The following is a 69,089-nucleotide window of genomic DNA, read 5'->3' as shown; positions in this document are numbered from 1 at the left end:
AAGGTCTCCAGTCGAGCATGTGAGAAGACTGTCTTTGGTGGCGTGCAAATCACCGTAATCTTCCTGTGCCTCACTCAAGCAACAGTTCATCACAGTTTATGTTTTCTTTATTGTGCGTTTACAGAACACAGTTTCCCAGCAATGTTAATGCATCTCTTAGGCACTCAGAAAACCTCTGGCTGCCCTCCAGACCCCACCAGGCCCAGGGACACTGCTCTGAGCTATCTGCCCAGATCCCTGCGGACCCGGGCCCCACATCCACTGCCAAGTGCATCATTTTTGCATACCGCCCCCTGTGGGCTGGCACGCGGGCGCGCCACGGGCTGTCCCTGAGGAAGAAGGCCTCGGGGTTCCTCTACTGACCATCCCCCCACGGCTGTTGGCCTCTCCTGTGGCCGGCTCGCCTGCCCTCCTTCGGGGAGTTCAGCCAGAGTACGAGTCTTTTACTCAGGCTCACGCCCCAGCGTTCGACCCCGACATCTATTAGAACACATTTGTACAAAGAGGGTCTACCAGTTTCAGAGCCTGTCCCGCAATTGGGGAGCAGTCACAGGAGGGGAATCTGTGGCCCATGGCTCTGGAGCCACAGCAGGACCCGGGCACCAGGGAGGCTTGTGTCTGCTCTCAGGTGTGGTACGCTACCCGCGCGTCAGGAAGAACAGCACCCAGGATGAGGGCACCGACGAGGAGGGCAGTCTGCAGAAGGAGCAAGAGAGCGCCATCGACAAGCACAACCTGGAGCGCAAGTGTGCCCTGATGGAATACAGCACGTGCGTTCCCCCCCCGCCTCACGCGCTGTCCCCAAGTGCAGGCCCTGATGGAGTGCAGCACGTGTGTCCCCCCCCACCATGCGCTGTCCCCAGGTGCAGGCCCTGATGGAGTGCAGCACGTGTGTCCCCCCCCACCACGCGCTGTCCCCAAGTGCAGGCCCTGATGGAGTGCAGCACGTGTGTCCCCCCCCACCATGCGCTGTCCCCAGGTGCAGGCCCTGATGGAGTGCAGCACGTGTGCCCCCCCCCCCACCACACACTATCCCCAGGTGCAGGCCCTGATGGAGTGCAGCACGTGTGTCTCCCCCCCCCCCCACCCGGCCCCAAGCACTGTCCCCAGGTGCTGGCCCGCAGACTCCGGCTCCACATGTCAGCCTGTGGGCACCCACATCTCTGGTGCAGAGGCCACAAATTGGTGGCCATGGGCCCCTCTGGCCCCAGCCAGGCCTGGCCACATATTAAACAACAAAAATAAATTAGTTGCCACGATTCAAAAATTGGGAAATGTACATAAATATCTGGGGTTTGACAAGTATGTCCGTTCTGTCAGCTGTTACCAAGAAGGTAAGGGTCAGTTAGGAAAGACGCCTTCACCCTCGTCGCAAGCTCTCTTTTCCTTCCCAACAAGGACTCTCTTGCTGTTTACTTCCCGCCTCGCAGGGGGAGCCGTGAGGTCGTGGATGAAGGCTCGATCCCCGGGGACGGGTTGGGGGCCGCTGGGCTCGACTCTAGTTTCTATGGGCACCTGAAGCGTAACTGGATCTGGACCAGCTACATCATCAACAAGGCCAAGAAGGTGGGCTTCAGGGGGTTGGGGAACAGTCACCCCCGGGCCACCCCCCCAGTGGTGGCTGTAACTTCCCATCTCGGTGGCCCTCTCCCTGCTCACTGTTTCTGAATTGGTAAAACCAAAGTTGGCCAGAGGCACAAGTGTTTATTTCCATATGTATTGAAGGTACATCGGGCCCTTTAAATCTCTGCTTTTGCCAGCTTTTCTTTTTTTTCTAATGGATTCTAACTGGTTCTGTCACATGGACAGGCATTCCCTTTTAAAGAAGGAACAGGGGCGCCTGGGTGGCTTGGTTGGGCGTCTGACTTTCGCTCAGGTCATGATCTCGCAGTTTGTGGGTTCGAGCCCCGCGTTAGGCTCTGTGCTGAGTGCCAGCTCAGAGCCTGGAGCCTATTTCAGAGTCTGTGTCTCCCTCTCTCTCTGACCCTCCCCTGCTCACGCTGTCTCTCTCTCTCTCCTAGAAATAAATAAAAATATTTTTTAAAAAAAATAAATAAATAAATAAAGAAGGAACAGAAATGGGGCAACTGGGTGGCTCAGTTGGTTAAGCATCTGACTTCGACTCAGATAATGCTCTCACCACTCTGTGGGTTGAGCCCCGCGGCAGGCTCTATGCTGACAGCTCAGCCTGAAGCCTGCTTCGGATTCTGTCTCCCTCACTCTCTGCCCCTCCCCTGCTCGCACTCTATCGCTCTCTCAAAAATGAATAAATGTTAAAAAATTTTTAAAAAGAAAGAAAGGGAGGGAGGGAGGAAGGAAGAGAAGGTCATACATGAGGGAGCGTGTGTGCAGGAAGCAAGTGGCCCCCCCAGGAGAAGCCCGGGGAACATTCGATGCTCCGGGCCCCAGGGACTAAGGGAAGCCCCTGCCACATTCCAGTGATGCTCTTGTCTTTTAGGAGAACACTGCTTCTGAAAACGGGCTCATGGTGAGACTCCAGACGTTTCTGTCCAGGCGCCCGTTGCCACTCGTTGCTGGAGGTACATTGGCTGGGAGTTCACCCTGGAAGCAGACCTGGGCGCAGCTCAGGCCGCGGGACTCCCTACCACGCGCTCCGTGTGGCTTATGGCCTTCGCAGGGCTCCCCCCGACACACTCCCCTCCTGTGCTTTTTCCCAGGCGGTGGCAGGCTGAACATCTGGGGGGAAGCCAGAGCAGGACCTCCACTCTGCGCCGACAGGGAAGAGCAGTTCGAGATGGACCGAGAGCCCACGCTGGACCGGAACTGGAGAGTGAGGGGTGGGAAAAGCCAGAAGCGGAAACGGCTGAAGAAAGACCCTGGAAAGAAGATCAAGAAAAAGAAAAAAGGTTTCATGATGGTCCCTCGGTGTCTGCTAGGCTTTGTGTTTGTCCCTTGCGGCTCGGAGACAGGCTGCCCCAGCGGCCGGGGCTGAGCTCTGCCCCAGACCTGGGCTTCCCCCTCCCTCAGTGTGTAGGGCTGCCTCGGCGTGGTTGCCCTCTCTTTTTGCACACCGAGCCAGCTGACTGAGAGACACCCCCCACCCCCCCACCCCGAGCTTCTCGCATCTTCTGACTGTGTTTCATAGCGCCCTTCGGCTTCACAACCCCTTCAGTTCCATCATCTAGCCTCATCTTTACCGAGAAATCCTCAGCAACAATCGTTAGCAGAAGTCCTCGTCTCAGCCAGCCAAAATCCTGATTCTTCTGGTTTGGCTTTTAATATCTGCAGTATGTTAATCAGGCCACAGTTCCAAGTCGTGTTATGTTTTTAACTGGGAGGAAAGGCGGGAGTTGGTCAGGCTGCAGAATCTCTTCCAGTCCCGTGAGCCCCCTGGGCATGTCCTACCCTGCTGGTTTGGATCCATCACCCGGGCAAGCATTTATAGCAGAGGACAGCAGGACAGTGAGGAGCCCGGTGCCTGCTTTTCCGTTCATTTTTCCATCATCTAAGTGGTCTGTGTGTCTTCACGATGATCTGATAGCTGTAGCGTTTTCAGAAGAGAACAGAGTGTTTAAATGGGACCTATTTGCAGTGGTTTGCTTGGCTGCTGTTCGTAATAAATAGGCTTGTGTCCATTGGAAAGGCCCCCCGCCCACCTCCCAGCTCAGCCTATCCAGGTGGGCGTGAGATCAGTTAGGCTCTCAGAGACGCGAATTTATCACCAGGCAAAATTCCGGGATTCCCCTGGAATCCCGAGTATTCTCGCCCTCCTTTTCTTCTGCCTTAATTTGGAAGAAATGTCCTAAAACAGTCTCTTGGAATTGGCAGTAGCATATGGTGTTTACCTTGTGAAACTGCCATGAGTCTGTCCCGAGGGGAGGAGATGTTGACAGAACTTAGCGGGTAAGAGCTCACAGTTCAGACCCTGTGTCAGCTACGGACTGGGCTGTGTGACTTGGGGCCCATTGCTGTGTCCTGCCGTGTCATAGAGTCCTCGGCAACAGAATGGGGATCATAACTGCCTCCTCACAGAGTTGATGCAAAGGAGTGTTTCGATTCTGGGTTGTTAATATGTAAACAGCCATAACTGGTGCTTGGCATACGGCAGATACTCCATAACGTGGTGACTGGCACGCATGGGCTGGTTCATACCCCATCTGGTTCAGTCCTCACAGCAGCCCTGATGGACGCACCTTGCCGTCCCCATGGCGCCCCGGAGTGTGCACAGCATCTTGGAGGTTGCCGAGCAGAATGGCAGGTGCTCTGCATGGGCTGCAGCCCTCGAAGTGCCTGCCACCACGGTGGGAGGGACCGTGTCCCGGGACACGGTGAAATTTGACCAAAGAGAAAATGACAAAAGGGGTTAAAGTATCTATTGGTAGAAGGCCAAGTCTCTTGTGGTTAGTCTCTTTGGTTTCCAGCCCCGGTAACCAACAGCCTTGGTCAAGTCTCACTGACCGAGTAGGGACCCTGCCCCTCTCCAGAGTGCCAGCTCCAGTCCAGCTGTTAGAAGCTGCTTCTCTTTTCCCCTTGATATTCTTAGAAGAGTCCCCCAAAGAGAAAAACCGGAGGCTGCGTTACCACGATGAGGCCGACCAGAGCGCGCTGCAGAGGATGACCCGGCTGCGTGTCACCTGGTCCATGCAGGAGGACGGGCTGCTCATGCTGTGCCGCATCGCCAGCAACGTCCTCAATGCCAAGGTACTGGCCCCAGCCCCCCACCCTTCCCCGGCCTGCCGCCCCGCTTTCCCTCGTGGGGAGCTCTGTACCCTGTGTGGCCACGCATGGACGCTCATCTGTTTTGCTTGGCCACCAGGAAAAGGTTTCCCGGAGTCCCACAGACTAATACTTCATCCTTGCTCATTGCTTTCCGGCCTTCGGCTAACGCACACACATCTTTACCTACCTGCGGGTTCAACAGCCCAGCGCCGTTCTTACTCTCTTCACCAGGAACCTCACACTTCCCGCTCCCCTTCTCCCCCATCACCTGCCTAGAAAACTCCTACTTATCTTTCATAACTGCTCACCATCTCTGGAAAGGCTCCATTGATCCTGCCATTGGAGGCAATGACCGTGTTCTCGCCGTGTCCCCCGCACGTGGACTTCTCACGCTGCCTCTCTTGCTCCTGGCCCCTCGTGGCTCGTGGGAGTGGCTGCTGCTCAGGGCAGGGAGGCCACTCGTTTGTTTTCATAGCTGCAGCCCTTCGCACGGTGCCCCTACACAGTAACCACCAGGCTGCTGCTCGCCGAGTCCATGCAGGATGGTGATCATGGCCTTGGCCTGGAGCCCTAGCTTCATCGCGGCTCAGTCCCCACCTTCCACGCCACGGCCCCCACACTCCCATCTTCCTCTCGGCCTGTGTCCTGAACCCCAGGGGTGGGGGGAGCTTCCCATCCAGCAAATTCTTCCCCTTTCCTCTGGAGTCACCTCCTCTAAGAAGGTTCCCCAGCCTCACTTACTCCCAGTCTGTCTGTTCCTGCCTTCTGTTCTACTCCTCTGAGCTTGTGGCAAGGCGGGGGTAGAGCTGTGCAGGTGGGCAGATGTCCAGGCAGCCTGGCTCTCAGATGCCGCCAGAGGATCTGCCACCCTGTAATCCCGGCCCTCTGGGCAGAAACGCCACCACTTCCTCATCCCAGGTTGGTGGCCCTGTCGTCTGGCACATTGGCTGAGAGAAGCCCCAGGAAGCGTCCATGCCCTGGATGCTCTCGGCCTCAGGCCCACTGGATCCCTTTCCTTGACCACTTTTCCAGATGCTCTCATCCCTCACTTCCCCCCCCCCCCCGCCCTGTTCCCTCCTAAATTCCAGCACAGTTCCTCCTCCAGGGAGGTGACGTGCTGCCATCCCTGGTCTCTGTTCTTGCCTCTGCGGTAGCTTTCTATCCCAGCTCTCACGGGAGAGCTGTGCCTGCCTCCACCCACCCCCCGTGCAGCCAGAGGGGCCAGGACGGCCCTGCAAGGCTCTGGCTGCCTCCACCTCTGCCCCCCGCCCCCCACCTCCCCGTGCAGTTGGAGGCGCCAGGACGGCCCTTCATGGCTCTGGCTCAGCGGACCCTGCCCTCATCTACTTAAATTCACAGCACATTCTTGGGCCACCCCATTCTGAGGGCTGTCAGAAAATAACATTGCTGTCACGCCCCTTCCCTGTCTCGGTGCTCCTTTCTGCCTGTTTTGGCTGAGATGTTCTCCTGAGTCTCTGATGAAGCTAATTCAGTGCTTCTGTTTCTACTAACGTACACCACACTTCTGGGCATACATAATGTGTACCTAAACCTTTACACTTGCCTAATAGGTGCATCTCATAACCCTCCCCACCGTATTGCCCTTCCAGACAGTATTACCCCAGTACCTGCTGAGCACGCAGTACTTGCCGGAGCACTGGACGTTGAGGATTTAGCTTCTTTTCTGCCCAGCACCTCACTCATGCCGGGCACACATCGGTGCTCCATAAATGTGATCCACATAAACCCGGGAGGGGCCAGTGTTGAGCGCCAAGGACAGAGGCCACGGAACATGCGTTCCCCCCTCCTTTATGTCCGTGACCCAGACCGCAGGCTCTGAGGGTGCTGATCTGCTTCTTGGCTTGTGTCTGATCCAGGTGAAGGGCCCGTTTGTCCCCTGGCAAGTTGTGCGGGACATTTTGCACTCAACCTTTGAGGAGTCCCTGGATAAAACCTCCCATTCAGTCGGACGAAGAGCTCGCTACATAGTCAGAAACCCCCAGGCCTATCTGAACTATAAGTAAGTCTTGTTTGAACTATCCTAACTTTGGGCTACAGTTACTCCCGTGCTTCTGGTTTGTTCTCCACTCTCCTTGCATCTCGTGGGCCTACGAGTCCTGCTCTAAAATCCACGGTGAGCGGTGAGCCGTGCACTAGCTCACCGACAGTCTCTCCAGGCCCTGGGGCCAATGGGGGAAACCGTGCGGGAGTCTTCAAGGGCTTGGCCTGGCTCGGGGCCATTTTCCGTATCCGTGTGCAGTCAAGGACGGCCTCATGAAGCACATGCTGCTCCCCTTCACTGCCCATGGGGAAGCGGGGCTCCTCAGGCTCGTCGGCTTCCGGAACGCACCACGGTGGCTGCATGTGGCAGGTGGAGGCATCTGCTGAGTTTCAGCCCCATCTGTAGTGCTCAGAGCAGCTTGACTTTGTGGCAGTGGCCTGTCACAGGCTCCATCCAGGAGGAAGCGGGCCAGGATGAGGGTCATTAGACCCAAGAGTACCGTCCTCAGCGTTCCCCAAGGGACCTGGCTGTGCCGTGCTGGCAGCAGGCCGGGAGTCGCAGAGCAGCCTCACTGCGCTCTGTCATTGCCCGTGAGGCTGCCCTGGGTGCCCCTCATGTGGCCAGGGCACGGCGCCCCCGGCAGCCCCCTCCACGGGCACAGGCTTGAGCAGGAGGATCGGACGGCACCCAAGCAGCACGTGGAGGCGCCCGAGCGTGGCCGCTGGCATGAGTATGGGGCCGGGAAGGGCGGCTTCCACCAATTGACTGCTCATGCCCCAGGGCAGGGGGAGAGCCTCGCTCCGGCTGACTGAGCCATGGGCTGCCCGCATGTCAGCCAGGCTATAGAGAAACCAGCCTGTCTGTCCGTGGACTGTGGAGTGAACCAGTCTGACCAGCTTCTCAGCCTCAGTGCCACCAACACTTGGGGCCCAGTCATTCTTTGGTGTGGGGCCGTCCTGTGCGCTGTAGCATGCCAGTCGGCTGGTGGTAGTGCATTGGCAGCAGAGTGAGTTCTTTAACTCGGGCTTCCTGGCCCTTGCCTGATACTCTCCCACTTGTCCCGCAGCAGCTGCCAGGGTAGAGGGACGCAGAGGGCTGCAGCCGGAGCCACAGGACCCAACAGGATGTGTGTCCCTGGGGGGCTGTGCCCTTAACCTGCCAACAGGACGATACAGCCAGCAGTAGCCACCCCTGCCCACCTGCCCAGCGACCATGGGGCCCGCCTCCTCCCCGAGCCCTAGAATGGAACAGCCTCCACCTTGCGGGCTCTTGGTGGAGGTGCAAGTGACGGCTCATAGGACCCTGCACACATGGGTTGCTTTTCCCTCCATTTCTTAGCGGGCAGGCCAGGCTCTCCTTATGTCACAGGGAGACAAGGACACGTAGTGGACAGAGGCTGCTCCTGGGGGTGACAGCTCTCTAGGGGTGATGCCAGGGCCTGTGTGACAGTTTAACATTCAAAGCACATCCTCATGTAGGACATCTCGCTTGGCCCTGGCAGGCGGGCGGGAGCCCCTGTTCCCAGTGTGCATGTGGGGGCCGGGAGCTCGGAGCAGCCACAGACCTGACTTGAATTGGGCTTGGCCAACCCCACATTCCACATTGTCAGGAGCCGTAATCACACAGCAGGCATATAAGGAAGTCGCACTCCATGTTTAGCCACGGCCAGACATGTTCGGGCAGGAGCTTTCCGGCGAGCTGAACGCAGAGGTCCTTACAGCCCGACCTCACGTCCGCCCCCTCCCTGCAGGGTCTGCCTGGCCGAGGTGTACCAGGACAAAGCACTCGTCGGGGACTTCATGAATCGGAAGGGTGACTACGAGGACCCGAAGGTAGGCCCCGCTAGGTCATCGGGCTCAGCCTGCCCCAGGGGGTCTCTGGTCCCCTCCCAGCCTTCACGCACGGACGCTCCTCCTGCACGTCCACAAGGCCGGCTCATTAGTTCCGTGGCCCTCGTTTGATGCTGCTCTCGCACCGGTTCTTAGAGATGGTTAGAGTCTGACACGCCACTTTGCAGTTGGGCCTATTTCATTGAGAGGGCAGCTCGTCACAAAGTCCAAACCACTAGACTCCTTGGGACATTAGCAGATAGGACAGGGCCTGCGTTTTCTGGGTACTTTGTGAGCAGTGCTGGGATAGCCATCTTTCCAGACCCAGGTCCCCTCGTCCCCCGCTCGCTGAGCCAGCCCTGGGCTCTTTGCATGTGTGTCAGGCCTATGCCAGGCAAGGCTGGTGATAGCACAGACCCGGCCCTTCTTGGGGAGCCCGGGGCAGCAGACAGGCAGGGAAGTGACTCCGCAAAGCGGAGTGATCACCCAAGGGGAATGCACAGGCCCACTGAGGTCGCACAGGGAGTACCAGTGCTTTTGGTGCAGATCACAGAACAGAACAACCCCATGGGGCTTCCAGCTGTTTCTCCCATGGGCCCAGCACCTCAGAGGAGGGCAGCCCTGTGTGGATGCAGCAAAGCAGAGACGTCCTCAAGGCCCCACGTTCAGTCTGTCACTCGCTCCTGCTCCCTAATGGCCAGTGCTCATCCTCACACTGGCCACGTCGTGGTTGTCCCCTGACAGCTGGAGCTTTGTCCTCCCCCCAGAATCCCAGGGCAGGAAGCATAGGGAGAAGGTGGCACTGGACCCCCGGGACCCTGAGATAGGAAGGGGCCAGCCTTGCCCAGAAGCCCCTGAGGATGCTGTCCTTGGTTTAGATTCATCTTGACTCCTCCCAGGAGGCTGGGCAGGCTGGCTCCCCAAATCAGGTCAGGGCCGGCTCCAGCCTGAGAAAAACCGGGCACCAGCAGTGGGCTACCAGTAGCATCTACCACAGAGGGCTTCCAAGGGGTTCGCACTTAGCCCAGCCTCCAAAGATGAGGGACCCACCAAGGCAGAGGAAGGGGGAACAGGGCCCGTGGGAGGGCCGCAGTGGGGCGGGCGCACACCCTCATCCTGCCACATGGGGCGGTGCGCCGCCCGCAGGATGGACTGGGGGTGAGGTGGGGGGAGGGGAGGGAACCTTGGGGGCCACAGTTGAGGGTGGGAGTGGAGGCTGGAGGCCTCAGTGCTCAGGGCAAGCCAGGAAGGAACAAAGCTGGGAAGAGGGGGGCAGGGCACGGGCCTACTGGCAGGTGCGCAGCCACAGGGCCCACAGGGAGCGTGTGGGACACACTTGTGTCTTCCTGGGGCCTGGGACAGAGCCGGCCACACAGGCGTGAGAGCCGGCAGCGTGTTCCTTGCCCTAAACCCCTGGTCAGGGTGGTGTCTGTCTCCTTCCCAGGTGGCCTCAGAGGAGGTTGCCGTCATCAGTCCACGTTTTGTGGGGGTGAGGGGGGTCGCTGCTCTGGGAATTTGTGACAAGATTTCCCTTGATGCATCAGTAAAACCACCCTTGGGGGAAAGAAAGGGCTTAATCTCATTCTCTCGTCCTGAAAGGTTTGTGCCAACGAATATAAAGAGTTTGTGGAGAAGCTCAAGGAGAAATTCAGTTCAGCCCTCAAGAACCCTAATCTTGAAATCCCAGACACGCTCCAGGACCTGTTTGCCAGGTGAGGCTCCTGGGGAGGTCCTGCGGGGTTCTTGTGGGGTGAGAGTTCAGTCACTGGCCATAGGCGTCTCCCCTGGTCAGCAGGTCCGTGGCCTTGCAGCCGATCCGGCCACGGCCCCGACTCTGCTCCAGCTCGCCTCCCCTCACAGGCGACTTGAAAAAGACGAGGCCGGTACCATCCCCAGCACCCCATGGGGGCCCCCATTCCCTCTCCCAGGGAGGCCCTGCTGCCGACTTGACCAGCCTCCAGAGCAGCTGGTGTGCAACTGCAGGGTAGAAGCAGCCCCTGTGGTTCACGGGGCCAGGGTTTGAGCTTCCACGGCTAGTCTCACTCCAGGGCCCCAGCTCTTTCCAGGTCAGCCTCTGGGCGCCTGGAGAACGTACTTGGGTCTGAGCACGGAACCCGTAAAATGTTGAAGTCCTGAGTTCTGGGAAGCAGGCCCAGCGCCATCGAGACGGCCCCTCTGGCCACTAGATCCCCGAATTTCTCCCTGTGGAGATGACGCCCATCTGTGGGTTCCTGTGTGGGAGCCGTGGGGCACGGTCACAGTTGGCCCCTGGCACGTCAGCCGGAGATCTCATTCTCTGATTCGCCCGGCGGATAATCGACATGGTGCCCGTGTATACCGGCAAGCGGCGCATGGCTGTTTCCAGAGCTGATGCCAGTCACTTTCTTGTGTTTGGGGCTCACGTTTGCAGAGTTGCCCAAAACTCTCAAATGGCATGGTCTGTGTTCAGTCTTCAAGGTGTTTCAGATGGCCCACGCACTCAGTAAACTTACAAGGCAACTTTTAGTTACAAAAAAAAAAAAAAAAACAGTTATAGATTTTTTATTTTTTTAAAGGAGAGTTCATGAACCAGCTGGAGGAAGGAAGAAGTCCCATCTAGTGGTAACAGTTTAACACCAGGTTTAATCTGGAGCCTTCTGGCAGGACAGGCGAGAAAGAAAACGGATCCAAAGACTTTGACTAAAACAGTTCACATTTCTTGTTACTAAATCGTAGGAAGAACTTACTGTTGCCAAGATGAATTTTGACTTAAGTGTTGTAGAGGCCGAAGAAATGTCTTGCAAATAAATGGCCGTGTTATTTTTTTAAAGTTAGTTCTGCAATTCCCTCTTATATTGCATTGCCTGGCCCTGTAGAGCAACGGCTGGCACGCTGGACTTCTCTTCTTGTATTTATTTGCTTGGTGGGAACACAAGAAAACAACAGTACTTGAAGCTCAGAAACACAGATGGGGACATAATCTGCCATCTCATACAGCTACTCCTTTTTGTGGGGTATTTTCTTCCAGGCCCACAAAAAAATTTTTTCTTTCTTATGTCTGTTTTTAATCCTCACAGGCCCACAATTTTAGATCCCCTTCCCTCAACAGTCCGTGGTGGCTCTCTGCCAGTACACTTCTGTGTTGGTTCATAATTGTCCATAAATGAACAGTCCTCATTTTCTCGGCCCTCCTTTTACCCACATAGTCATTTGATGAGCGGAGCATGGTATTTTCTCACTGTAATTGACATGTACATGTTTGAATGTTAACGAGCTTCACATGTTCTCCAGCACAGCAGCCAGTCAATGGCCATGTGATGCTAGCATCCGCGCGGTGAAGGTCCGCTGTGTTCCCTTGACATGCTCTCCTCTCGTTCCTTATGCAGATACCGAGTTTTGGCGATTGGAGATGAAAAGGATCCGACCAGGAAAGAGGATGAACTTAATAGGTGGGTATTGATTTACTGAGTGCCTTTCCCTCCACCCTTGATCGGGGCTGCCTGCGGCCCAGCACAGGGGTCACCCAGTGCCAGATCTCACCTGCCGGCCGTCTTTGTGAGAGGCGTGTGAGAACACAGCCACGCCTGTTGCAAGTGTCGTCTGTGCTGCTCTCATCCCACACCACCAGGTCAAGAGACGGAAATGTTTGTTATCTGGCCCTCTCCGGGAAAAGCTTGGCAACCCGGGTCTAGCCTCGCGTAGCAGTGGCTTTGCCTTAAAGTGGGTTGAGGAACCAGGTTGAATTCTCAGCCCGTGAGCTTTCCACGTGAAGCTCTGGTCAGCTGGTTTTTCTCCTGTTGGATAATCAGGATCCAGTTTGGCTTTAGCTCTGTATTTCAGTGAGAAGCCTCTCCTTTTTGGAGAAGAACTTGTTTAAGATTGAATGAAAATGGGGCACGTGGCTGGGCCAGTCCTGTAGTGCATGCGACTCTTGATCTCATAGGTAGGTAGGTAGGTAAGTCGATCGGCAGATAGATAGGTGGAAGAAACTCTCAGCCCTAACTACACTGGTCAGTTGTCACGTATACTGGTTTCCAGGGTACGGCACCGCTTACCCACTCGGCTCAAACATGTTTTCCTGCAAAGACTGATCAGTTTACTAACCACCACTAAGAACCACTGTTTGTGTTGTCTTGCTATGCAATGTCTATGCTTAGCCTTGGCATTCACTTCACTTTTGTGGGATCAAACACCTCTTTAACATAAGAACTGAACCCACCCGAGATGAGCGGTGCCTGTGGCGCACAGCCTCACGTGCCCGGCCGCCCGCCCCACTGTCTTTCAGCGTGGACGACATCCACTTCCTGGTGCTGCAGAACCTGGTGCAGAGCACGCTGGCGCTGTCAGACAGCCAGATGGAGTCCTGCCGCTCCTTCCAGGTGGGCTCGGGGGCGCGGTGGGCGCGGCCGTCTGGGGTGGGGCCGAGGGAGGCAGTCCTCGCTCGCTGTCTTCTCAGCTGTGTGGTCTCGGGTTGAGTCTAACGTTGAAGGCAGAAACGAGGAAGGAGAGCAAGTGAGCCAGGACAAAGAGCTGAGGCAGTTAAATGTGAGCCGTACCGCGTATCTTCACAAATCAAACGTCAAGGTACTTTGATCGCTAGAGATCGCCGCTCGGGAAAGCCGCCCTTCCCTGGGCCGGCCGCAAGCTTCGAGCTCTCCTGAGAACGTCTCAGAACATACCGCTGCTTTATCCTGGCCGAGTGAGGGTGGAGGGGAGGCCGGTGGTTCTAGTCCAGCCCCATCCTGCGCCTGGGGAGGTAGGTGCTGGTGGTAGCACTCGTCTACGGGTGTGGAAACTCGCATTTCTGAGGCGTGAGAAATCGCCACGGGCACTACGATCACACAACTCTCCATCGACCCTAAGTCCGTGTGGCTCTGGGGCCCCAGCAGAGAAGTGCCCATGAGGGCCTGCCCCTGCTCCAGGCCAGTGCCTCCCTTCTTTTCAGTGATCACACAAGTGTATTCCAAGTGGATCCTATTTACTTTTGCATTTAATCTCCAAATCTGAAACTCAGTACTGGTTTACAGTTTGGAACAGTCCAGTTTGGAACAGGAGAGGGGAAAATAAGAAAAAAAGGGATGGTATTATTTCTTTCTTTTTTTTATTTATTTTTTTATGCTTTTGCTACTTTGGCCAAAGGAGATGAACACTGGGGGGAGACGGGCAATTTGGGGGAAATACGTGGCCAGGTGTGACCACCCGCTCCAGAGCACCACCGTGGCCCGCATCCTATTACTGAAATGGCCAGGCCTCTGCAGACCCACGATCGAGTGCCCGTTCCATGGCTCTCTTAATTTGTCACCGTGAGGGGCAACTGCGTGTCCGGCAGTGACATCTGGCGCTGTCTAGTGGGAGGGTCCCCAGTCCTCCCGTTCTTCTCTCCTTGGTGCCACGGAGCACTTGAACCCTGCTCACTCATGTGATGTGTGTATGTCTCCAAGTGGGAGGCTGGGAGTGGTGCCTGCCTCGCTCTCCTCCATCCCAGCATCTTACAGGTACAGCGAGCAAAGCCTGTGTGCACCCGAGCACAGAACAGAAAGGAATAGGGCGGGGGAGGGCGGAAGTCCCAAATACACAGCCCCCAGGCTGGCCCTGGCTCTGTTTTGTGGGACCCGAGCTTGTTGAAAAACAAGAATGTTTTTTTCATTTACTGCCAGCATTGCCCATAAAAGTCCCAATTTCTGACTTTATATGTGTGGCCACGGAGGGACTTCTTGGCTCTTCTGCCCCACAGGGATTCGAGCTGGACAGGACCGTGGGGCTCAGTCCCACCGCCCATCACGCAAGCCCAGCCCCAAAGCTAACAGCCAAAGCCAGGTCCCCACATCCCACCCAGAGCCTTGTCCCCTGCATCAGTCTGCTGCTTGTCCTTCTTCCAGTTCCGTTTGCAGGTGGCGTCTGGGTTCTGGTGGGTGGTGCCAAAGGCCTGTCCCTCTCCTTGCCCCCCAGGGGCGTGGGAAGTTGCATGAGGCAGGGCCTGGGCCACAGCAAGAGGCAGGGCGCTTCCTCAGTGACTGTCCCACTGGCACTGAGCACTGGAGGGCCATCGAGGCCAAGGTCGGAGGCCATGTATGGGACCCCACGAGGCTCCTGGCAGCCCCAGTTCTGGAGGTGCACTGCAGGGAGGCAGCTGGAAGTCGCAAGCGTCCAGGTGGCTGTGGCGACGGTCTGCCTTCTGCACATCTGGCGGGCAGGGCCACACTCGTTCAGTCCCCAGACTCGCTCTGAGTGCCCGTCCAGTCATCGCCTTCACATGGAGGAGGAGAGATGAAGTCACACAAGCTTTTCTTTCTTTTTTTTCTTGAATATAATTTAGTGTTAAGTTGGCTAACATACAGTATATACAGTGCGCTCTTGGTTTTGGGGGCAGATGACAAGGCTTTTCACAGGATGAGGATCCCAGCTCCCCCTTCCCCCGAGGGCAGGAGTGCTGGCGTGTGGGCCACTCCCCCGCCTCTCCCCCTCTGCCCCGTGCAGTGCTCCCGTCAGGCCTGAGAGCCTGTGCACTCACCCGCAGCTCTGTCTAGAGACCTCGAGGGCGGCGTGCGGGCCTCAGACTGATGAGCCCAGTGTGTGCCCCGACGCCACTCTGGCTCCAGCAGCCTAGCTGACCGCTGCTTTGGTGCTGCCGATCCCCTGTCCCATCCCATCGTGCGGTGGTGAGGTCGCTGGACTCGAGGGCCAGGCCTCATTCTCTTCGCAGTCCAACCCCTGCCCGGCAAGCATTGTGGACTCAGAAGCTCCCTTGAAGTCCAGGAGCCTCCCCGTCTTCTATGGCACTCGTGGCTCTGGGGGCAATGCAGCAGAGAACCTTCCAGCCTAAAATTCTGAGATCGTGACCACACTTCTTCCTGGCCGGCGCTTTTGAGGAGATGGGCCTGGCATGTACTGTCCTGGGGTCTGGAGGAAGCCGGACATTCGCCATCAGGCCCCTTGGTCGAACCAACGCTTTTCAGAAGTGGGGTCGGCGGGGCTCTGCTGGTCCTGCTCTTCCTCTGGGCGGGGGCCAGACCTGAGCCGTGGGGACAGGATGGCATGGCTGGTGGGAGGGGCCTCTGCAGCGGGCCAGACACCGCCTTCCACATTTGCTTCGAGCCGGGTGCCAGGTGCTTCCGTGGCCACGGGGCGGCGTTGCATCTGTGCTCCTGTGGGACTTCCCTTCTGCTGCGGGGGAGGGGCCGCAGATAAGCGGATGAGGTCACTTCAGGGAGAGAGTTCCCAGAGACACGAAAACAGGCTCGTCTAATACAGTCGACTGCCAAGGAGCAAGGTGGAGGCAGGTTTGCTTCCAAAGGGGAAACCCTTGAGCAGGGAGCTGAATGTTGAGTCAGCCTTGCAAAAATGGGGGACGGTGGTTTCCAAGAAATGGGGGCTGCAAGCGCAAGGGCCCCAAGGCGGGAATGCCTTGGCTTCTTCTGGAAAAGTTAAAAGAGCGGTGAGGCCACAGTGGTGGGCAGAGTCCCACTCACAGGAGTCCTGAGGACGGGGTGTTCCAGCCACAGAGGGGAGCCATCGGGGTTTTGAGCTCCGGAAGGAGCATGCGGTCTGGCAGAGGAGTGCATGGCTTGGCTGCGTCGTCAACGGTCAGGGGTTGGGGACAGGTGGCGCCTGTGGACGCAGGGAGAGCGGTTTGCTGGAGGCCACAGTGGTGAGTGCTGGCGTGGACGGGCATAAAGCAGATGCAGATGCAGATGCATTTGGGAACATCCTGTGTGGGCGGAGCCAGCGGGACATCCTGCCGGGCTGGGTGAGGAGTAGGGAAAAGAGTGATACCCGAGTGATTCTGCGTTGACTCCCACTGTGTTTTCACCCGAAGACTCAGCTGTGGGGTGCAGAGTGGTCTTTCTCCCAGCTGCCTGTCCTTCTCTGTAGTCTCTGGGGGGAGACATGGCAGGGAGAAGTCAGAGGGTCGGGACTGCTGGCTCCCTCGTGGCGCTCCCGCACCACACCTCCAGGGTCCTGGGCCCCCTCCCCCCCTAGACGACCCCTGTAGCGCCCGCCCCTCCCCCGCTCCGCCCCAGAGCCAGGACAGCCCTGCTCACCGCTGCCTGGCTGTGTTGCAGACTTTCCGCCTGTACCGGGAGTATAAGGACCACATTCTGGTGAAGGCCTTCATGGAGTGCCAGCGGAGGAGCTTGGTCAACCGGCGCCGCGTCAACCACATGCTCGGCCCGAAGAAAAACCGGGCTCTGCCCTTCGTGCCCATGTCTTACCAGTTGTCCCAGACCTACTACAGGTGAGCCTGGGGCTGGGAGGCGCAGGGGGTAAGTAGCACCTGTGAGCACAAGGAATAGGGCACCGCCGCCGGGGCGTGGCCGCAAGTGCAGCACGGCTTCCCAACTGACTTCCCTCCTCTGCGCCTGTGCTTCCTGCGTGGGGATGAGGGCAGCGCTCACGGTGGTCTGTCTGGGACGTGTACCAAAATGCGTTTCCAATGTAACGATCAGACCAGCGGCACAGCGTCCTGGCCGGGCCTCCAGTCACTGTCACAGCTTGGAGCCGCACCAAGCCGCCTTGCGGGCTCGCACGCTTTGTTGTGAAGCCGTCCCACGTCCTCCTAGCTCCGCATGCAGCACAGCAGCCACCTGGGCAGTGGGGGGGGGGGGTGCTGTGCGTCACCTTCCGGCGCCTCCTGACAGGAGCCCTGCTCACGATGCGGCCTCCGCAGCCAGCGTGCCAGGTCTCTGTCGCCCGCTCGCCATTTGGTGCCACCGGCCTCCTTAACCACACGGAGAGGCAGTCTGCGGAAGTAGTCCCAGGAGCCACTCCTTGGCGGCCCTTGGCCTTGGCTCACCTCTTCTGCAGGCTGCTCTCCTGTCTGTCCTCAGATCTGCACTGAGGTCGTCAGAAGCAGGAGAATGGCAAAATGAGGGATCTGGGTTTTCATTCCTGCCTTTGACTCAGCACTCACACCTTTCTTAAAGGCCCCTCCCCAGGGACCTTCTGTGTCCTTAGCCTTCCTGGGACGCCACCTGCGATAGTACAAGGAGCCGTGGCTTGGGAAGCAGAAGCCATGGTCCGGGTCCTGCAAGGCCACTTCTCCACCGCTGGTCCCCTACAGCGCTCTGGCCTGTGGACCAGGGGTGGCGTTCACATCAGGAAGACCTCTGGGTCCCTCCCTGGGACCTGGGCCCCTGTGACAGGGACACAGGAAGGCACACTTACAGACAGAGGCCAGGGCTGGACTCTGCAGCCGCCTCATGGAGGCAGTGAACCAGACACGCTCGCGGCCTCTCATCTCCGTGTGCTTCGGGGTGGCCTTGCGTGAAGGTGAAGTTTATCACAAAACGCGCATCCATCTTCCCCGATCTGGTGGCCGTTCACAGCGAAAGGCCTTGAGGCACAGAGTAGCAAGTTAGATGAAAGGCCACGGCCCCACCAAGCAGGCGCCCCGGTGACAGGGAAGGCGTGCGCAGAGGTAGATTGGAACCCGGTGCCTTCCCGGAGGCGCAGAGAGGGCTTTGCGGGGAAGCCGGCATGGTCACTTTTAAACGCAAAGATCTGAAGCGCCTGTGGCCCGTCGCACGAAGCCCTCCAGCATCCCGTCCTCGGTTGGGACCTCACCCCCCCCTTTGTCCACACAGGATTTTTACTTGGCGATTTCCAAGCACCGTCTGCACGGAATCGTTCCAGTTCTTCAAGAAACTCCTGGCTGCCGGCAAGTTGGACCAGCCTGATAATTTTTCCTTCAAAGACCAGGACAATAATGAGCCTGCACGTGACATGGTGGCATTTTCTCTGGACGGCCCCGGGGGACACTGTGTGGCCGCCCTGACCCTCTTCTCCCTGGGCCTCATTTCCGTGGATGTCCGGATCCCAGAGCAGATCGTGGTGGTGGACAGCTCCATGGTGGAGAACGAGGTCATTAAGAGGTAAGGGCTGCGCGGCGGGCCCAGGCCTTCCCCGGGGGGCCAGCGTGCGGCGGCTCGCACTCCTCACCTGCGCCCACCTTCCTCCCCCAGCCTGGGGAAGGACGGGGGCTTGGACGAGGATGACGACGACGAGGAAGACTTGGATGAGGGCTCTGCGGGCAAGCACCGGGCCATCGAGGTGAAAGCCCGCCAGGCCTCCCACACCAACTACCTGCTGATGCGCGGCTACTGCGCGCCCGGCATCGTCAGCACCCGCAACCTGAACCCCAACGACAGCATCGTGGTGAACTCCTGCCTGGTGAAGTTCCGGCTCCGCCGCACCCCCGCGCCCACCCGGCTCTGGCCCGTCGGTGAGCGATACCCCACCGGCCGCCCTGTGCCCCGACCCTCGTCACCCACCTGCCAGCCTCGCGCAGGAGCCCCAGCTGACCTGGCTGAGACGAACCCTGACCCCGCTCCTCCCGGGCCGCCCCCTCCAGCGGCTGTGGTAGAGCAGACCCCATCTTCTGTTCCTCTCTGCCACACCCCCGCAGGGCCCCCCGGCCCGTGTCCCGCCTTGTCACCGCAGCCAGTTTTCTCTGTCACTCGAAATCACACAGTTACAAACGTTTTAAGTGTCACCTCTGATCCCCTGCTATGATAGCTGAGTCTTCAGCTTACGTTCATTGTCTGTCACCTCCGTTATTTCCAACGATTACACTCTTTCTGGCTCTTCTGTCAATTACGCATGAAACTCTAAGTAGCCTACCTACACCTCCCTTGGCCGCGTACCCTGGCTGTGAGGCCATCCCTCCTCCCTGGCACCCGGACCCCTGCCCAGCCCTCTGGCCTCCGCCCTCCCCTCACCCCCCTGCTGGGGGGCACGGTGTCTGTCTGCAGTTCCAGAACCCCAGTTGGTGTCCTGTGCTCTGGAGCTTGGCCCGGGTGCAGATGTGGTCCGTGTGACTGCGGTCGTGGCAGAGACCGCTTTTATGGGAAGAACACACGCTGGCCCTGGCTCGCGGGAGCACACGCGGGCTGTCTCCCAGGGTCTGGGGAGCCGGGAGCACAGGAGCACCAGTGAGGCAGGCCCCCCACCAGGGCACCGAGGCTGCAGTTCTCAAACTCTGGCCCCAAGGGCATCGAGGGACACGGGGTCAAAAGCCTGACTGCCAGGGGCGGTGCCCCATGTCCCCAGAAGGTCCCCTTCACTGTTTGGGGGGCAGTGAGTGGGCACTGGAGCTCGTGCTCCGGCCTGGGCTGATGGCGGGGCCTCCTTGTCCTCACAGCCACGTCCCTGGAAGAGCTCCCAGTGGGAATATCCTGCCTCCCCGACACGTTCACCAGGCTCATCAGCAGCCAGGAGGGCCCCTGCGGCCTGGAGGAGTTCGTCCACCAGCTGGAGCTGTCCGGCTACGAACCCGGGGACGTGTGCGCGGCACTGGAGGTCCAGGGGGCCATAGCGGCCACGGGGTGCTTCGGGGTGGACCGAGTGGAGCTGAGCAAGTGGTTCTCTGCCTTCGAGAGGACAGACAGCGAGCGCACCAGGACCTTCGCTGACTACATCCAGGTGGGCCGTGCTCCCGGGACACTGGCCGGGCGGGCTCGGCTGGGGCCACGCTGTGACGGAATCAGGTGGCGAGCGCCTCCGCGACCGTCCCCATCCTGCACCACCCGGCTAGGAGTCCTGGTTCCAGGACGGGAACTGACTGCGGCAAGGTTCTCGAACCCCCACCTGGGGGCTTTCAAATCTAGAAAGAAAAAGAAAGACAGCCCCGTGTTGGCGCGGGGCCTAGATCAGAACGAGGGCCTTGGGAGCAGGGCTCTGCATAAGTACACGAGTAGCTCCCATCATCACGCGGGAACAGAGCGTGGGGCGTGGGGCTCCCCAGGAGGATGGGCCACGGCAGCGTCAGGGGCGCGGCTGTGGTCCCGAGAGTTCACACCAAGCCGAGAGAGGGGGCCACCTGGGGCTGGAAGCCAGACCCAGGTCCGAGATGTCCTTCCCGGGGGAGCCGGGCTCACCATTTGCTCGGGCCGCTTGCACATGTTGGGCGAGGGAAGCGGGTGTGAGGACCCTGGTCCCGTGCAGACCCCCCCGTCTCCCGCTTCTCCTAGGACCTCCTGGAGCACCACCAGGTGGTGGAGGTCGGCGCCAACACGGTTCGCCTGGTGGCCATGGCCTCTGCCCAGCCCTGGCTCCTGCACTCAGTGCGGCCAAAAGGCAAAAAGGAGGATGCAGATGCTCAGAGAGCAGACCCCCGGGGCCCCCGGGGCCCCAAGAGGCGTGCCAGCTGGACAAGCAGCGACGTGGCCCGTGCAGGCGGGGACACCGACCTGGAGAGTCCCCAGAAGCCCCCCGCTAAGAGGCCCACGCTCCAGGATGTGCGCTTGTCCCTGAGCCCCGGAACCAGAGCAGCAGAACAACCAGAGGCCCCTGCGCGAGCCCCGCCAGCAGCTCCCGGGGACGCGGATGTGCAGGAGTCCAGCCCAGGGGCGCCCGAGGCCAGCCAGGAGCACCGAGAGGACCTCGGGGTGCCCAGCCCTCTCAGCCAGGAGCTGCTGAGCTGTCAGGCCCAGCTGCCACAGGGATCGGAAGACCCCAGAGGTACCGAGCCTTGTCTGCCAACTCCCCATCCCCCACCTGCCCATCCTGTGCCCTTGGGCCGGAGGGGCCCCCACATGTTGCCCCGAGACTGGGAACCTGCACCAAGGCAGCTTCCTCCAGCCGTTCCTTATAAGGAGAAAGGTCTTGCCTGCGTCCGCTTCCTGCTTCCACTAGAGGGCTCCACAGGGCCGAGCGGGTGGCAATCACCCGCATGGACTCGGGGGTGGAGGGCACTGTGTGCTGAGGTGTCCCATGCGAGGGAGCAGTGCCCAAAGCAGGAGGCGCCTCGCTTTCTGCCAGGATTGGCGGAGGCGCGGGGACGGAACCCTGCCGCTTTCCCATCCGGCGGCAGAGATGCTGCTGTCTGTGCAATGCAGCCTCTGCAGCCGCCAAAGGGTCTGCCTGGCGTTTATGCCCAGGGCTCTGCAGCCGGGGCCTCGAGGTGGGAGATAAGGGGCTCCTCGGGGCCCTGGGGACACCCCACACACTCGCACACCATGGCCCAGCCCAGTTTTGTTCTGGGGGTGCTGGCTGTGGCCCCCATGAGCTCGCTGCTCCGTGAGGAACATGGCTGCCGTCCCTCCGCTCGCGCTCTCGTCCCCAGAGCCCCAGAGCCCACACGTACGTGTGGTCCTCAGGGAGGAGGAGGAGATGGACCCCACCTCTTAGGTCTCTCTTGACCTTTCTGTCTCCCACCAGGTTCGGCAGAGAGTTCCGTGGCCGCCAGCCTGTCCCAAGCAGCATGGGAAAAGTGAGTGTGTGCCCAGATCCAGGTGACCCGGGTGGGGCGTGGAACGAGGGTGGGGCACATGTCCCCAGGGTCCCCGCAGTGATCATCACATGGAGACTGTTCACCGTCTGGCACAGTGATTCTCAGCAGGGGGCCCTGCGGACTTGGGGGACTTCGTCCCGCTTGCTGGAGGGACAGAGCAAGGTCCCGAGGTGTAGACTTATGCAGTGTGTGGGTCCATCTGGAGCCCTGGGCTTCTCAGGGGGCTTTTTGGGGCGGGGGGCGACCCCACATGTGTGTGTGCGCGGCCCTTCCATGGCGGGCACAGCCCAGTGTCCAGCCGCTCCCAGGCCTGTTCTGTGCCAGGGCCCCTTGTCGCAGACCAGGCAGACCAGCTCCCCAGCAGTAAGGGGGAGACTGCTGGATACGACCTGAGCTGGGCCCAGTGTGGAGGCAGCCGGTGCCTCAGGGTCCAGGACAGAGCTGGTAAATCCAGAAGTCAAAGCTCTTCCCCTCCCCGGCCAGTGGGGGGTCCTGCGGGGTAGGCTCATCAAGGCCTCGGTTGAGACTGAGGGGGTGTGGGTCCCCTCCATCCATGTGGGAGGGGCCTCAGCGCCCCGCCCGCCAAGCCTGACCCCGCCTACCGCACCCACAGGGACGGCGAGGGCGTCTCATTCGTCGCCCGCCCATGGCGCATCGTGGATGGCCACCTGAACGTGCCGGTGTGCAAGGGCATGATGGAGGCCGTGCTCTACCACATCATGACCCGGCCCGGTGTCCCCGAGAGCTGCCTGCTGCGGCACTACCAGGGTGTGCTGCAGCCAGTCGCCGTGCTCGAGCTGCTGCAGGTGCGGCCGCCCCGCCCCTGCCCTTGAGCAGGGCTGCTGGGGCTGGACTGTTGGGGGGGGGTGCAGTTCTAGGCTCTGCCTGAGGGTGCACAGACCCACCCCCCACCCCCGCCCAGACACGTGCTCCCCTCCCCCCCATGAGCCCCACACCCGTCTCCCACCACCACCACCACACACACACACCCACCCTGCCCTTGCAGCTCCCTGGATGGGTGGAGGTCACCGTCAACCTGGGTGTCCCACCTCTGCAGGGCCTGGAGTCCCTCGGCTGCATTAAGAAGTGCTTGCTGAGAAAGCCCGCGGCCGTCTCCCTCTTCTCCCAACCCGGGGTGCAGGAGGCCCCGGCGCCCTCCAGCCTGAGTGGGAGCCCCACGGTGTTCTACGAGCCCACGTTGGACTGCACCCTGCGCCTGGGCCGCGTGTTCCCCCATGAGGTCAACTGGAACAAGTGGATCCACTTATGAGGCACGTGTGGCCACCACGACCCCCCTCCCGCACGGGCCCCCTGAGGTGGGAGTGACTGGGGGACGGGGCTCCACTTTGCCCAGCGCGCCCACCCTGTGCACAGGGGCAGGTCTGTGCCAAGGGAGCGCTCCCCCGGGCTGGCCTTTCCGCCCTGCTAGGTCACAGCGCGGCCTGTAAGGGAGCCCCTGCCAGGAGACCGGCCCGCTCTCCCCCTCTAGTTCCCGGGGCACGGCCCTCTCTGGCAGCTGGATGGTGGCGAGTCCAGACGGCCCAAGCGGGCCTGGACTTGGGTGGCTTCCAAGCTGCAGCCACCACTGGGAAAGAGCCACCTGCCTGGCACCAGGGTCTCCTGCGGCCCTCAGCCTTGTCCTTTGGCCACAAGGGGTCGGGAGCTCGCGTTGCTCACCCCTCCATTGCAGATGGCGGCCACCATGGTGCCCCTGGGCGGCAGGGCCCCGGCAGGGACTTTCTTGCTCCAGGCGGGACACCTGACCGAGCCCCCGGAGAAGAGCCCGCGTCCCTCTGCAGCCTGGCCAGCCGCCCGCAGGCCTCGGCGGGGCGGGCACTGCTTCCTGCCGCTGCAGCCCAGGGGCCACGGAGGCCTGGGATCTGTGTGCTCTTTTCACCTTTTCTCTTAAAAACAAAAAAAAAAACATCTCTTGGCATGTATTTATTTTGTGTTTTTTTTTTTAATTAAAGTGAAGTAAAATGCATTTAGTTTTGTGTGTTTCCTAAAGAACGCCTGATCCCCTGGGGGGGTCCCCTGCTTTCAGCTGCGAACAGCCAGGAACAGACATTCCCAGTAAAACCAGAACAGTAAAACCAGAGGAAGAGGGGGCGGTGCCTCTGCCCAAGACCCCTCCTCCTCTTCCTCCTCCCCTTTCCCCTTCCCCTCCCCTCCCCCTCCTCCTCCTCCTCCTCAGCAGGGCCCCGGGCCTGGCCTTGACAGAGAAGGGCCTGCAGGTTCGCCTGCCAGAGAGCTCACAGGCCTGGGGCGTGGGCTTGGGGAATGGAAGCCCTCTAGCTCTCTCCCCTCCCCTCCCCTTCTTCCATCTGTGTCTGTGTGTCTGTGTGTGTCCGTTAATTGCCAACACTTAAGAAAAAATACTGGAGGGGCACCTGGGTGGCTCAGTTGATTAAGCGTCCAACTTCGGCTCAGGTCATGATCCTACAGTTCATGGGTTCGAGCCCCACGTCGGGCTCTGTGCTGACAGCTAGCTCAGAGCCTGGAGCCTGCTTCTGATTCTGTGTTTCCCTTACTCTGACCCTCCCCTGCTCACGATGTCTCTCTCATAAGCAAATAAAACACCAAAATTTCTTTGAAAATTGGACATTTCACATCTTTTAAAACTCCAGATTTCTACCTTGTTGAAAAACGGAGAGACCCAGCAACAACTGCAACCAGCAGCCGGAAGTGTGGGACGTGCCCAGCCTCACCCGCCAGGTTCTTGGATGTAAAGAGCAGCCCACCCAGACCGGGTCTGATCTGCAGTGCAGAGCAGGCCAGCTCGTGGCCCGGTGTCTCTATCCCGGGACCTGGACCCTGGTCACCCCAGGCCAGCCTCCAGGGTGACGAGGGGCAGGATGGGCACAAAGGAAGGGAGTCTGAGGGTGAACCCCAGCACAGCCAAGACCGATCTTAACATCATCTTGTTTTCTTTTCTCATTTTTACTCATTTTTACTCAAATGTAAAAGAAGTAGTATTTAGGGGGATTTTTTTTGACACCAAATAGAATAAGGGGTGCTCTCTGCTCTATGAACAGAAAATACTTCACAAATGCCACGCGCTTCCTTTGGGAACATGTGTGGGAGGAGAGAGAGGGTCACGGGAACCCAGTGTTGGCATTCATGTCTCAGAGCTTTAGTTTTCTCCTTTGAAAAATGGAGGTCCTCGCAGGAGGACCAGATACACTGAAGAATACGAGGTGCGAGCACATGGTAGGGGTCAGCAGAGTTTATCTTCTTTTCTGTCCCCCCCCCCCCCAACGATGAACGATGGTTTGGGCCTGTGTTTGGGGGATAGGACAGTGACGAGGAGTGCAGCCCTCCGGTGGAGAGATGGGCTTCTGTTACATTCCACAGCCACCCATTCTGTGCAAGGATGATCTGTTCCTCACTCTACCCACCTGTACATCTGTTCATCTGTCTGTCCACCCACCAATTCATCCATCCATCCATCCATCTGCCCATCCATCCACCTATCCATCCATCCACCCATCCACCTATCCATCCACACATCCATCCATCTCTCTGCCCATCCACCTATCCAACTACCCATCCATCTGTCCATCCATGCATCCATCCACCCATCCATCCTTCTGCCCATCCACCCATCCATCCACCCATCCTTCCATCCGTCCATCCGCCCACCCATTTGTCCACCTGCCCATCTGCCCATCCATCTACCCATCCATCCATCCATCCACCCGCCCATCCATCCATCCATCCATCCACCCATCCATCCTTCTGCCCATCCACCCATCCATCCACCCATCCATCCATCCATCTGCCCATCCGCCCATCCATTTATCCACCCGCCCATCTGCCCATCCATCTACCCATCCATCCATCCATCCATCCACCCGCCCATCCATGCATCCATACATCTGCCCGTGAGGGCACCTGACCTGTTCACCCCGGCCTGCCCCTTGCTGGAACCACAGGGCCCACCACAGGGCCCAGACACCCGTGCTTCTGTCCATTCTGTGTTCCCACCTGCCCCCCCAACTCATTTGGTTCTTATTCCTTTTAACTTACATCTGCAACACGGTAATCCATTCTCTTTAAAACACTTAAAACAGGGGGCGCCCGGGTGGCTTAGTCGGTTAAGCGTCCGACTTTCACTTGGGTCATGATCTCACGGTTCGTGGGTTCGAGCCCCGCGTCGGGCTCTGTGCTGACTGCCAGCTCAGAGNCATTTGGTTCTTATTCCTTTTAACTTACATCTGCAACACGGTAATCCATTCTCTTTAAAACACTTAAAACAGGGGGCGCCCGGGTGGCTTAGTCGGTTAAGCGTCCGACTTTCACTTGGGTCATGATCTCACGGTTCGTGGGTTCGAGCCCCGCGTCGGGCTCTGTGCTGACTGCCAGCTCAGAGCCTGGAGCCTGTTTCAGTCTGTGTCTCCCTCTCTCTCTCTGACCCTCCCCTGCTCATGCTGTCTCTCTCTCTCCTAGAAATAAATAAAACATTTAAAAAAAAAAACACTTAAAACAGTACAGGTAACACTTAAGCCTCCAAGCTCCTTTCCCCTGAAGACGTTTTTCTTTGTGCCTCCACTTTATGAGCCCTACAAAACAGGGGCCTGTGATGCCCTTTTCACATAAAATGTCCCATAGATAAAGCCCAGTCCACTCCCCCAACGGGGTCCCTGGCACACCTGCCTCTGGACATCTCCCCCTCACCGGCATACCTGTTCCTGATGCAGAACTCGATCCCCTGACCCTGGGGTCATGACCTGAGCCAAAATACCGGCACCCACGTCCTGAATTTCCTCCTCCTTGCAGCTGCCTCGCGGGCCCCGCCTCCCTTCTGTCTTGAGTCCTCAGATCTTGTCCAGCCCTCCTCCCGGGCCCCTCCACCCAGTCCCCCTTCCTCCCCTTCCTGCCTTTTTCTCACCTGGGCTGAGAGTGATCTCTCCCTCCGACCCTTGGCCCACTTCTGCCAGGGATTTTCCAATGGTGCATGTATGCGTGGATGTGTGCATAGACGTGTAGGTGTGTGTGTGTGTGTGACTGTGCGTGCACATGTGGGATCTCCCTGCTTTGTGAGATCTCACCACCCCCGTGGTCCGGGGTCCTGTGCCTGCCCAGTCTCCCAATGCATAGAAGTCAGCCCTGTCCAATTAACAAAAGGACCCGTCAGTTCACCGTGTGTCCTCACCACCATATTCCCACTGCAGAGGGTTGCTGTGACCATCAGACTTGACACAGCACCTGGCAGATGGAGAGAAGAGCATGAGGCCAAGTTCCAGTGGTCACCAGCAGGTGACAGCACTGATCCTTGCTCGTTCCGCTTCCTCTGGTCTGTCCAGCCTCTGCTGCGGTTGAGATCAAATCTCAACCTCAAATCTGTTGCCACTAGGGATGGAGGAAAGACCCCTAGATGCCCCGTGGTGTGTGCAACAGGGAAGGGGCCCCTGTTCCATTTACAGACTTCCACGCAGGTCCCTGTCTTCATCTCTGTGTTCCGTTCTGTGGCATTCCCAGAGTCAGGGCGAGGAGGCTCCCTCCTGGGCTCAGTCCTCTCCTTCCTCTCTGCCCACTGCCTTGTCAGCCGATACTCTGCCTTCGGATGATTCACTCACTCATTCATTCATTCACTCAGCATTTGCTGAGCACCTGCTATATGCCAGGCAGTATTCGAGACTCTGAGAGATAGAAGGGAATAAAACAGACAAGACCCAGGGCGCCTGACAGCTTAGTCGGTTAAGCATCTGACTTTTGATTTTGGCTCAGGTCGTGATCCCAGGGTCATGGGATCAAGTTCTGCATCGGGCTCCCTGCTGATCATGGAGCCTGCTTGGGATTCTCTCTCTCCCCCTTTTTCTCTCTGCTCCTCCCCCACCCTCTCAAAATAAATAAACATTTAAAAATTCTTCAGAGGAAACTGAGGCTCAGAGACAGCAGGCGTTCGTGAGAAGGGATGGAGCCTGGTCCCCCGGCTCCCAGGATGGGAGTGGAGTCCTCACGTTTCCCACTGCAAGTGACACGAAACCATCTCAAACCCACTGAGGCCAAAAAAGGAAACTCATGGCTCCTCAGCCCCGTCAGGCCAGGCTGGGCTGTGCTAACAGGCAGTCCCCACATCTGGTCGGGTTACACAGGGATTGATTTCTTGCTCACGATTCGGGTCCATCTCGGGTAAGGCGGAGGCTCCGCGCTCCAAGTCTCCTCATGTGAGGACCCAGGCTGATGGGGCCGCCCGCCAGCACCTCCGTCACTGCTCACGGTGGCAAAGAGGAGCATCAGTGGTCAGGGGAATGCTCTGGCCCAGAAGTGAGACGTCACCACCTCTCCTCACAGCCCACAGGCCAGTCCGGGTCACGCGGAACCACACAAGAGGGCCCAGAGTGTGAAGAGCTGGGAACATTTGGTCAACAGTATAACGACTTCCATACCCATGGTTTCAGGCATGGCTGGATCCAGCAGCTCAAGAGGTGTCACCAGGAATCTCTCTCCACTGCCGGCTCTGCTTTCTTGGGTGTTGGCCTCATGCCAGGTGAAATGTTCCTTCCTGGCGCCCCCCCCCCCACACTGCAGCCCCAGGCTTTCTTTAGTCGGCCCCTATTGTTCAGAGGTTCCGGCAGAAAGAGCACACAGGCTGCTCGGGTCACATGCATGTCTCTGAACCAGTGGTGTGGCTGGGGGGGACGGAATGCTCTGTCAGCGAGGCCTGGGTCTTGCACAGCCCCTCCTGGAGCTGGGTCAGCAGCCCCACACAGATACCGCACAGGCAGAAGCAGCAGGCACCCATGGGTGTTACCTCGACCTTGGTCCCTTCCAGCAGAGCAAGGGCAGGAAGAGCTATATTTGGGATCAGGAGACTAGAGCCCCAAGTGGGGCTCGAACACACGACCCCTGAGATCATGACCTGAGCTGAAGTCGGATGCTTACTTGGCAGAGCCGCCCAGGCACCCTGATCCTCCTGGCTCTTAAGAGTCACTCACGGGGGCGCCTGGGTGGCTCCATCGGTTAAGTGTCTGACTCTTGATCTCAGCTTGGGTTATGATCTCGCGGTTTGTGGGTTCAAGCCCAGCGTCAGGCTCCATACTAATGGCAAGGAGCCTGCTTGACCTTCTCTCTACCCATCACCTGTTCGTGCTCTCTCTCCCTGTCTCTCAAAATAAATAAACTTAAAGAGACAGAGAGACACTCATCAGCACTCCTGGCCAGGCCTCTGGGTGACAAGGAGCCGCCTTCTCCACCTCCAGGTGCTCGGGGCTCCGTCACACCTCCAGGCCCTTGTTCAACCTCTTCCTTCCACCCGAAGAGCTGGTGCATCTAACAGTTCCTATTCATGTTTCAAAGTCCATCAAGCACTGCCTCCTCCCTGAAGCCCCCCAGCCCGTCCCAACGCCCCTCTGGGCTCCCACGAGCAGCATGCTTCCGGGGCTGGCTCGGCCCAGCTGGGACAGTGGATGGCTCGCATCTCCTTCCAAATCCTGTTTAGATCCCAATCCCGTTTAGAGTCATTAGCGGTGAGTAGTCAGATGAGTAGTTTAAAATTGGCCATGTACACCATGGAAAAACACGCATGGCGCACACACTACAAATGGGGCTTTTCTGAGCGCCTCGGGCGTGCCGGCTGGAGATGGAGCAGTGAACAAAATAGAGTCGCCTTTGTGGAGCTTAGAGTCCACTTGCCGTCTTTGGTCCCTGGCCACCGTTTCCAGGGTCCTTCCTTCGGGCTTTCACTGTCCATCTGTCCGCCCACCAGTGTACCCACTGGCCCCTCTGTTGTCCAGCCACCCACCTCTGCTCACTTGGCCTCCCAGGGAGCCCAGCTCTTGCCTCTGTTTCGCACTGAAGTGTAGGAGCTGAGTCCTCTTCAGAGACTGGGCCAGTGAGGAGCGCCCCCCACCAACCCCCAGGCCTGGCTTCAGTGACCCTAGCGCCCCTCCCCCGTGCCCCGGCCCAGAGCTCTGTGGGCTGGAGGGCTGGGCTGCCTCCCCAGGGGGCTGGTGGCTCAGGTGGCCCCTGGAGCCCAATGCCCCCGAGAGGATGTGAAAACCACAGCACCCCTTGGCCCGAGTGTCCCCGGGGTGATTGTGGGGGGTGGTGAGGGCTGCTCGCTCGTGCAGGGGCTCCGGTTTCAGACTCCAGCTCCCATCTAAGCCTCACTCACTTTGAGCCCAGGCCAACAGTCCCACGGGTGAGGCCATCTGTGTTCTAGAACATTCGGCACCACTGAGTCTCATGTGCGACTCTCTCGGGGACTTCCCCAATCACCCCATTTTACAGATGAGTCACAGTGAGGCTTTCAGCTGACTGGCTGACTTCTACCGACTTGTAGGTCAGGTTCATCCAAGAGGAGAGAGAAACCGGAGCTTTCTCCTTTAGAAAATGTCATGCTGTGGCCCGGCTTCTGGGGAGAAGGACAGGACAGGGTCTGACAGTTCCAGGCAGGAGCGGGGATGCCCCCAGGGCTGAGAGCAGGCCGGCTGAACCCCACTCTCTGCCTCCTTAACCCTGCTTGGCACTCTTGAAAAAGCCGTCTCTAGGGGGCGACTGGGTGGCTCTGTCATTTGAGCATCTGACTTCAGCTCAGGTCATGATCTTGCGATTCATGAGTTCGAGCCTCACGTCGGGCCTGGAGCCTGTTTCAGATCCTGTGTCTCCCTCTCTCTCTCTGCCCCTCCCCTGCTCACTCGCTGTCTCTCTCAAATATAAATAAACATTTTTTTAATTAAAAAAAGAGAAAGAGCCATCTCTAAAGTTGGGCACCCTTACTGGAAAAGCCCTGTATGTTCTTGTATTTTTCGTTATTGTTCAAGTAGGAAGTGACTGATCCCTAGCGCCTGGTCAAAACTCATGTTCAGTAAGGTGTCTTCCAATGTGGCTAAGACGTATTATCTTCTTAATTCACATTCGAACAGGCTCTCTGATAAATCATCAACGAGAACTTAACTTTCCCCTAATTCCCCGGGGGTGAGCAAATAAGATGTCAGGGGGACGGAGGGCTTCATCATCGCTGCCCATCCCTGCCGGCCCCTCCCCCAAGGGAGGTTCCCGCCACCTACCCCGCACTGCCCCCCCGCCGTGTGCCCCAGAACCCGGCACAGGGTCTAGCCCTCATTTGTACCCCATAAATATTTCTTGGGTGCGTTGAGGGAATAACTAAGTGGGCAGCTGGAGCCAGAAACAGAAATCTTGGTTGGCGGGGGCTGTTTCTAAGAGGCTGATTTTAACCCTGGAAACCCCCTGCGGGCCCCTCGGTCCAGTGGGACAGCCCAAGGCTGCGGCTGCTTCTCAACCCCGCCCACCTCCAGCGTGAGCCTCAGTCGGGGGCTGCACAAGGAAGGAAGCTGAGTTTATTGAGGGTCTGGCCTGTCGCACTCGTACTCTCCCCATGGTGGGCCATGCCCCCCATACCTTGTCCAGACAGGAAAGTCTAGCCCAGAGAGGGGACTCGGCTGGCCCAAGCCGGCACAGACCAGAGCTATCACAGTTGGGAAGCAGACCTCAGTCCACAGCACCCCCTCCCCCAGAAACCTTCCCACATGCAGGGTCACAGTGGGCTCACTCCATCTTCTTCCCCTCCCCCTGGAAAGTGAAAGGGAACAGTACAGACTTCTTGCGGCTCCTGGTGGCGGGACCTGGAGGGCTGGGATGCAGCCATCGTGGGCAGGGCAGTGAGCACATGACCCGGGACCTCCCCACGTGTCAGGCCAGGAGGGAGGCTGTCATCCTGAGCACACGGCCACAGACACATCTGTGCACATGGGGACCTCACGTAGGCACAGACGTACATGGCCTTGGGCCTGTGGCTTCACCACGGCCATGCACCATGTCCACTGGCATGTGTGCTGCTCACGCAGGGACACACCAGCGCGCGCCTGGGTCACACACGCGCGCTGTGAACAGCAGGCTCGGGGCCCCATCGGGGGGACCAGAGGTCGCAGGCCCCTCTGCCCTCCGGCCCAGGTGACCGCAGCTCTGGCTCAGGGCCGAGTGGCTCTAAACGGCCACTCAGCCCCACTAGCTGGCCTGGGTCCCCGCTCCCTCAGGCGGAGGGGTCACGACCACCCACTGGCGGAGGTAGCTCCTGGGGGGCCCTTCGTCCCTGGGGCTGGCGAAGTCACACTCCACGGGGCTCCCACAGTCAGAGCCCGCAAAGCCACTGTCGAAAGTGTCCATGTCCAGGCCGGCCGGGGGCGAGCCTGCCTCACTGTCAGACACCCCGCGGGGTGGCCCGCCGCTCCAGCGCGGCCCCGGGGTCCACCCCACCTCCTCCGTGAGGGGCAGCTTTAACCTGTCAAGGAGGCTGCCCAGAGGGCCTCCCGGCCCGGCAAGGCCACCAGTTGAGACGCAGCCGCAGGAGAGGACCGTGGTCCCCGTGTCCAAGAGCGGGTCCTCAGTGCTCGAGCCGGCCTCTAGACTGGCGTCCAAGTTCAGGGCTGGGTAGCCATCATCTCCGCAGGTGCAGGACCAGGCGCACGGCCCCTCGGTGTCCGCCACGGTTACCGTGTCAATGGACACGAGGCCGTAGGGTCGGTCCCTCTCCTGGCTGAAGGCTGAGCCGCCAAGGCCGCTGGCCACGCAGCCGACTGGGCCCCAGAAGCCCGTCTCAGGCAGCCCGTCCGCCTCCAGCAGCTCTGTGGGCTCCGGCCCCTTGCAGGCCCCGCGCGGCGGGCAGCAGGCGTGCATCTCCAAGGACGAAAGCGCCTCTGGGCTCCAGCGGACCAGCTCCAGGCTGGACGCAGAGAAGGGTGTGGCCACCCATTTCTGTACAGGAGAAAAGGGCGCGGTCAGGACAGGACACGAGCGCGGAGGGCACGAACGGGCGGACACAGACGAGACAGAGGCAGCGAGTGGCAGAGCCACTAGCAGATAAAGAGAGCGACAGCGGCCAGGACCACGGTGCGCCCTAGCCAGCCTCGCTCCTCACCGCTCTCCCTCCCCCTCCCCCACGGGCCTCAGTCTCCCCCTCTGCGGTAGCCTCGCAGACAACTGGGGCTCAGAGGTCCGGGCTCTGCGTAGGGTCTGGGTAGCAGGTGCCAAGATTCCCGAGTGGCGGGGACATGGGGGCAGGAGGGCCTGAGGCCCGGGTGACAGGGCCGTGGCCTGGTCCCCGGGTTCATTTCCTCCGGGACAGTTCTTGAAAATGAACGTTTTCCTGTTGGCGCACCCACAAGTGTGGACACTTCGGGCAGAAGCCTCACTTCCAGTCACAACCATGTCCCTAGAGTCTCACACAGTGCCTCGCACACAGCAGGTGCCCAATACATGTTTATTAACTAAAGGAACGCACACAGCAAATCAGTAACAAGCCGCTTGGAAAGGCCTCTGTGTGCTTCGTGGGGGATGTGAGCTGATGAGGGACCGAGGCAGCGGCCCCCAAGCTTTGAGAGTCCACCAGCCCTTGCTGGCCAGGGGTCCCCCTGGTGACACAGGGTCCCCATCCAACGGGCAGTGAAAATCCCCAAGAAACCAGGACCTCCCGGGTTGGGAACCTGCGGTTTCAGAAAAGTCATCTCAGGACCCAGATGAGGCCGCCACGACTGATTTGAAATCGCTCCTCAGCTGGGTGGCATGGCCACCTGTTACATGGCCTTTCTGTGCCTCAGTTTTCTCATCTGCAAAATGGACCTGCCAGTAGCACCCACTCCCCAGGGCTGTTGCAAAGAGTGAAGGAGGGCACATCTCTGCAGCTCCTGGGTATCAGTGCCGTGCGCACCAAACAGGCGTGGTATGTGAGCCTCAGGGCAGGGGTGGAGGGGAAGGAAAGCCTCTCTCCCCCATGGGGGTAGGAGCCCGGGCCTCTCCCCTGCCTCACTAAAGCCATCTCCCTGCCCTGAGCCTCAGACAGAAGGGGCCAAGGGCGGAGAGTGCCCAGGCCCATGCCAGCCAGCCAGCCTCAGCAACTGCTCTGGTTCACGTTTCCTGCCATCCAGGTTCAGACAGAGGCGGCAGGCGCCCCCCCCCACCCCCCGTCGCCAGTCACCACATCCTCTCTGCGGCCGGCCCTCCCACGCTGGGTGGATGTCGAGCGGTAAATGGGCACAGAGCCCTGTGGGCGCCGGCAGGTGATGGCTGGTTGGGGCTCAGCGGGAGACCTGTGTGTTTTGCAGGTAGGGCCAGACGCTCCCTGAACCTGCTCCCTGGGTCAAGGGCTCCTGATGGAAGACCAGGAGGCCAGAGTGTGGCTCCAGGGACCCCCTTGCTCACACACACGCCCCCACCCCCCAGCTGGGCCCCTTGGCCGGGAAACGCTGCCTGGTGTTGTCATTCTGACAGCGGCTCTGCCCCACCGGAATTGTTTCCTGCACACCTGGTGAGCGGGTGCAAGTAACTCCCGGAGGGGTAGAGGTTTCGAGGGGCTTGTCACCCACCTTGAAGTCTCCACTGTGACTCATGTAGAGGGGCTGGAAGAACTGCTCCGGGCTGGGCACCTGCACCCACTCCTTACACAGCCTGGGAGGGCAGACACGGGGTGAGTAGCCAGCACCACCCCCAGGGCGCAGCCTCCCATGTAGGTGCTCCCCGACTGTGTCCTGCAGGAGACTCGGCCCCTCCAGAAACACACCTGGGCACCCCCCTTCCGGTCCTTTCCCCAAGGGCCTCAGTTTCCCCGTCTGTATAATGGGGGCAGCAAGTCTCGTGAAGGTGCCCAGAGTTTAGGTCCTTGGCTGTCTATTCTCTGCTGGGCAATCGCTGCCCCTTCTAAGCCTCCTCCGCCACGCCACCAGGGATGCCACAGGGGTGTGCGGAGCCCTCGGTGGGTGTCCGCACAGCGCCCCGCTCCCCGGCAGCTAGAGAGTGCCCCGTGCTCTCTGCTATTATTCATGTCGCTCTCTCTCCCCTTCCAGCTCCCTGGCTCTGGATGCAGATGAATAAACTGAACCGGGGGTGCAGATCCCCCGTCCAGGGCTCAGCATGTGGTAGCGGCACTTCCTGCCTCTGCCAGCAGCACTCATGAAGGCCAAGGGCGTTTAGGTTTTAATGTTAACCGGTGGCAACCTCCAGCACGAACCCAACTTATCAACAGATGAAAGCAAAAGCTGTGGTAGGAGCAGAAGGGATGGGGGGGGGTTATCACCCCCACCTTCCACCACTACCTGGCGGCCCCACATGCCTCCTCCCCCTACCCCGGACTCAAAACTTCAAATTCACCAGACAAGATCATATCCTACGTCCCGGTCATGAGCACAGGCTCAAATTCCACCTCCTCTATTTCAGAGCTGTGTGGCCTTGGGCAAGTTCTGTGACAGCTCTGGGCGTCCTTGGTTTCCCCATTTGTCCATTGAAAGTCATCGCCAAACACCCAGCTCAGAGGGCTAATGTGAGGGGTAAGTGGGCACCCCCAGCTGCAGCGGCTCCGTAAACAGGAGCTGCTTCTTATCACTGTCATTGTCATTACCACTTGTGTCCCTCACCCCCACACGGCCCTAGAAAGGCAGGAGGCCAGGCTGAACCCCTCCTTGCCTCCCTGAATCCCTGGCCTCACCTCCAAGGCAGGTCAATCTTCAGCCCTAGGAAGACTATGACTATGATGACCAGGAAGATATACAGCAGGTGAATGTGGCCGCCTCCCTTTAGCTCTAGGAAGGAAGCAGACAGTGTGTAAAATGGAGCCAACCTCTATCAGAGGCCACAGGTGGCGGGCGTGGCGGTCAGTGAGTCTGGGCCAGTGTGGGGGGCGTTGGGAGGCTGCTGGTGCCTTGAAGGGAGAGGGGCTGGGTGCCTGCTCCCACCCCGCCCCAGACGAGTGACTTCACCTCTCTGAGCCTCCGTGTTCTCATCTGCAAAATGGGTATAGAAAAGCCCACTGCATGGAGTTCTTCAGAGCCCCGAATACCTCCCAGGAGTCATACCTACCTTCCGGCGGGGTGTGAAAGGTGACTGGGTCACTCCACTCGCTCCAGGTCCCCTGGAAGGAAGAGCCAGGCTGCGGCCCTGATCGCACCTGGAACTCATAGTCCGTGTCACGGCGGAACTCCAGGGGAAGGAGGGAGACGCTTCTGGAGTCCACCGATATCAGCTTTCTCTGCGGACTCTGCCGGCACAGGGAGAGGACGCACCGGGTCAGCTCAGGCCAGCTCCCCACCCCTGCAGCAGAAGCACCCTTTACCAGCTGCCACGGAAGGGCCCGAGTCCGGGGCCCCTACAAGGAGCAGGCTCAGCTTGAGTCCCGCCCACTGCAGGGGGCGGGACACGGAGCCGTGGGCACTGCCTATACCTTGCATGTCATTCAACGCCTTGCTCCTGTTTCTCTGTCTGCCGGGGCAGGGGCCCTCGCTGCGGGGGCTGGGAGTGCCCCGAGAGCAGCAATGGCCCCTCCTGGGCATCTTTAACCAGCAGCTTTCCAGACAGCGGGCATCTTTGGGATTCTGGAAGTTTTCCACCACAGGCATCCCGCACGGGTGCCTCTGGACGCCTCCCACTGGGCACATCCCAAACAACCGCATGTTTGGAACTCTTCAAGTGGACCCCTCTGAAGGATGGATGGTTCTAGAAGTCTTCAGACATGACTGGGCCATTTGGGAACTCTCCAACACTCTGAACAAGGACACCTCCTGAAGCCTTCAGCTCGGAAACAATGGTCCCTTCAGCACTGGACCTTCTTGGTTATTGAAACTTCCAGAGCTTTTCAGCTGTGGCCATTCTAAGCGAGGTGGGAAGGTTTCAGATGGCGCTCATTTATGAAACTGCCTCTCCTGGGACTAGGCTCAAGGAAGCCTGAGGAAATGGCAGCCCCTTCCCCTCTGGCCCGCTGTCTCTAGAAGCCCCCTTCTCACAGGCAACTGGGCTGCCCTGCCCTGCGCCTCCCCTCCCCTCTGTCCCCCGACTCTCTGTGAGCCTCTCACCAGAGCCCAGGGGTCTCCCTGCTTCCTGTACCGCAGTTCATGTTGCAGCTTGCCCTTCAGCGGGTAGGAGTCATGATTGGAGTCCCAGGAGATGTTGTAATGTTCCGAGAAGGTCACGGTCACGTTGAAAGGGGGGGACGGCTTGACTGAAGGGAAAAAGCCAGAAGGATAAGAAGGGGTGAGACTGGGCAGCAGCTGAGGATGATGTGATGGCGGGAAGAAGTTCCCCGAGCCCGACTGGGCGATGCTGAGGTCGGGATCCGTGTCCCTCCGCCCTCCTCCCAAACCCAAGTGACTCTGGGGGAAGCAGCCCCTGTCTCCGGTCCTCAGTTTGTTCATCCAGGAAATGGGAGGTTTAGACTAGCTAGGGGTTGTACCCGCAGGAGCAGGAGGGTAACAGAAGTGGGCGAAGCCTGTCTGGGAACTGAGGCCACGTAAAGAGCCCTCCCAGTGGAAAAGGGGAAATCCCAGATGGGGGAGCGCTCTCTTAAACACTCAAGTAGCCACTAATCTAAAACCTTGCTAAGCAACGTGTTAGCCAGAGACACCTGTACCCCGTTTCTGATATCATTTTCTCTCCGCTCCAGCTTCCCTGAGAAGCTAAAAGTCCTTGATTAGCATTCGTGCTAATGAGCCATCATTAATATCAATTAATGTTAATATGTTATCGTTAATATTAATTAATGCTAATGACAACAGCCATCACTTCCCACAGGGCTGTCTGCACAGCACTTTGATCATTCTCAGTGGCCGTGAGTTTGGTGCGACTGCTACCCCAGCCTTCTGTAAAGTACAAGAGCAGAGGCCTGAGTCACCCCCCCCCACCCCTCGGTACCCCCCCACCCCTGGTGAAGATCAAGGACAGGCATCCTGTTCTGCTCTATCCCAAATGTGTTGCCTGAACTTGAGCCTTCATTTCCTCTCATAAGAGGGCACCAGCCCTCCTCTTTCATGGCGTGAAAATTCTCGGGGACCAAACTAAGTAGCAGGAGGAGGTCCCTTCCAGGGTAACTGAGTGACAAGTGTAAGACAGAAGCGATAGGCTCCCACCACCCGCCCCCGCCCTGTTTTCTTCTTCTTCTTCTCCTTTATTTGCCAGCATTGAACATTCTATACCCTTCCCTGCTGTGATCTGTTCTCCATCCGCCCCTTCTCTGGGATCTAACTGCATCGGGCGGAGATTTTTCTCTTCTGGGTCAATGTCAATGTCATGCTCACCGCTCCCAGGACAGAGCAGGCAAGGATGCGCCCTCGAGAATATTTGTAAATCAGCAAATGAATCTTCCAGGGGTTGCAGAAAGGAAGCGTAAAGCTGCTTTCTCTCTGCCTCAGGTGGGCGAGGGCGCACATTCCCGGAGGCTCTAAGGGTTTTGCTGTTTGGGTGAGAGCCCCCTTTGGACCGGACCCGTTCTTCAACCCTCTTCTGTCTTCCCCAGGCTGGGTGCAGGCCTGGTTCTCAGCTGCCCTGTGTGGCCTGGGCGGGGTGGTGTGGACCAATTCACGGAGGAGCTCAGAGGTTTGCAGAACCGGCGTCGAGTAAGGGGGCTGCTCGGCCCAGGGGGGCCCAGTGCCCGGGAGGAGGAAGGGGCCGGGGACCCTGCCTCCCGCCACCTCTGGGCTCAGGCAGGGAGGCCGGGACAAAGACAGAGGTGACTGGAGCCGTTTGTAAGGCAAAGCAGCTCCTTCTCCGCGCTGCACTCTGCTCTCCCGGTCCCGCTCAGAGGCAGGACGGTGACCCTGCTCTGTAAGCTGGCCACGCTGGGATCCGAAGGGCCGAATGAGCATGTGCGTGCACGTATGTGTGTGTGCAAACACGCGTGTGCACCCGTCTGAGACAGAAGGTGAGCATCTCTGTCCATGCTGTCCTGCCCAGGGGTCGATGACACATCTGTGCATTTGCGGGTGTGCTTATGAGTGTGTGCGCATACACGTCTGGGTGTGTCTGGGTACGTGTGAGGCTTTGCTCACCCCCTCTGTGTGCAAAGTGGTGCTGGCCCCCCTGAGTGTGAATGATGGGTGACCTTTTGTCTTCTTGCCCCACCGCTGGGAATCTGGGAACACAAACTTCCACACCTCAGGGGCTGAGCCTTCCCAAGGGCAGGCCCCTCATGGCGGCCTGTCTGCATGCCTCTGGGCACGGGGCTCTCACTGGCTCCCTGGACACTGCACTTTGGGTACACACACACACACACACACACACACAGCTGCTTCCTATGCCCTTCCTTGCATCCCCTCTCCCCCAGTTCTGGACCCATCAAAACGACTGCTTACACCAGCCAGCCAGGCCCCCTCCTTTCCTTCAGCGTGGAGGGAAATCCTGGGCCTAACACACGGGAGAGACCTCAGGGAAGTTTTCTCTTGTGACACAGTCTCCCCCACTTGCCTGGGGACAGAGTCGCAGAGAGTTGGGATTTAAAGGGCCCTCATTCTACAAAGAGCGAACAAGTCCAAGGTCACCTACGGGCCGGTCGGGGGCCCCAGTCCAGCCCCGTTTCATGCCTCTGCTGCCTGTCTTCGGCTAAGGCCCAAACCTAGCTACCAACCCAGCACAACCTGGCCATGCATCTGCAAACTCTGAGGACAATAAGGACATAGGACAGGTCAGTGTGGACGAGGGGGGAGGGCTGGCCCCGGGCGCATGGGGCCCAGCCCCCACCTGGGCTCCCCTGGGCTCCGGGGCCCGAGGGATACTCACTGCTCTTAGCCAGGACAAAGCTGCCACACTCCTGGGAGTAATTGCCAGATTGATCTGTCATGTTGACGCTGAAAATGTCGTCGGCCATGAAGTGGAACACGTCCATGTGGCACGTGTACTCTGTGTGCGTGGCATTGTGCGTGGACCGGCGGAGGCTGCAGGAGGTGACCTCGTCCACAAGTTCTCCGTATAGGTCTTGCCTTCAAGGACAGAGCAGCCAGTCACGGCTGGAGGCCAGGGGGGCTCAGCGCACAGAGCCGGGGTGGAGGGCCAGGAGGGATTGGAGGTGAGGCTGGGGGTCACCTGGTCCACCAGCACTTTCCCAGGGAAGGTGTTACCTCCCCCGCAGCATCCCTAATGGACTGTGTCCAGGCTTGGCTTGCATGCTTCAAGGAACCAGGAACTCACCACCTCACCTAGGGTAGGAAACCTCAACTTGCCGAGACTGAGCCTAAATCTATCCCTGTCAATTCCATCCACTGGATCACTGTCCAGGATAAGGGCCAGAGAAACCTCACCCCCTGCTCTGGGTGAGATTCCAGGGAGGCTGTGGACTGTGGGGTCGGGCAGGGGGAGGGTACTGCTCTGGCCTTTTAACTCCCACTGAGCAATACATGATGGGTTTTGAGGTGTGTATAGGACTTCACGAGGTATTTATTTCCCTACCTCCACCTTCAGGCTCTGAACATGACCACCCTTCAGGGCCACTATGGATGTGTGGACTCTGTTCTTTGCTAAATATTTCTTAGGATAGAACCTTCTGCTCAATAAATGCACAACTCTTCTTGCACAGGAGCCTGGGGGACCTTGAAAAACTCATCACTCACAGGCCTAAGCCCCTCCAGTGACTTCTCACCACCCCTATGGGTGCCTGCCTCTCACCTTCTTTGCTCGTCATTCTGCCTCACGTGGACTCACTCTCATCCGGCCACACTGACTGCATTGTTATTCCTCAAATCCAGCAGACATCCTCCCCCCCCCCCCCCCCCCCCCCCCCCCCCGGACCTTTGCACAGGCAGCGCCCTCTGCCTGGAATGCTTGCTCCCCTGCTCCCTGGCCGCTCCCTCATCTGAGGCGGCCTGTCCTGACCATCTGTCCCCACATCACCCGCTCTGTGCCCCCGTGGCCCAGGTTCCCGGTCCCTTTCACTGCTATCAGACAGCAGCCCAAGGCTCGTCTGTGTGACTGCCGTCTGTCTCCCCAGGCACCCCCCACTGCAGAACTTCCCGGCCTCACTGGCCTTGGGCTCTGCTGGGCCCCCAGGGCCTAAGAGCGCCTTGCAGGAGCTCAGTAATGTGCTCTGAACGAATGCATGAACGCATGCGCGAACGAATGAGTGAATGAATCCATGATGACAGCGGAAAGCCAGCTATTCCAGATCCGGAGCAAAGGATGTACAGAGCCCCTCCCCCTGAGCGAGCTCTGCTCCACCCCCTGAGCTGTGTCCTCCACTAGGTCCTGAGCGCTGGGCTTCGTGTCATCTCCGCATTAATTAGGGCAAGACCCCTGCTAAGTCAGATGGGCCAGAATCCAGCTCCACCCCTGTCCTGGAGGTCTGATGAGGCTCCTCCTCCCCCCTCCCCCCCATACGGGGTGACATCTGACCAGCCCGGGCGCCTTAAGCAAGAATCTGTTACATCATTTAGCGCCTTACCCTTGATGCCTTCTCTTGGTAATTTTCCATCCACTGACCCCAGCTGCTCCTGGGCTCTAAATCCCCACTCATCCTTGTATTTGGGGTTGAGCCCGACCTCTGCCCCCCACCCCTACCCTGCAAAACCCCAGACAGCAGCTCCTGTGCCTACCTGTGGGCAGTGGTCCTGAATAAAGCCTGCCCCACCCATTCTTAAATGAGGATCCTGAACAAGTTTTCCTTTAACAATACAGACTAACAGGGACCGGTGGGTTTGGAATCAGGCTGCCTGAGTTTCAACCCCAGCTCCACCACTCGCTGGCTGTGTGACCTTGGGCTCCACCACTTGCTGGCTGTGTGACCTTGGACAAGTTGCATCACCTCTCTGAACCCCAGTGTCTCCATGTGTAAAATGGGAGTAATAATTGTGAGGATTGGAGGTGATCATTCACATGGAACACATAGCAGGTATCCGCGAGGCACTAAGTGCTCAAAAAAAAGAGGGGCGCCTGGGTGGCTCAGTCGGTTAAGCGTCCGACTTCGGCTCAGGTCATCATCTCACGGTTCGTGGGTTCGAGCCCCTTATCGGGCTCTGTGCTGACCGCTCGGAGCCTGGAGCCTGGAGCCTGTTTCAGATTCTGTGTCTCCCTTTCTCTCTGCCCCTCCCCTGCTCACGCTGCCTCTCTCTCCTCTCTCTCTCTCTCTCAGAAATAAATAAAACATTTAAAAAAAAAAAAAGAATCATGTGGGAGTCTGGTCATCGCGGGCCTCAGCATTACCATCGGGCTTGCGTGGGCTGGAGAGTACGGTTTGGAGCTGGACAGAGCAGCCCCGTTCCTCTCTCAAGCGCATGCTCCGGAAGCATCCCTGAGCCCCGTGCGGCCCTCCAGGAGACGCCCGCGATTCCCAGCTCAGCTTCTCTTGGGGCAAAACCACCGGCTACTGGCAACATTGCTGACAGGTCCCTCTGGAAGTGGCGGCTGTTATTTAATTGCCAAACCACGTGCCCAGCCCATTGTGGGTCCAGCTGGGTCTGTGGTCTCCTGTGGCCCCGCTCCACCGCAGCCCCCCCGATGTCCTGAGCAGCACCCCCCAGGGCCGCCAAGGCACGTCCACTTACCAGGTGAGGGTAAGCGTGCCCGGGTGCAGGGTCCATGTCTCCAGGGTGCAGGTGACTGTCTGGAAGTAATCAGTGTAGCAGACGAGGTCCAGGCAACCCCAGGCTGGAAGGTTGGGGACAGAGAGGCCGTGGTGGGGGGCTGGCCAGAGGGCGAGTGGAGCCTCACTCCTTCACCCCCTCAAGGGCTGGAGGGTGAGTGAAGGCAGGAGTCCCAGGGTCAGGACGAACATGGCAACCCAGGAGCCACTAAGATGTGGGCCTGGGGAAGGGGGTCTGTCCCTGCCACCTAGAAATTCCTCGTGTGACCCCCGAGTTTCAAGACTAGCTATGGAGACAGGACATTCTGGATGTGAAACATAACCTAAGCAGACCCCCCCAGCCCTCTCCCTGCTGAACCCCATGTCCAGCCACCAGCTCTGAGTCCCTCCTGGCCAGTGTCCCTCTCGGTGGCATGTCCTGAACTCCCCAGATGCAGGGGCGAATCTGCAAGTCCTGCGAGAGGGATGTGAAAGGTCACCGGGAACACAGCTGGAAAATGCTGTGTTCCCCCAACAAGGAGGAGACCTCTGCTTCACAACAGCTGGTGCAAGACAGGACAGGGACCTCCATGGGGCTGGAAGGGCGTCGAAGGAGTAAGAAAATATCCCCAAACCAAGAAGCCTTCAGTCTGGGTGACTCTGTCAGTTAAGAGTCCGACTTCGGCTCAGGTCATGATCTCATGGTTCATGGGTTCGAGCCCCGCATCGGGCTCTGTGCTGACAGCCAGCTCAGAGCCTGGAGCCTGCTTCAGATTCTGTGTCTCCCTCTCTCTCTGACCCTCCCCTGCTCATGCTCTGTCTCTGATAAATAAATGTTTGAAAAAAAAATTAAAAACAAAGAACAAGAAGGCTTCAAATACTTTTGCCAAAATGTATTCTCCCTCTGGACAAACCACTGCCACTGCCAAATGACACAGGCCATTTTGTTGGGAGATTCCATGCTCTCCTACCTCCAACATGAATTGCTCCCCTTGATTCTAAAAGCATAGGTGCAACCACAGCCTAAATTCACATACATGTCTGACAACATTTAATAACTTTTAGCTCAGCTTTGTTTCGTAAGATCAAGTGCCAACAGTACCATTTCCCCTGCCCCCAACCCCTCAACTATTTACCAGAAATGTGTTCCCCTTTTTAAGTGGATTCATTCTTAGTGGCTTTTTCCTATTTTTCCTTCACTACTGAAAACCCAGGGGGCCTCAGGTTTAGGTCAGAAGCCAGATGTGGGGCCGAGGAGGCCGTCGCCAGGAAATCCGTCAGCAGCGGCCACCCCATTTTACAGCTGAGACCCTGGAGGCCTGGGCCACACCTCCTGTCACTCTGGGTCTGGATCTGGGTCTGGGTGGTGGAGACCCTCACCCAGGAAAGGAAAATCTCATCTGACTACCTTCTGACGTCTGCAGACACTGCAGGCATTACTAATCGATCACAGCACTCGCTCTCTCCCTTCGGTGACCCTCAGAACCCTCCTCAACACAGTTCTCCCTGGGGCCACCACCAGGGACCTGAGTTGTGGTAGGGGGGCCAGCTCTGAGAGGAGGGGGAGCCCAAGGCCTGCTGGTGGGCATGGGGTGGGGGGTGCAGCACGGGTTGGGGGGGCAGGCAGCGCAAACACTCGGAGAAAACCTCTTTTCTCTTGCCCTAGGCGGGGCCTAAACCCCGGGGCCACAGAGGTCATGGTGTTGGCCTCATCTTCTCCCAGTTTATGCCCTGGTTATTCACCCTCATGATTCCAGAACTTGGAGAGGAGCTGCCGTTCCCAGCTAAACTCGAGGTCACCAAGGGACACGGTGTGTCCCAAACTTGACGTGAAACACTGGGGAGGGGACAGCAGCCATTAAACCGGCGTGGACGTGGCATCAGGGACCCAGTCACCTGGCCAGTCGCCCAGCCCCAGGGTCATCCCTTGCCCCAGGGCCAGCAAAGTACGCAGGAGGCGGGAGAGGCCGGGAAAGCGGGCATGTGACTCGTGACTGCTCCAAGTCCCTGTTTGTGAGCCAGGGACCCTGGCCCCTGTGGAGGGCGTGGGGTTATGTAGGTGACACCATGCTGGTGCAGAGTGCGCTGCCTGCATGGGGCGCTGATTCAATTAAAGCAACAAAGCAAAGAGGCTAAGCCCACGGGGGTGAGGCAGCCTTAGGATTCCAGCTGTGCTGCTGCCTGGCTGTGTGACTGTGGGCCGGTCCCTTAACCTCTCTGAGCCTTGGTGTCCTCGAGTGAGAACTGGACGTCCCGGCAGCACGGGCCGCACGGGGCAGTGAGGGGATGCCGGCACCTGGGACACCGCGGGGGACGGTTATTTGCACCCACGGGGCGGGGCACCCTGGCGGGTGACCTAGCACGGGATGCTGGTCACTCAGAAGAGGAAAATAAAAGAGCCAGACATCTGTTTCCTGAAGCAGCTATTTGAAGCGCTGGGTCTTTTTGGTAAAAACCAGAGAGAAATTCAGAGTCAGCAGAGAGGCAGCTGAGGGACCCCTGCTTCCAGTCCAGCCCCCATGTGAGCCTGGAGGCTGCGTCCCGCCTCCTCTGGGGAGGCTTCCTGGATTTCTCAGCCCCGGCTGTGCCCCCAAGCCAAACTGCTGGCCTTTCCCAGCCTGGGTCTCTGACTTCTCTCCCTCCGGCTACTCTGGTCTCCCCCTGCGCTTTCCCCCCACTGGGGACCATCCATGATTGATCCTATGATTGCTGAAAACCATCTCTCAGGAGAGTCATTCCATGGAGAGAAACTGCGGTTAGCCCAGAGGCAGGACTTCCTCACCCTGAGGAGTGGGAGCTGCAGAAAGGAAGGATCAAGTCTCTTATCGCCTCAGTGGGACCCCAGCTGGTGACCTGGGCCACGCGGGACTCCCACTAACCACTTCTGGCTGACGGAGCTCTGCGGTTGGACGGGGTCAGGTTGAGGGCACAGACGCCACGGCCCCTGCCCCGGGGCTTGTAGTGGTTCCCTGGGTGCCACAGCCATCCCCATCCCCACCCCCCGCAGACCTTGGGGACAGCTACTCACCACCCTGGAGCACCAGCAAGAGCAGAGGGGCCGCCCCGCCCCGCGGCATGCTGCCTCTCGGGGTCCTGGAAGAGACGCACAGTGAGAGGGCGGTCCCAGGCCCGGGGACAAGGGACCCTGAACAGCCTCCCTCCCTCTGGTGCTTTCCCTCCCTTGGAAGACCTGTCTCCAAGATTCTTAGAAGAGCAAGAGTTTGAGGAGCCCGTGGACACTGCCAAGGCTTCCCACCCCGCGAACCCCACCTCCCCCACTTTCCTGGCCCCTCACACGGTCCCCAAAGAGAGGCGGGGTTAGAGGGGGAGAGGCTTGCTGCACTCCTGTCCCCAGACACCTATGACGGCGGTACTGCTGTGCGCTGTGCAGGAGATTAAACGTGGGCATTTATCCCTCGAGGAAGAGAGAGGCGGGAGGCAGGGCGGGAAACTGGTTCGAAAGCGGTATTTGACAATAGAGATCGTGAGTCCTTTTTGCCCACGAAACATCTGCGTGGACGTGAGTGTAGTGGGAGACATGGCTCCTCACTGAAGAACAGACCCAAGGTTGGCCCACAGAGGCCCCTCCTGGATCCCAAAGATGAGGTTGGCCCGGAAACAAGGCTTCCCACTCGGACACAGAGCCCAGGCTAGTGAGTGCTCTAGAAAGTCCGCGGGGAACCCAGGCCGGCCCCGACCCAGAGGCGAGTCCGGACCCCCGGACCCAGCCGAGACAGAGCAGAGGCCTCTTTGGAGACCGGCACGGCCTGCCCAGGAGGAGTGGACACTGGTGCCTGAGGCAAGGGCCACCCACCGGGCTGGCAATGCCAGGCCCTTGGGGGCACTTTGCCCACTGCACCCCAGCTCTGTGTCTGCGTACAGAGGTGGCAGCCGGAGGCCAGGGGGTTCGCCGCTCAGGCCCAGGGGCCCCGCCCAGACTGGCCACTGGGGTCAAGACCGTAGCTGGAATGGGAGCCTAGAGGGATGACCCCGGCGGGAACCGAGCTGTGTGTGTGGCTTCTTCCAGACAGCATCCCTGAGCCCGCACCCCCTCCCCATCTCAGGTTTACCCAGTCCCTACTCTGGCCCTGCTCAGTGTTCCCCCTGCATTCCCTAACGAGTCACCAAGCAGGCAGTGGCTGAGAGGTTTGGATCACCGGCCGTGTGGCTCCGGGCTGGTCACTTCCCCTCTCTGAGCCCTAGAGAGATGGGAAAGCCTGCTTCCCGGATTCTTGTGAGAGTTCAAAAAAAGCGTTTTGCAGAAAGCCCTGGACATGGCCCCTGACACACAGCCACTCAAGACACAGCTGTGACTGGTAGAGAATTTAGAGCATCAGACATCGAGGGACCCCGAACACTCTAGCCAAGAGGTCCCTAAATTTCTCACTTTCAAAATATAAGCCATATTTGTAGACCGTGTGTACTGTTGTTTATTTAATGTTTTCTATGAATGAGCTCACTTAAAAAAACCTAGCTCCAGCAGGGCGTCTGGGAGGCTCAGTCAGTTAAGCATCTGACTCGATCTCAGCTCAGGTCATGCTCTCATGGTTCGTGAGTTTGAGCCCCGCATCAGGCTCTGGGCTGGCAGCTCAGGGCTTGCTTGGGATTCTTTCCCTCTCTCTCTGCCTTCCCCTGCTTGCTCTCTCTCTCTCTCTCAAAAATAAATAATAAATAAAAACTTCAAAAATATCTAACTCCAGACTCATCCTAAGCAATAAAATCCATAGCTGTGTATTTTTTTGTAACTCGCCTTAAAAATAAATAACATAGCTATTAAGATAAAATAAGGGTGGTCGGTGAGCAATGGGTGTTGTATGTAAGCAAAAAAAAAAAATCACTGAAGTCTGTACGTTAACTAACTAAAATTTAAATAAAAAGAAAATAGAACAAGCTAAAATAAATCATGTTGGAGCAAAAAACTTTTAAATCTGCTTTAAGGCACCTTGACCTTGCCTGGACCAAGTCCTGTAGGAGCCCTTGATCACATGTTGAGGATTCACCTCTCCTCACAGGGAGCGGGGCTTGTACCATATCCCCCCCTCCCGGGCATGTCCCGCTCCACAGATGGGTACCTGACCAGACCTGGCCAAGACAGCACCCCACCTGCTTGGCCGCTTTGAATGGGTCAGGGATGGATACCGACCCAAGTGCGGCAAATGAGGACAGTCTGGGATATTTCATGAACTCTTGTACAAAGAGGTACTTTTCTGGCTGCCTGGTGGAAGCTGATAGTCATCTCTGTCCCCCCTTGAGGAGAGCCTGCCTGAAACCTTCTCAAAACCTTCGAAATACAAATCCAGAGTCCTTGTGGCATTATTCGAGGAGCTGGATCCAGCTATATCTGATGTCCACCTCTGGACTTTTTATTTATAGAAGCTGGAAGAAAAAAAGCACACCCTATTTTGCTCAACCATGTTGGATTATGTTTCTGTTGCTGGCCACCAAAGATACCTGATATAGTGAAATAGAGCAAAGGGCCCAGAATTTGAAGCCAGAGTATCTTGGAGCAAATAATAATAACAGCTTTTCTCTGGTCGTTTCTTCTCTCTGACCTCGGTTACTATCTCTAAAATGGGGACAATCATGCCCACTGCACCTGGCAGTTAGGGTCAGTGGAAAACAGATGTGACAGTGCTCTGTGAACTGTAAAGTATGACACAAGGGTGCTGGGTTCTTACTGACCAGCTTCTGTGAATTACTCAGCACCCCCTTAGCACCTGAGGCCCCACCATGCCTCTCTGCCTTTGCACAAGGCAAACTCTTGTGCTGAGTCTTCTCCTTGAACACCTTTCCCCCTCCCGGCCCTCTAAACTCAGTCTTCATGGCCGCCTTGCTCTACCTTTGCATGTATGAAGCCGCATTGGAATGTTCCAGAACTCCTGCCACTTACTGCCTTTAAGGTTTTTACTGGCGCTATTATCTACTTGCTAACGAACTTTACCTTGCCTTCCATTTTTGGCTCCAATAAACATGTCCCAAAAGAAAATAAGTCCCTGCCATCAAAAGGTAACAGGTATGAAATCAAGAGACCGTGTGTACCTCGGTGGTTAAAACACAGACTCGCGGCCGGCCGGCCTCAATTCAAACCCCAGCACTGCCATTTACAGGCGGTGTGACCTCAGGGAAACTTCCTGGGCCCCAGAGTCCTCATCTGTGAAATGGAGATCATCCTAACACTACCCACCTCAGAGGGACCTTGGGAGAAGTACATTAGTCAGAATTTGTAAAGCTCTGGGAACCGTGCCCAACACAATTGTAGATGTTATGTGTGTGTTTCTTAAACAAAATGGTTGGTCAGCTGTAAAACTAAATACAAGGAAAACAAAAGACAGTAACTGAATTTGAGGGAGATGCCATCTCCTGCTTAAAACTTACAAGTGGGGAAATCCAATTTGCGTCCATTTAAAAGGAGGATTAAAGACTATCAAAGAGGTGTCGAAGGCAAAATAGTACCAAATTGAGATTCTCACCGCCTCTCGGGTCAGAGGATTAAAAGAAGATAGAAAAAGGTCGAAACTTTTCATTTTGAGGGTGCAGGGACATTTAACACCTAAAATGAGCCGCTCGGTTTGGGAAACGACAGCCTCAAATGTGAAAGGCACGGAGCAGATACCCATCACTCTCCCTGCCCCATGTCTGTCCCTTTGCAGGCCTTCTCTCAGGCCGAGTCCTGAGGACAACAACACTTTCTCTCCAAGGACACACCAAAGCACCAGGGGCGCCCTCTGAGCGAAGGGCAGAAGGTACCCTAAGCCCCTTCCTGCTGTGGGACCCGCTGCGGCGGCGCCTACCTCTGGGGTCTCCTACAGAGGAATGCAGGGTGCCTGGTGTAAAGTTGGCCGGATCCCAACTGTGCGTCCTTGGGCAAGTTCCCGGCCCCTCTGATTCTCTGTGTTCTCATCTGCAAAATGGGGTCATGCTTCTTTGCTGCAGGTGTGTTGCAAGTACTAAATCCATCCTTGCCTGTGGAGCGCGGGGGCACAGTCCGGGATGGAATGGAGCCCTGGAGGGGTGTTTATCCTCCAGGCTCGGAGTTCAGGGGACTAGGAGTTCAGACTTAACAGTCATCTTTCGTGAGGCTCTAGGGAAGTGGAGTCGCTTGCACGTAGGAAATCAGCTTGAAGCAGGTGCTCCGGGACCAGAGAGCGCTCAACTTCACAACCAACAGAGAAATGCAAATAAAACCCACAATGACACACCGTTTAATTTTAGGAGGTTGGTGAAAACTCAAAGTCTGACAATATCACATGTTCTGAGGACGTGGCGTCATGGGAACACTTAATGACGGTGAGTGGAAATGTAAGTTAGTGGTCTGGAAAATCATTTGGCGTGGTCTAAAGCATTTGAGCAAGGGCTTGCACTAAGGCAGCCATTTCACACCTATGGATGCCGCTGATGAAACTCGGGCACACGTGTACAAGAAGCACACACAGAAACATCGAGAGCAGCATTGATTTTAATAGTGAAAACCGGAAACAACCTAAATATCCATCAACAAGTGGATGGAAAGATCAACTGTGATGTGATCACTCAATGTGGAAATGAATCCTAGGTCCACACAACAAAGCAAATGACTCTCACAAACAAAATGCACAGTGAACATAAAATAAAATAAGAATACCTGCATAGTAATACCATCGATGCCACACTTAACACTGTGTAAAACTGTTCTCTCTGTTTTGTTTAGGTGAACATACATGTGTCTTGGACATATAGAGAACTTCAAGGGGGTGATTAAAAAAAAAATCAAACATTGAATAGTGTAGAAAAGGAGGGGATGTGTTAGGGGTGGTATGCAAAGGTCTCAACAGTTTGGTAAAACTGAGCAAGGCTAGGGCACCTGGGTGGCTCAGTCGGTTAAGTGTCCGACTTCGGCTCAGGTCATGATCTCACAGTTTGTGGGTTCAAGCCCCACATCGGGCTCTGTGCTGACAGCTCAGAGCCTGGAGCCTGCTTCGGATTCTGTGTCTCCTTCTCTCTCTGCCCCTCCCCTGCTCATGTTCTATCTCTCTCTCTTACAAAAATAAATACACATTTAAAAAAGAAGAAAGTAATTTATTTCACTTAACAATAATATCAAAAAGAATAAAATAGAAATTTAACAAAAGTGCAAGACTTGCACAGTGAAAACTACTAAACATTGTTAAAGGAATGATAGAAGACCCAAATAAATGGAAGGCTATCCCATGTTCATGGATTGGAAGACTCAGTATTGTTAAGATGACTTCCCCAAATGATCAACAGGCTCAAAGTTATCCTTATGAAAAGCCCAGCTGGCTCTTTTGCATAAGTTAAGAAGCTGATCTTAAAATTCATATGGAGATGCAAAGGGCCAGAATAGTCAAACTAATCTTGAAAAAGAAGAACAAAAATTGAAAGACTAAGACTTCTCAATTTCAAAGCCTACTATGAAGCTACACTAATTGATACAGACCTATATATAGATCAGTGGAATCAAATTCAAAGTCCAGGAAGAAACCTATACATTTGTGTTAAACTGATATTGACAAAAGTGCCGAGATAATTTGATGGGGGGAAAATAGCCTTTAAAACAAATGGTGCTGGGACAATTAGACATCTACATGCCATAGAATGACATTGGACTCCTATCTCACACCATATACAAAAGCTAACTTGAAATGGATGGAAGACCTAGCTGTAAGAGGTAGAACTATTAAACTTTAAAAATAGAATACAGGTGTAACTCTTTGTGACCTTGTATCACATAGTAGTTTCTTAGATATGACACCAAAACTACAAGCATCAAAGAAAAAATAGACACATTGGACTGTTTCAAAATTTAAAACTTTTGTGCACAAAAAAACACTACCAAGAAAGTGAAAAGGCGATATACAGAATGAGAAAAATGTTTTTATTTTTTATTCTTTTAAAGTTTAAATGAAGAGACAGAGACAGAGAGAGTAAGCAGGGGAGGGGCAGAGAGAAAGAGGGAGAGAGAGAATCCCAAGCAGGCTCCACACTATCAGCACAGAGCCCGACATGGGGCTTGAACTCCCAAACTGTGAGATCATGACCTGAGCCAAAACCAAGAGTTGGATGCTGAACTGACTGAGCCACCCAGGCACCCCTGAGAAAAGATATTTTTAAATGATATATTTGTTAGGGCTCTAGTATCAGAATATAGAGAGAACTCTTACAACTCAAGATCTAAAAGACAGTACAAGTTTAAATTGTACAAAATATTTGAATAGAAATTTTTCCAGAGAAGTTATACTAATGAACAATGAACATATGAGAAGATGCTCATCATCATTAGTCATTAGGGAAACTCAAATAAAGACCACTTCACACCCACTAGATGGCTATTTTAAAAACAGAAAGATTAAAAGTGGATGAAGATGTAGAGTTTGGGAATCTTTATACATTACTGATGAGATTATAAAATGGTACATTTGCTGGGGCGCCTGGGTGGCTCAGTCAGTTGGGTGTCCAACTTCAGCTCAGGTCATGATCTCATGGTTCCTGGGTTTGAGCCCCAAATCGGGCTCTGTGCTGACAGCTTGGAGCTTGGAGCCTGTTTCAGATTCTGTGTCTCCCTCTCTCTCTCTGCTCCTCCCCTGTTTGCACTCTGTCTCTTTCTGCCTCTCAAAAAATAAAGAAACATTAAAAAGACTTAAAAAAAAAAATAAAACAAACTGGTACATCTGCCATGGAAAACAGTTTAACAGTTTTTCAGAAAGTTAATATAGTGTTACCACATGGCAAAGCAAATTGATGTCTAGGTATACAGTGAAAAGAATTGAAAACATATGTCCGTTAAAAAAACCTCTGTACATGAATATTCATAACAGCCCCAAACTGGAAGCCAGCCCCAGGGTCCATCCACTGAATGGACAAAACATAGAATATCCATAGAACAGAATATTATTCAAGCCATAACGAATGAAATATCGATACATGCTTCGACACAGATGCGTCTTGGAAACTTATGTGAGGTGAAGAAGCCCGGCACAAAAAGCCACATCTTGTATAACTCCATTTATACAACATTTCTAGAATAAGCAGAACCCTAGAGACAGAAAGTAGATGAATGGTTTCCAGCCAGGGGCTGGAGATTTGGAGGGAGGGAGAATGGTGGGTGATTGCTAATGAGTAGGGTTTTTTTTTTTTTTTTTGAGTGATGAAAATGTTCTGCTGTTAACAGTGGTGATGATTGTACAACTGTATGAATATACTAAACACCACTTAATAGTACACTTTTAAAACATAAATTGGTGGGGTGCCTGGGTGGCTCAGTCGGTTGAGCATCCGACTTTGGCTCAGGTCATGATCTCACAGTTTGTGGGTTTGAGCCCCGCATCGGGCTCTGTGTTGACAGCTCAGAGCCTGGAGCCTGCCTCTGATTTTGTGTGTCTCTCTCTCTGTGCCCTGCCCCTGCTCATGATCTGTCTCTCTCTGTCTCTCAAAAATAAGTAAATATTAAAAATAAATAAATAAATGCATAAATAAAATGTGAATTGTATGATATGTGAATTAGATCTTAATTACAATTTTTAAAAATGCAAATCTTTAAAAAAAAGATATATTTCAAACCAAAAAAAAAAAAAAAAACACCGCCCTGAGAGAATTTGTTACTAATAGACTGTCTCTAATAGGTTGAATCAAAAGATCTATTAACAGTGAGTTTTTTTGGGCAAAAGAAAAATAACACCAGATAGGAAGCAAGGTAAGATAGAAAGGAATAAAAAGCAATAGAGAAGATTATAACTATAAATGAGTAATTATTGTTTAAAATAATAGTGATACTGAAGGTTAAACTGTATGCAGAATTAAAACACATTACCATGATGCCCCAAAGGTAAGAAGGAGTGAATAAAGTTAAAGGTCACTGTATTGTCTGGGAAATGCTATAAGTACCAACATAAAGTAGACTCAAAAAAAATTTTAAAAATCATATTGTAATCTCTAAGATAAGCACCAAAAGAATTATAAAAGAAAATATAACAGAAAGGAAACATAGAATACTAATATTTTAAACTTTATTCTTCTAAAAATGAAACAAAGAAGAAAAAAGGAATAAAGAATAGATAGACAAAAGGAAAACAAATAGCAAGGTGGTAGATTTAATCCCAAACACGTCAGTACCTTTATCAAATGTAGGTGAACTAACAATGGAATGAAAGACGTAACTTTGTATCAAAACTTGACATTAAGTGGCACCTGGGTGGCTCAGTCAGTTGACCATCTGACTCTTGATTTTAGCTCAGGTCATGATCCCAGGATCATGGGATGGAGCCCCATGTTGGGCTCCCCACTGAGCTTAAAGCCTGCTTAAGATTCCCTCTCTCTCCTTCTGCCCCTCTCTCCAGCTCATGCTCCTTCTCTCTCTCTTTCTAAAATAAAAAAATAAATAATAAAAATAAAATTTTAAAACCTTGACATTAAAAGAAAGTAAAATTATAGGTCAATCTTTCTCATGAATATACATATAAACAAAATATTAACAAACAAACATAATGATATATACAAAAGTAGATAAACCTCATTATCACATGAAGTTTATTTCAGGAATACAAGGTTAGGTTGGCATTTGAAAATCAGTAATCTATTCCATCACATTAGCAAAATGAAAAAGAAAATGTATATGATAACTTAATAGGTCCAGAAAACACGTTTAAAAAATTTTAACACCCATTCGTGATTTTTAAAACACTCTCAAAAAACTAGGAATGGAAGGAATCTAGCTTGATCTGATAAGGGGCACACACATCCATGCATGTGCACATAATATACACAACTAATATCATCTCTAATGGTCAAATACTGAACATGATATACCTGAAGGCAAGAAAAAGGCAAGAATGTCTTGTGCTGGAGGTCCCAGTCCATGCAATAAGTCAAGAAAAATAAATAAATTTATAAAGATCAGAAAACTATAAAGATTGAAATGTATAAGGATTGAGCACCTAGGAAAGTCCAGATACTTAATAAACTATTAGAATAATAATTGTTAAACAAATACTGAAAATAAGATCAATATAAAAAATCTACTGTATCTCTAAAAATCAACAAAATTGACAAACTCTTAGCTAGACTAACAAAAGTGAGAGAAGACTCAAATAACTAAAATCAGAAAAGAAACAGAAGACATTACAACTGATGCAACAAAAATAAAAAGGATTCTAAGAGAAGACTATAAATAATTATACACCAACAAATTCAATGATGTAGAAGACATGGATAAATTCTTAGAAACATACAAGAATACAACACTAAATTGTGAAGAAATAGAAAATCTGAGCAGACCTATAAATAGTGAGGAGGTTGATTCAGTAACCAAAAAGTTCACAACAAAGAGAAGCCCAGGACCCGATGACTCCACTGGTAAATTCTACCAAACATTTGAATAAGAATTAATACCAATCCTTCTCAAACTCTTCTAAAAAACCAAAGATAAGAGAACATTTTATGAGGGCAGCATTATACCAATATCTAAGCCAGACCAAGAAAACTCCAAACCAATATCCCTGATGAATACTGATGCAAGAATCCTTGACAAAATACTAATAAATGGAATCCAACAACATATTAAAATGATTATATGCCATGACCAAGTGGAATTTGTCCCTGGGATGCAAAGATGATTCAGTATACAAAAATATACCACATTAACAGAGGAAAGGACAAATACCACACGATCATTTCAACTGATGCAGAAAAGGCATTTGACAAAATTCAACATCTTTTGATAATAAAGATATTTACCAAACCAGGAAATTACCTCAACACAATAAAGGTCATATATGAAAGCCCACAGCTACCCTCTTACTCAATGGTAAAAAACTGATATATTTTCCTCTAAGGTCAGGAACAAAGCAAGAATGCCCACTCTCACCACTTCTATTTAACACAGTATTATAAGTCATATTCAAAGCAATTAGCAAAAAAATAAAAGGAAGAAGTAAAACTATCTCTGTTCATAGCTGACATGACCTTATGTAGAGAAAACCCTAAAGATTTTACACACACACACACACACACACACACACATGAACTATTGGATTAATTACCAAATTCAGAAAAGCAGAATGATACAAAATCAACACTCAAAAATCAGTTGCATTTCTATATGTTAACAATGAACAATTCAAAAAGAAATTAAAATAATATCATTTATAATAGCATCAAAAATAATAAAATATTTAAGAATAAATTTAACCAAGGAAGTGAAAGACTTGTACTCTAAAAACTACAAAACATTGTGGAAAAAATTAAAAGAAGGCACAAATAAATGGAAAGACATCCCATGTTCATGGATTGGAAGACTTAATACTAAAAATATCCAAAGCAATCTACAGACTCGATGCAGTTTCTGTCAAGATCTCAATGCCATGTTTTGAAGAAATAGGTAGAAAACCATCCTAAAATTCATATGAAATCTCAAAGGACCCCAAATAAGCAAAGTAACCTTTGACAATTAAGAACAAAGCTACAGACCTCACGCTTCCTGATTTTATTACCAAGCTACATACTACTAAGCTACAGTAATCACAGTAGGTATAGACATAAAGACAGACATATAGGTACTGCTGTAAAGACAGACAAAGTAGGTATTGGCCTAAAAACAGGCATAGAGATCAATGGAGCAGCATAGAGATCAATGGAGCAAAATAGAGAGCCCATAAATAAACCTTTGCATACATGACCAATGAAGAAAGGACAGTCTCTTTTTGGGTGTTGGGAAATGAAAATGCACATGCGAAGGAATGAGCATGGACTCTTACAACATACATCAAAATTAACTTAAAATGGGTTAAAGACCTATATGTAAGACTTGAAACTATAAAACTTCTAGAAGAAAACATAAGGGAAAACTTCAGAACATTGGGCTTGGCAATGGTTTCTTGGCTATGGCACTAAAAGCACAGACAACAAAGCAAACATAGACAAACAGGACCACGTTAAAACCCTCTGCATAGCACAGGAAATAATCAATAATAAGGTGAAAGGGCAGCCTAGAGAATGATAAAAAATATTTGCAAACTGTATATTGAATACATGCAGAATTATGAACTCCTACCATTCACTAGCAAAACAAAACAGAACAGAACAAACGGCCTGATTGAAAAATGGCCAAAGGTCTTGAATAGATATTTCTCCTAAGAAGATTGAAGGAAAAAAAAAAAGGCCAACAGATGTATAAAAAGATGCTCAATATCACTAATCATGAGGGAAATGCAAATCAAAACCACAATGAGTTATCACTTCACACCTAGTAGGTTGGATACCATGTTGGTGAGAATGTAGAAAAACCATATCCCTTATGCACCATTTGTGGGATTAGTAAATGGTGTGGGTGTGATGGAAGACAGTGTAGAGTTCCTCAAAAAATTGAGAAGAGGACCACCATAGAAACCAGCAACCCACTTCTGAGTAGGTATCCAAAAGAATAGAAAACATGGTCTCAAAGATACTTGCACACTGATGTTCACCACAGCATTAGTCCCAACAGTCAAGACGTGAAAGCCACCTAAGTCCGCCAACTGGGGAATGAATAAAGAAAATGTGGAACATACACACAATGGAATATTATTTCGCCCTAAAAAAGAAAGAAGCCTACAACATGGATGAACGTCGAGGACATTATGCTCAATGAAATAAGCTAACCACTAAAAGACAAACACTGTATGATTCCACTCATATGACATATCTGAAGTCATCAAACTTGTAGAAACAGAAAGTAGAATGGTGGTTTTCAGGGGAATGGGGGGGAGGGGTGATGGGGAGTGGTTCAATGGCTATGAAGTTTCAGTCGTGCAAGGTGAAAAAGTTTCAGAGATCAGTCAGACAGCACGCATACACTTAACAATCCTGTACTGTTCTATACGGTCCCTGTAAAACTTGTCAACAGGCTAAAAAGTATGTTACTAGTTTATGACATTCACGGCTGGGATGCTCTGTCTTGTGCTTACAAGATTCGAGATTCGCAGATGCAGGGATCTACAAACATTACAATAACAAAGGTAAGAAGTCCCCAGCTGGGTTTGGCACCTATTTCTTCCTATACCTGAAGCTCCAGCTTCAAAAAGTGTGTTAACCAAGTTAAAAAAGTGTGGAGGAAATCTAGTGTATTTCTATGCCAAGAACAAATATGATTAAAATTCTACAGTTTGCACTGGCATAAAAAATCAAATACTCTAATGAGCTCCCGTGAAAGAGGCATGGGATCTCTACACAGACACCCATAAGATGCGAGTAACATCAATTTTTAAAGATATATATAAATGGAGGAACATAAATGTTCGTGAATTCGAAAATTGAATTTTTTAAAGATGTTGTTCTCCCCGCATTAGACTAAAGTTTCAAATCTCAAGTTTCAAGAAAATCCCCAGCAAGATTTCCTTTGGCGGAAATTGACAAGCCAGTGCTCAACTTGATATAGAAATGCAAAGATCTGAGAAAAAGTTTAGACGATCAAAAATAATATGGTATTGTTGCAAAGGAAAAAAAAAAAAACCCTGGCCAATGGAAAAGAATAGAGTCCAGAAATAGACTCCTGTTTATAGTCATTTGGTTTCCAGCCAAGACACCACTGCAAAGTCACGGGGGAAATATGATTAAAAAAAAAAAAAAAGGCAGTAGATTCATTGGATATTCATATGAGGAAAAATAAACACTGACCCTCCACTTTACATCATACACAAAAATAAACTTCAGATATTTTGTAGGCTTATTGTCAGAGGTAACAGCATAAAACTTCTAGAAGGAAACAGAGGATAATATTTTCACAACCTTAGGGTCGAAGGCACTTCCTAAACAGCACATAGAAGGCTCAAGCCATAAAGGAAAAGACTGATAAATTGAACCTCATTAAAATTAAGAATTTTTGTCCACCAAAACATTTCATTAAGAGGCTGGAAAAGGGGCTGAAATGGGAAGAGATTATACCTGTATCTATACATCTATAGGTTTCTTTTATAGAATTATATATGTAATTCCTATATTTTATATAGTTACATATTATATGACATATAATATGTTATATATATGACATATAGTATGTTATATATCATTTTATATATCTGTAATATATATATAACTTGCATGTGTATGTATATATATTCATACACACACACACATATCTGTATCCAGAATATATAAAGAACTCCTAAAAAACAACAATCAACAAGGGCACTGGGGTGGGTCAGTTGGTTAAGCATCCAATCCTTGATTTCAGCTCAGTTCATGATCTCACGGTTTGTGAGATCAAGCCCCGCATCAGGCTCTGTGCTGACAATGCAAGAGCCTGCTAGGGGCTCTCTCTTCCCCTTCTATCTGCTCCTCCCCTACTTGCTCTCTCTCCCTCAAAATAAATAAATAAACATTAAAAAAAAATTTTTTTAAACACAACGATAAACAGCACAAAATTCAATTTGGGGGCGCTTGGATGGCTTAGGCGGTTAAGCGTCTGACTTTGGCTCAGGTCATGATCTCACAGTCAGTGGGTTCGAGCCCCGCATCGGGCTCTGTGCTGACAGCTTGGAGCCTGGAGGCTGTTTCGGATTCTGTGTCTCCCTCTCTCTCTGCCCTTTGCCGGCTCAATCTGTCTCTGCCTCTCTCTCAAAAATAAATAAACATGAAAAACAACAACAACTCAGTTTGGAAAGAAAGGAAAAAAAGCTTAAAGGGACAGTTCACCAAAGACATCCAGACGGCCATGCAGCGTAGTAAAAGTTGCACATGACTCATCATGCAAATTTACACCTCGGCGTGACACCGCTACACATCAACCTGGAAACGCTAAAGCAAAAAAGGCAATTCCGCGTTCGCGAAGGATGCCAAGTAACCCAGACTGCTCCGTCTCTACTCAGTTTTCTGGTGCCTGTGCAATTCGGTATGACCGCCTCGGACACTCATGCTGAACAGGACCCCACTTCAGGCTCGGCGTGGGATGCTGACGCACGCAGACATGCGCCAGAACGTTCCCAGCAACATTATACAGCCCCTCACCCCGAACTGGAAAGAACCCAAGCTTCACTTGCCCCCTGTCTCCTTTCCCTCACTGATGATTCAGGGACGGGATTGTTGAGTGTCACAGGTCAGCTGTCACCTCCAATGGGGTTCGGGTGGGGATTGGGGCTTGAAAGTGAAAGGTAAGTGAGGAGTGTGGTAAAAGCAAAATGGCCCGTTTCCCACAGGGACCAAGGAGAAATGAGGTGGGTGAAGAGGGACTCCCCAGCCGTGCCAGAAACAAGAGCTGACAGGTCGCCCGATGGGGAAGTGTCAAGACTGAGGGACTTCCCGAAAGGGAACATGGAAGAGAGGGCTCCCAGTTTACCCCTGGTCTTCAAGGACCTCTGCCCACCGGCCTTCCTGCTGGCCTCCTCCCCCATCCAGCTGCGGCCCTTCCAACCTCGTCCACCTTACAGCTGGAGCATTCTGTGGCTCCCCATTGCCCTTCAGAGAAGACCCCAAGTTCCTTAGGCCGGCATTCAGGACATTTCAGGATCGGCCCCCCCAACATTCCCTCCGACCCCCAGCATCATCCTGGGGCTGCAGGGACGCCAGACTCCCGACAGCCTCACCACCAGTCCCCCTTCATCCGCCTTCCTCGCCTCTGCACGTGCTCTTTCAGCCACCGGAACTCCCCCTCCGGCACCCGCCCCCCCCCTCCCCCTGCCAGGCAGACTGAAAGCCTCCTACTCAGTTTTCAAAATCCAGTTCAGGTGTCACCTCGTCTGTCAGTCTTCAACTCCCTCCAACGAGGATGAGTCACTCCTTCCTCTGGGGTCCGTCCCTCCACCAGAGGACACTGCTCGGGGCGTTTTCACGGACATTCTGAGCAACAGCCAGGTGAGGACCATGTATCTTTTAGCTACTGCTGAAACGCCAGCGGTGAACTAGTGCCTGACACACAGCGGATGCTCAAAACTCTTGTGACATGAGTGGCTACGTGAAAGGGAGAGCTTTCTAGCGTAATGGAGTTTGAAGCTCGCCCTCAAAGTAAAAACCTACATAAACTGCACACTCCGAAATTAACTGTTATTCTTTCTGACTCCTCGTGCTTAAATTTGGTGCATTGAGCATCTTTAAGTAGCCGATGAGGATAAAATCTCCAGTGCTCTGCCTTTCCTCCTCTACCTCAGGGCCTTGGCATATGCCTCTGTCGAGAAGATTTTTCCTCGTGCTTCTCTGCTTCCTCGTCCTCTGGTTTCAACTTCAATGTCGCCTCCTCAGAGAGGTGCTCGCCACTGGCTGATCTGGGTCTCCCCTGCAGCTCTCTGGGCCACACATCCTTCTTCACAGTTGTAATATTAGGATCAGTTCAGTAAATGCTTCTGTTTTGGGGTTTATGACCTGTGTCTGTCCCAGAGCATAAGCCCCCAGAGGCTGGGGGATTATTGCAAAAAGAAAGTATCCTTAGTGCATAGAACGGGGCTGGGAACTCAGTAGGTGCAAAGAAGGGCAAATCAAGAGCTGCTGTGTCCAGTCATGCAGCAGCGGGCCCACGGGCAGCCCCCGAGAGGTCTGTTTCGCCATCAGCTTCATCACGGCCCCCAGGAACTTCCCTGCACCCTAAGCAACACCCTCAGCCCCCAGACTCTGAGCAGTCACGACAGCTGTCATCAGATTAGTAACAAGGAACATTCAGAGAGGGATGGCAGGGTGCCCAGGGTTGTACAGAAAGGTCTTGGCCAAGCAGAGCTCTCAGGCTGGAGAAGAATCAGCCTGGGGGCCCTAGATCAGAAAGGAGGCTCTGCCACTAACCCAGAGCGGACCCTGAGGTGTATCCATTCCTTTCTCTGGGCCTCAGTTTTCCTGATCTATAGAACGGGGCAGCGCCCTGGCCCGGCCGAGGCAGTGTGAGGCAGGCACAGTGTAGGCGTGTGGGTAATGTTGGTTATTTTTTACAATTTTTTTTTTTTTTTTTTTTTTGCCAGTGGCAAAGGGTGAGCTGTGGGTGTCTGAGGACAGAGGTGTCAGGACCCTGGGGTCCTATTAGTCAGTAGGAGCTGAACAGCTTGGGAAGGTCCTATCCCAACGTGTCAGTCTCCCAGCCGGGCCGGGATCCCTGTCCACGAAGCCTCTTTTAGCGTGAGCAACTCCGCCCAGCCTGTGCACCGGCTCTCTCCAGCCGCCTTCCCGCCAGACCAGGAGGGGCTGGTGGGAAGGCAGAGAGAGAAGAGAGGTTTGCAGCTGGGGGGAGGAGGGGGGGCGAGGGGCGGGGGCAGAGCCGGCAGCCTGCCCTCTACGCCCCCCTGCCTGCCAGCCCCTCACCAGTCTGGCCTGGCCAAAGTAGGCTGAGCGTTATGGACTCGTACAGGAGCAACTCGGCAGGCCCTAGTCCCAATCTACGTCCTCGAGCCCTCTTGCAGACGAAGAAACAGAGGCCCAGAGAGGCCCAGGACCTTGCTTATGGTCACACAGTGAGGAGGGACTGGACCCTGAGCAGGGAGCCAGGTTGGAGTACTTGCCCCACCTCTCTGGGGACAATTGGGCGGCCGGGCCCTTCCTGGGGGCTGTGGGGACCAGTGGGCTAGGCTCCCTGCTGCAGGTGTCCGGGCCTTCGGGGGCATCGGTGGGGCCCCTGCCTGCACCCTGGGGAATATTCTCAGGTTGCTTCAGAAGGTTCCAAGTTTACTCAGATCCTGCATATGAGCTGTCATAAAAAGTCCCTTTGGCCAGGCGCCAGGGTAAGGAGTGGGGGCGGTGGCATCTGTGAGCCAGGGGTGGGGGTAGGGCTCCTCTCTGCTCCCCCCCAAGCCCCGCCCCCACATTTTGGGGTGGCCTAGAGGGGCAGAACGGGACAAGCGGGAGAGGAAGGGGCTCTTCTTTGAAGCGTCTGCTCCCCTCTCTCCCCTCTGCTTCCTTCCTTCTGCTGGCGAATGACTCCCTGGGCGACCCTGAAAACCCTACCGCTCTCCGAGCCTCAGTTTCCCCAGCTGTGAAATGGAGAGTAAAATCCTCATAGGAGCTATTGTTTATTGAGGGCTTACTATATGCCAGAAGTGATGCAGTGTGTTCCAGTGACTGACCAGATAATTATTACCAGCAACCCTTAAAGTAAAGCTTAATTGCTACTATTTCTTGTGAGCTGCTGCAAAGCCGGGCTCCCCTCCCTGGCGCGGGGCCCGTCTGTCTGCAGCACTGAGTCCCCAGGACCTAGGACAGTGCCTGACACCCCAGTGGGTGCTCAGAAACTGCACGTAGAATAAAACCTCACGACAAACCGGAAATGGATGTTAGAGACGGGGACACGGAGGTTCAAGGGAGGTGAAGTGGCTTACTCAAGGTCACACAGGTACTAGAGGGCGGAGCTGGGGCTCCACCCAGTCCTGGCCGCCGAAGCCCCGGATCACCACTGGCGCTGTGCGGGTAAGCAGGTGAGGGTCCCGCACCCCCTACCTGCCTTCTTCCCTTCATTCATTTATGTATCAGGCACCAGGGAGGAAAGTGGTGCGTCTCGAAGCTTCTGGTGCCTTCCCTCTTTCTGTCTCCTCTTGAACGAGTCTCCTCCGATTGCCCACGAGCCTTTTGTGGTCCCCACCCCCGCCCCCACCCCTCACTGGATAGGTGGGAGCCTAGGGCTCCGGCTTTGTCTTGTTCACCCCACCCTTCCCGGCTCTCGATTCTCTTCTTCTCCTAATACTCGATTTTGTTCTTCTCCTAATACCCCACCGAAAGCAGGCAATCAGGGCTCTCCCTCCCCCTCTCAGAAGGGCACTGGAGACTATGAATCTTCCTCCTATGCCATCCTGTCTGACAGGTGTGGCCCTGCCGTCAAGCAGACCGGCGGCCCAAACCCAGCTCTGCATCACAAGGCCACAGGGGGCCCGAGATCCTTGATCTCCTCATCTGTGAAATGGGCGGAATGAGGCTGCCGGCCTCACCTGATATAGTGAGGATCATGGGAACCCCTCAAGTGCCAGCAGTGTGCTGAGTCCCGGTACCAGGAGGAGCAGACCATTGGGGACTGGGGGAAGCCGGACCGCGGGTGCTCCAATGTGCCCCCACCCCTTCTACCGCTCTTGGACACTGGCCCCCCTCCACCACGGGCTCCCCTTCCCGGTGGTACAAGCCGCCTTCCTGGGCAGATCTCTGACCAACAACTTTCATATTTTTAAGCCCTCAAATCCTCACAACTAGCCCCATGAGGATGAAGCTGTCTTCATCCCCATTTTAGAGATGAGAAAACTGAGGCTCTGTGAGGTTGGAAGAAGCACAGAGACTGGCCCAAGTTCTCCCTGCTAGGGAGTCGCATGGCCAGCTTTGGAACCCGCCAGGTTTTTCCCCGCTCGGCCATGTGCTTCTATAACCCACCCGCGTGCTTCCCCACCTCCCTGGGGAGTACAGATGTCCTCCGGGGACCAGTCTCTGACTTTGAATGCTCCCTGCCCGGGTCCCCTGTTCCCACCGAGCACCCTGGCTATTCCTCCAGAAGTCCAGCGTTCCCACCAGAGGCCTCTCCTCCCCCCACTGCCTCCTCTTTCCTCTCCTTTCCACCTGTCAAGATTCAGCCCAGGCCTCCAGGCTCGGCCTCCCTGCCTCCTGGCTTCCCTCTCTTCTGCGCACACAGGGCCCTTGGCTTCTCACCATCGGCCCCTCCCCTGTGCCTCAGTGAGGAGGCAGCGTGGAGGACAGGGCCAGCCTCCGAGTCACCTGCCCAGCCTATGCCCAGCCTGCTATGCGCTGTTGAGTCTCCTTGGGGCAATCGCCTGCCTCTCAGAGCCTCTGTTTTCTATCTGTGAAATGGGCATAGCAATCTATTTCGAGGGCTTAGAGGACACGAAGAAGCTAAAACACAGAACCTGACCCCCAAATCGATGCCCCTGCCCAAAATGGGCCCCCAGAAGCGTCCCGCCGTCCCGCCCGTGCCCGCCCCGGCCCTCCTCAGCTGCCGGGGACCGCGATGACTGTGGCACCATGTTCGGCCTGGACCCAGCTTTCCGCCCCCGGCCCCGGCCTTTTGGAGCTGGATCCCCCAGACAGCGCGTGGGGTCAGCTCAGCCATGTCCCAGCCCCCAGGCCTCCTGGCCTCCAAGCCTCCAGGCCTCCTACAAATGCCCGAAAAGGCCCTGTGGGCGTCCTGGGCTGGGCTGCGCAGGAGACTCCAGCCCCAGCTCTGCCAGCCTCCCTGTCCCCAGCTGTGATGAGGGGGCAAACCCCCTCCGTGTCCTCCCACCTCGGGCAGAGAAGGCGCCAGAACCACCCCCTCCACGCCTCACGAAGAACAGTGGCGGGAGCGGAGTTACCTGCCGTCGCAGCTTCTCCCTCAGGAATCCATTCTGTGTGTCGGGGACCGACCGGTGGGCTCTCCGGGCTGGGAGCCCGCCTCGGTGTGGGGCTGGGGGACCAGAGTCAGAGGGCGCAGGCCGGTCTCGGGGTTGGGGATCCGCAGCCTGCCCTGAGTCACAGCCAGACAAGCGTGCCACCTGTCACCGGGACGGATGGCCGGGGCTCGGGCCGGCGGGCCACACAGCGGGCGCCAGCTGGGGTCGCAGGCAGCGGTCGGTCACATCCCAGGGAGGCCACGCACAGACAGAGGGCAGAGATGGGCTGCACCGGGGAGCCACACACCGCAGGCCAGGGCTGGCCAGACAGGCAGACGGACAGACAGGGGAAGTCAGGCAGACAGGCAGGTGGCCCGCCAGGCAGACCCAGAGAGAGACAGACAGGCAGGCAGGCAGACAGACAGACAGCCGTGTACTGTCAGTCACAGTCAGGGAGGAGCAAACAGTCGGCCCCGGAGCCCACGGGTCACTTGGCAGAGGCCCACTGGTCTGTCAGAGCTTGGCTGCTAGCCTGCCCCGCCGCGTGCGCAGGGCGGGGAGGAAGGGGAGGATGTGGTGAGCGGCTCTCCCCGCAGGCCCTGCCCACAGAGCAGCTGGCCCCTCCCCAGGGGGTGAGAAAGAGGTGGGAGGGGGCCGGGCCCCTGGCAGCGCCCTCCGATCAGCAAAGGTCACCCGCTAGGAAGACATTTGAGGCCAGCAGGGTGGTGTCTGCCTCTTGCGGATGGGTGATATTATCCACACACACACACCCCCCGGGCTCCACCCCAGGCCTCATGGTCATGACCTAAGAGGCAGGCAGGGCCCGTGAGCCACTGCTCTCACAGACCAAGGCTCAGAGGGTGCAGAGGTGGTGTGAGTGGGAGATCCCCACTAACACTCTGGGGGTCCCCAGAGCCCAAGTCCCCGTTCAGAGAGGAAACTGAGGGCCAGAGACTCACCAAGGTCCCACGCTTCACTCCTGTACACTGCCTGCCTGGCCCAGGGGGGATCCGCCTTTGGAACCCCCTCCCAGACAGCCTCCTCTGACCCCAGTTCCTTTGACTCCAGCTTCCCACCGCAGGGCTGCAGGGAGCAGGACCCCATCTCCATGCCCTTGAGAAGACAGTCCCTCTCTGAATGCCCCATTTTCCCTTCCGTCAAGAGGGGACGCCCAGCCAAGGGGGAGAGGGCAGCCATCAGTAACACACCAGAACTCAGGACAGACATAGAGAAAAGCAATTCTCAGGAGACTTTTCATCTTGCTGAGGAGCCAGGGGCCCATGAAAGGGTCGGACATCTCTCTCTGGCAGATGTTTAAGAAACGGAGACAGGGGTGCCTGGGTGGCTCAGTTGGTTAAGTGCCTGACTTCGCTCAGGTCATGATCTCACAGTTCGTGAGTTCGAGCCCCACGTCGGGCTCTTTGCTGACAGCTTGGAGCCTGGGGCCTGCTTCAAGTTCTGTGTTTCTCTCTCTCTCTGCCCCTCATCTGCTCACGCTCTGCCTCTCTCTCAAAAATAAATAAACATTAAAAATTTTTTAAAAAAAGAAAGAAAGAAATCGAAGACAAAATCCAGCCAGCTCGTGCCCAGCAGGGAGAATGAGGGAACTTACCACCTGCACTACGATTACCATCTTGCATTTTTTTAGGCACCCGCATGATCTCATTTTATCCCCCAAACCCTGCAAGGCAAACAAGATTACTTCCCTTTCATCGATGGAAGAAACAAGGCTCCGAGAAGTGAAGTGTCACACAAGCTAAGAAGTGCCCTAAACCGGGATTTGGACCCGGGAGAATCTAATTCCTAAGCCTGCACCGGGCTGTGAAAAAGAGTCAAAACAAGAACCCAATGGTCCCTTGGTGCTGTACTGACGACACAGGATGGCTCGAAAACATATATGATCCCCCCCCGCAGCTGACTCGCTTTTGGGAAATTGTTTGCAGCTAGCCCACATGACGGCTCCAAAGAAAAAGAGAAAGCATCTCGCTATTTATTTCTTCTGTTTTTTTCTTTTTCTAGCTCTTTTTGAGGAACTTGGTACAAATTCCCCTGTGGTTGATCTGAAGGATGTTTGCCCGATAGAAATTCTCTTCCTCACTGCTGAAATATCTTGTGTGCTCTAGAGAACTGACATTGGGAGGGAGCCAGATTTTCTTTTTCTCTCTCTTGATCTTCAGGGTACGTTTTACAATACCATGTATCAGCAATCGGAGTGGTCAAAAGATCAAGAAAAGGAAAAGTCCATTGGAGCTGATACTTGCTGAGAGTTTACTCTGTGCCTGTTTTTTTTAGTTATGGTTGTTTTATAGAGTGATCTCTACACCTAGCAGGGGACTCGAACCCACAACCCCGAGATCAAGAGCCACACGATCCACTGACTGGGCCAGCCAGGCACCCCTGTGCCAGGGTGTTTAAGGACTTCAAAGATGTATCATTCTCACTTAAAACTCATCATGGTCATTGTCCCTATTTTACAGAGAAGGAAAATGAGACTCAGAGAGGGTCAATGACTTCTCTAAGGTCACACAGCTGGTGAGTGGCAGACTCCAGGCTATGTTCTAGATCGCTCACAACACTGCTTCTGGACGTATGTTAATCCAAGGATATTTGATCCCTCCTGCCTGCCTCCTTCTACCTGCCTGTCTGCCTCCCTACCCTTCTCTCCACCCACTCATTCACCCACCTGCCCACTCATCCACCCTTCTATCTACCTACCCACCCAGCCATCCATTCTCCCATCCCTGCCTACTGGCCACCAATACCGAGCAAGCCCTTCGTGGACAAACGAAATGCAAATTGTACTAAGTGTCACAGAAAACTGATGAGAGCCCAAGCCATCGACTCAGCAGTAGGGGGAACATCTTAGGCAGGAAGGACGTGACCTGCTCCAGGGACGTTGAGGACAGTGTGGTGGAACAGAGCAAGCAAGCAGAGGCGTGCAAGGAGGCGGGCCACCGATGTCACACACCCTGCGCACCGCCTAGGACCCTGCAGGACACAGGCTGGGTTCCAAGGGAAATTGGAAGACCTCTGAGGTTCTCATCAGAGGAGTGGCTCCATTCAGTGAACATTTTCAGAAGATTGCTCAGGCCATGACTTAGGGAGGGGGTGGGGTGGAGACTGAACGGCCACCATGTCCAGGGGGTGACCACGAGTCCCCTCAGAAACAGATCTGTGTTGAGGAAAGGGTCCCCTGAGGGGGGCCCTTAGGATCTGTGCTTGTTTCACAAGCGTGCCCCACCCCCCCAGGTCCCGGAAGGAGAGTGTAATGGGAATCTCTCAACTTGGCCCAGCCCCCGCTACTATTCAGAGCTGGTCAATGGGGAGGAAGTGGTTAAATTTACATTTCAGCCAGAGGCCTACCGGGGAAAAATAATTGAGACAACCCCTCCCCAACTCATTTCCTCTTTTTTATTTTTATTTTAACAGCTTTATTAAGATATAACATGAGGCGCCTGGGTGGCTCAGGGTTAAGCGTCCGGCTCAGGTCATGATCTTATGGTTCGTGGGTTCGAGCCCCGCGTCCGGCTCTGTGCTGACAGTTAGCTCAGAGCCTGGAGCCTGCTTCACATTCTTTATCTCCCTCTCTCGGACCCTCCCCTGCTCACAGTGTCTCTCTCTCTCTCTCTCAGAAATAAATTTTAAAAAATTTAAAAAAAAGATGTAACTTACATAGCATAAATTCCGGCCATTGAACATGAATAATTCAGTGATTTTTAGTAAGTTGTGCGACCATATCCACGGCTCAGGTTTAGAACATTTCCAGAAAGATCCCTCGTGCCCACTGGCGATGAATTCCAGTCGCCCTCCTGGCCCAGCTAAGCTCCTTTCTGTCTCTACTGGTTTCCTTTTCTCTTTCCGGGTATTTCATATATATATTGAATCCTGTGTGTGTGTGTGTGTGTGTGTGTGTGTGTGTGGCCTGCTGCGCCTGGTATCTTCTACTTAGGGTAATAAATTTGAGACTCATCCATGGTACAGCATGCACTTCATTCATGTGTGTTGCTGAATAATATTCCATGGCAATGATATTATTGCAAAGTGATACAATGTAATAACAATGCCAAGATGCAATGCACCCGATAGATACCCCACATTTGGTTTATCCATTCATCGGCTGGGGGCCATTTGGAATCTGTTCACCTTGCCTTTATGCTAAATAATACCGCTTCGAACATCTCCATGCAAATCTTGGGGCAGACGTGCGTTTTCAAACCTTTTGGGTGTCCAGTCCAAACCCCGAGGACTGGACTGCTGGGTCTCATGGTAATTCTGCGTGTCCTTCACTGAAGAACTAACGGGCTGTGTGTCAGGGCAGCTGCACCATTTTATATTGTCACCAGTGATGTATGAGAATCTCAGTTTGTCCACGTCCTTGGCAACGCATTTCATTCTTTTTTTTTTTTTTACTATGGACATCTGAATGAATACGAAGTGGTATCTCCTTGTGGTTTTGCTTTGCATTTCCTTAACAGCTAATGGTGGTGAATGTATTTATATGTGCTGGGTACTCATTTGTTTATCTCCTTTGGAGAAGTGACTATTCAAGACCTTAATTTCTCTCGGTAATGTTTCAGTTTCCAATTTCCAGTATGTGCGTCTTTTACTTCCTGGGTTAAATCTATTCCCAAGGATCCTATCTATTCCCAAGGATCCTATTCTTTTTAATGCTATTGCGTGTGGAATTATTTTCTTAATTTCCTTTCCATATTGTTAGTTCCAGTGTATAGAAGCTAATTTTTGTATGTTGATTCGCACCCTGCCCTTTTGCTTAGTTTATTAGCCTTAATAATTTCTTTGTGAATCCTTCAGTATTTTGTGTTTTAAATTTATTTTTATTACTTATTTTGAGAGAGAGAGAATTCCAAGC

The 69,089-nt window shown here is 54.7% G+C and overlaps 2 protein-coding genes across 5 annotated transcripts in view; one reads left to right on the top strand and one right to left on the bottom strand.

The window, feature by feature from the left end:
- Positions 1–23,692, top strand: part of GTF3C1 (general transcription factor IIIC subunit 1) — a 69,520-nt gene extending 45,828 nt beyond the window's left edge. The window contains exons 20-38 of one of the 3 annotated variants that reach the window (XM_039257522.1): positions 629–770; positions 1,431–1,566; positions 2,459–2,540; positions 2,679–2,867; positions 4,505–4,662; positions 6,558–6,700; positions 8,433–8,514; positions 10,111–10,223; positions 11,877–11,939; positions 12,776–12,869; positions 16,554–16,726; positions 18,075–18,362; positions 18,453–18,712; positions 19,631–19,911; positions 20,460–20,949; positions 21,649–21,700; positions 22,335–22,527; positions 22,779–22,992; positions 23,412–23,692. In XM_039257522.1, the coding sequence (XP_039113453.1) occupies positions 629–770; positions 1,431–1,566; positions 2,459–2,540; positions 2,679–2,867; positions 4,505–4,662; positions 6,558–6,700; positions 8,433–8,514; positions 10,111–10,223; positions 11,877–11,939; positions 12,776–12,869; positions 16,554–16,726; positions 18,075–18,362; positions 18,453–18,712; positions 19,631–19,911; positions 20,460–20,949; positions 21,649–21,700; positions 22,335–22,527; positions 22,779–22,991 (3,152 nt within the window). In that variant the 3' untranslated portion in view covers position 22,992; positions 23,412–23,692. Of the gene's footprint in view, positions 1–628; positions 771–1,430; positions 1,567–2,458; positions 2,541–2,678; positions 2,868–4,504; positions 4,663–6,557; positions 6,701–8,432; positions 8,515–10,110; positions 10,224–11,876; positions 11,940–12,775; positions 12,870–16,553; positions 16,727–18,074; positions 18,363–18,452; positions 18,713–19,630; positions 19,912–20,459; positions 20,950–21,648; positions 21,701–22,334; positions 22,528–22,778 lie in introns of all 3 variants that reach the window. The other 2 variants (XM_039257520.1, XM_039257523.1) reach the window with 2 other exon arrangements.
- Positions 23,693–31,011: 7,319 nt separating this feature from the next.
- On the bottom strand, positions 31,012–64,769 carry IL21R (interleukin 21 receptor). 2 transcript variants are annotated; one of them, XM_039257518.1, is made up of 9 exons: positions 64,202–64,769; positions 45,016–45,080; positions 41,971–42,073; positions 39,218–39,417; positions 36,523–36,668; positions 35,534–35,711; positions 35,163–35,256; positions 34,048–34,129; positions 31,012–32,440 (listed from the first exon to the last, which is right to left on the bottom strand). In XM_039257518.1, the coding sequence occupies exons 2-9, from the start codon at positions 45,062–45,064 to the stop codon at positions 31,694–31,696; spliced, it is 1,599 nt and encodes a 532-aa protein (XP_039113449.1). In that variant the 5' UTR covers positions 45,065–45,080; positions 64,202–64,769; the 3' UTR covers positions 31,012–31,693. The 2 variants fall into 2 exon arrangements, with proteins under 2 accessions (XP_039113449.1, XP_039113450.1); XM_039257519.1 differs by lacking the exon at positions 64,202–64,769 and adding an exon at positions 59,652–59,691.
- Between the last annotated feature and the right edge of the window lie 4,320 nt (positions 64,770–69,089).

The sequence above is a fragment of the Hyaena hyaena genome, unplaced genomic scaffold (assembly GCF_003009895.1).
Source record: "Hyaena hyaena isolate Hyena2069 unplaced genomic scaffold, ASM300989v1 scaffold_624, whole genome shotgun sequence".
Lineage (NCBI taxonomy): Eukaryota > Metazoa > Chordata > Mammalia > Carnivora > Hyaenidae > Hyaena > Hyaena hyaena.
The sequence above is the reverse complement of the archived record's forward strand: the minus strand, read 5'-3'. Positions and strand labels throughout refer to the sequence as shown.

What these genes read in the sequence shown, in the direction of transcription:
- IL21R (XM_039257518.1), bottom strand. Translation starts at nt 45,064, where the DNA reads ATGCCGCGGGGCGGGGCGGCCCCTCTGCTCTTGCTGGTGCTCCAGGGT. An exon ending in AGGGAGACCCCTGGGCTCTG is followed by an intron (nt 35,712 to 36,522) that starts GTGAGAGGCTCA and finishes CTGTGCCGGCAG; the next exon opens with AGTCCGCAGAGAAAGCTGAT. An exon ending in GTCACAGTGGAGACTTCAAG is followed by an intron (nt 32,441 to 34,047) that starts GTGGGTGACAAG and finishes TCTCCTGTACAG; the next exon opens with AAATGGGTGGCCACACCCTT.